General features: G+C 41.1%; 1 pseudogene; it reads left to right on the forward strand.

The window, feature by feature from the left end:
* The first annotated feature begins 27,309 nt into the window (after positions 1–27,309).
* Positions 27,310–27,455, forward strand: LOC122793818 (annotated as a pseudogene).
* The last annotated feature ends 44,634 nt before the right edge of the window (positions 27,456–72,089 follow it).

Genomic DNA, 72,089 nt, shown 5'->3' on the forward strand with positions numbered 1-72,089 from the left:
TATGGTGGGATACATCTGGGAAAGTATATACAACACTCATATTTACACATAGCAAGGAAATTTGTTCAGAGGAAAGAGATTTTGAATTACAAGCTTCAGATTTAAAATCTAGATTTATTAACAGGGGCTATGCAAAAAACACCATTAGTCAAGCATATGAACAAGCTAAAAAGGAACCGAGAATTAATTTATTAATGGAAGCTGAGGACAAGAGAGAGTCCCATTCAAACACCTTACGATTTATCACTATTTATGGCAGCAATACATATAAAGTCAGGACCATTATTAATAAATATTGGCATGTGTTGAACACAGAACCTTTTTTCTCCAACCTGTTGGGTAATGTTTGTCAATTTGCATACAGGAAAGGGAAATCTTTGGGTCAATATTTTGCTTCTTTTAAGAAAGGTCAATCTATACCAAGACACATTTATCAATCCAGAGGGGGTAGTACTTTTTGTGGATGTTGTAAGTATTGTAAGCTTATATCTAAAACGCAGTCATTCACTTTGGTTAACACCACAAAAGTTTACGAAATCAGAAGTTTGATAACATGCACCAGCACTTGGGTCATTTATATATATATATATATATATATATATATATAAAACATATGCCCATGACATGCAGTGGAGTCATACCTCAGCAACAATTGCCACAACCTCTTCCGAGATGTATTTACTTTCTGCTACGTTTTATTGAATTACTGTGCTGGAGCATGTTTTGGGAACTGTGTTATTGGCTCTGAGCACGTTAAAGGCTTCAACACGCACCAGCAGTTTGGGACAGTATATATATATATATATATATATATATATATATATATATATATATATATATATATATATATATATATATATATATATAAAACATATGCCCATGACATGCAGTGGAGTCATACCTCAGCAACAATTGCCACAACCTCTTAGTGCAAGGGGATGTAATGTAAGTATTGCAGGTATAAATGTAGAATGTTGCTACAGTAACAGGGGTTGTGTCAACAGATATGTTGTGTGGGAATTCACTTCTGATATTGACATGTACAACATCAGTTACTGACAGACATCATAAGATTATCATATCGAAGTACCACACAAATCACAGTAATGGTGCTGTGGAATACAGCAGAGATATGATCAATAATCTTGGACAGTCTGACACAATCTGGTCAGTCTAGAGGTATACACAGAACTCCTTAGTGCAAGACGTGTGGACCAATCCTGAAAAAGAGACTGTTTACAGCCATGTAAATGGGGATATCACAAAAATACTGGAATAGATCAGCTCATGCAGTTGATGCATTCACACATTCCTGTGTGTCCTAACACATATTAACCGGAGAAGCAGAGGTCCCAAGCACACATACTTCCCACTAGTTAGTAACATACATCTTCACAGCATCCCACTGCTTTTTCAGAAGTACATAACACTTATGGTAGCCAGGCAACAATACATCTGACAAATATCTGGGCATAACATCACACTAGTTAAATACACTGAGCTGCTAGGTATGTCACAAAGCACTGTGCAAACAACAGACAGACTGCAACAACACTGACTCAAGTTTCCTATGGGAGAATACACATGTACTTCCAAATATAGCAGGCACCACAGGCATGTAACAGCACAAAGTAACAGACACCAGTGTGAAAGTGCATACCCACAACCAATCTGAACAAAGTCACAGTCACATTATGGTAAGCCTAATTAATAGTACATTATATGGACTGTGTGAACAAAACCATCCTCATATGTGCCACTCACACACTAACCCTGCATATACTGGCCCAATACACAGTGTAGTCTGATGCCCGACTGTGGTATGGGGCATGTCTCAGTCGGGCCCTACAAACATATATGCTGAAAGGGTACCGTAAACTGGAGCAGCATGCAATGTCAGATAGGACAGGACCAAGAGCAATGACATCTACCACAGTCTGTACACAGGCCAAGTAGCATATTCACAATACACACTCTGTCAAAAATCACTATAAGTACACAAACCTCACTGCTGTACAAACTACAATAGAATGTCCAGATTTTGTCCTCAGATATAAGGCCTACTATACATAACATATCCAGCAGTCTGATATCCCACTGGCTTGTTATCAGGTATGATGTCAGTAAATAATGATTTACTGTACATATTCACCTCTTACTGCATGACATATGGACAAAGGATGACAGACTTGGGGGATGGAGGCACAAACACAGGGCCAATATTGACATATTGTTGTGATAAACTGAGAAAATTCCTGGTGTAGAAAGGTTTGTTGTGACATATCTCTTCTGAGGTACATGAAGTCAGTAACTGGCATGAATGTCACCATGTACTGACCGCAATTATTAAAGTATGCTACTGAATTTCTAAAAACAGGAAATGTGCAAGTAACACACCACATGTAAGACTCCAAACTCAGGCCAGTCTGCAGATAGGCCTACAGGTGAAAGTTTCCTCAACCGCATAACACTGTCATGCCCAACTTTAAATCATGTAGAACAGCCATATCCAAACAAACCCTGTTAAACCAACATTACTTCAAATGTAGAACAGCAATACTTACATTCTGTCCCCATGTTTGGAACATTCCCCTCCTGTTTGTTGGCCTGCCTCCACAGTGTATGTTGCAAGAGGTATTTCCAACTACCATCTGTGATGCTGTTTATCAAATACCCACATGAAGTCCTGCTCACAATGAAGGAAAAGGTCAAACACCCACATGAAGTGCTTAGTTATAGTAGTGTGTTTCCATGTAATTGGCTATAGGAATGATACCACAGCTGTTCCACATGCAATTAGCAAGTGATGGACTACAATTCGTGCACAGGCCACCGGCTGATCATGAGCATTACTTACAAAACTCAAGCTGCTGCCTATGCAAAACAGATGTACTTTTCCACATCCACCAGAGAGGGAGAGAAAGAGAGAGAGAGAGAGAGAGAGAGAGAGAGAAGAGACAGAGACAAAGTAAGAAAGGAAGGGAGTAAGAGACTAAAAGCCAAGTGTGCCTGTGTATGATCCATGGGTGGAGAGTGGTATCTGGGTATTATAAGGGTTGCTACATTGTTTACTAATCCATACCGTCACATAGTAATTGCACATGGCTGTACACATTTATGGCTGAGGATTGTCTACAACAACCTCTGCAGTGTTTGAAAACTGTTGGCCTTGTAATGCGGACAGTGGGACATATAGGTCCTCAATATAATGATGTAGCAAAACTCACCCCACAATGGATCCTGTCATTACACAATCACCCACAACAGAATACTAATGACACACACAAACTTACCAGTACTGAGTTTCAAACCCCAACCTGCTTAGGTATTGTTATTCAAGTCTTATGCAGTTATTGCTTGCGATACAGAGCTTACATGCTAGAAGCCTGTCCAAAGGTAACTTTGAAGGTGAGTAACATCAGCAGCAGTGCTAAAGCAGGGGTAAGGGAAGTGTAAATGTCCACAAAAGCAGGTGTCAGTAAAGACACACACATTCTCTCAAGGAGACACACACATTATCATAGTTGCCAGAATCAGGATTAGAACTCCTACCTAACTAGTTTGTTGCACTACAGTATTACACAGTTACCGCAAGAGCCATAGAGCTTACATGGCTGAAACATGGCCAAAGGGTTATTTCAAGGTGAATGACATCAGCAGGTGTGCTAATGTAGGGCAATGGGAGGGGTACTGAGTGTGAATGGCTTTAAAATCATTAATCTCCACACACACACACACACACACACACACACACACACACACGTGAATGGCTTCAAAATCATTAATCTACACACACACACACACACACACACACACACACACACACACACACACACACACACACACACACACACACACACACACACACACACACACACACACACACACACACACACACACACACACACACACACACACACACAGACACACACTTGCCAGTACTGAGATGCATAAGTTCATTACTTCACAGCTCTGTAGTAGGTGAATGGGCCTGAAGGCTGTACAAGGCTAAGCAAAGGAAATACCTTGGCATCAGGACAAATGACAATAGTCTCCAGTGTGGCTTGCGGGTGTAGTCCCTGTAGTGGTCCCCATGGGTGGGTATTGTATTCACCATCCACTCATCTGGTTTACTATTGTGGGTAGCAAGTGATGTGCACTGCTTCCCATGTATGTCATTGGTTTCACTTCATAATCTTGAAATGCTGAAATCTTGAATTTCAGCATTTTGAAACTATGAAGCCAAGCCATTCACAATCCAAAACCCATAATCAAAAATCACACACTCACAAACATACATACACCATACACCACATAACACACACATTCCACCCACAGCACACAAACCACACAACCCTACACTACATATAATGAGGGGGGCAAGCCACCCTGCACCTCCCATGTGGTGAGCTGTGCCCCCCACACTCCCCCTACTTACACACACACACATATATATATATATATATATATATATATATATATATATATATATATATACCAACTCCGAGATCGCACATAACAAAAAACCCTCACACAATGGCATTCTACACTCGCTCACACACAAATACACATCCCACATACACAAGCACCAGCAAATCCAACACTCACACTCATACCTACACCTCCCTACTCTTACCCACACATACAACGTACAAAAACACACACAAACACTCACTCACCTTCAATTTCAGACACCATACCAGGCAAACACTTCATGCAACGTACCGGAAATGCATAAGCGCAGATTTGAGATATTCAAATTCGCTCTTATGCACTTTCGGCATTCTGCATTTTCAGCTTCATGGTCTCGGAATGCTGAAATTTGAGATTTCAGCATTTCTAGATTATGAAGTATAACCATGTGATCTATATTCCATAACAGAGACAGTGTCTGGATTGTGCACATGTCCCACATGCATGTTATTTGACATGTGGAAGTGTACTTGAGGTCTCTGGGGCATGGTGTGTGCACAGATTGTTATCTTCTGATGTAGCATTCCTGACCTCATTTGGTGAGACCTGGCTATGGAACTAAGGTTGTGCTTGCACCTACATTGACAGCATGATACTGGTATTCAGTGGTGTTAGTGGCATCTGTCCATACAGGGCATGTGTATAAGGCATGGTATTCCCTTTGTGGGTTACATTTGCAGACTCTACAGTTGTTGCAGGTGTCCAGTGGGGAACATAGCAAAAGGGCCATTGTAAGCAATTATTTTCCTACTGCAGGGATGGATCAGGGTGCCATGTCCTTTTACTTGCTGGATAACACACATTCAGACAGGAGATGTAACACATCACAGTACTTTCTGATGTCAGTGGCAGTGTTGTGGTCAGCAGGCATGTAGTCCACTGCAATCATGCCTTGGTTAATATCTGTGAGGCAATATGCAGGGAACTACCAATAGAGTGGCTGTTGCCTAGCCAAGTGTGTTTGTGTATGAGACATGGGTGCAGAGTGTTCTTTGAGTAATAGAAGGGTTGTCTGTATTGTTTACCAATCCATAATGTCACATGTAAAGCTATGGATTGTCTACACTAGCCTCTCTGGTGTTTGACATCTGTTGTCCTTGTAAGGTGGACATTGTGACATATACTAGGTCCTCAATATAATAATTTAGCAAAACCCACCCTACAATGGATCCTGTTATTACAAACTCATAGCAAATCCCACACACTATACTGATGACAGACACAGATACACACACACACACTTGCCAGTACTGAAATTTAACCCCCTACCTAGCTATGCATTGCTACTACAGTGTACTGCATTTATTGCACATGCCATGGAGCTTATAAGATGGATGCTGTCCCACGCTACTTCCAAGATGAGAAACATCACCAGCCCCTGTAAATACTGGCATTAGGTGATGTAGTGGGTGAGAGATCCCATAAAATAATTTTACCCTAAACACAACTTTACATTTGCCAGGGGTGAGATTCAAACCTCTATTTAACAATCTTTACAGACCATCATGTTACACATTTACCACATGCACCCCTGACCTGACACGGTTTATGGTTGGCAACAGGTACTTCTAAGTTGGATGATATCTACAGGACTGCTAATGTCAGGCTCTGAGATGTGTACTGGGTGTAAATGGGGCCAAAATGTTTGAGGTACCCACACAAACACTTGCCACAGATGAGATTTAAACCCATACCTGAGTAGTTGCAGCTACTACATTGTTCCACATTTATGGCATGCACCATGAAGCTTACATGTTGAAGAGCTCACCACGGGTATCTTTGAAGGTGACTAACATCAGCAGCAGTGTTAAAGGAGGGGTAAGGGGAGAATACTAAGTATGAATGTCCATAATATCAGGTATTATCAAGGACACACACACTCTCTCTCTCTCTCTCTCTCACACACACACACACACACACACACACACACACACACACACACACACACACACACACACAGACACACACATACACACAGCTTCACAATTGTCATGTCTGAGATTAGAAGTCCTACCTAAATATGTTATACTACAGCATTACACAATTATCACAAGCACAATGGAGCTTATGGGGATGGGCCTTATCCAAAGGTGTAGTTCAAGGTGACTGACACAGGCTTGTTAAAGTAGGGCACTGGGAAGTGTAGTGACTATGAATTGCCTCAAAATCATTGATCTCTCTGCACACACAGAGTTTCACAGTTGCCATGTCTGCAATTAGAACTCCTACCTGACTAGGTATATTACCTCATAGCATTATGCAGTTATTGCACATGCCACAGAGCTTATGGTGCTGGCCCTTCTCCAAAGGGGTACTTCAAGGTGACTGACATCAGCAGGCTTGCTAAAGTAGGGCAATGGGAGGTGTAGTGACTGTTAATGGCCTCGAAATCATTAATCTCCAAACATACACACACACACACACACACACACACACACACACACACACACAGAGTTCCACAGTTGCCATGGCTGGGATTAGAACTCCTATCTAACTAGTATGTTACACTATAGCATTACCCAGTCATAGCATGTGCCACAGAGCTTATGGGGCTGACCATTGTCCAAAGGGGTATTTCAAGGTGACTGGCATCAGCAGCCTTGTTAAAGTAGGACAATTGGAGGTGTAGTGACAGTGAATGGCCTCAAAATAATTAATCTCCACACACACACACACACACACACACACACACACACACACACACACACACACACACACACACACACACACACACACTGAGATTCACAGTTGCCATATGTGGGATTAGAACTTCTACCTAACTAGTATGTTATATTATAGCATTACAGTTATCACACGCACCACAGAGATTATGGGGCTGGCTCTTGTCCAAATGGGTATTTCAAGATGACTGACATAAGCAGGCTTGCTAAAGTAGGGCAATGGGAGGTGTAGTGACTGCGAATGGCCTCAAAATCATTAATTCACACACATACACGCACAAAGTTTCACAATTGCCATGGCTGGGATTCGAACTCTTACCTAACTAGTATGTTACACTATAGCATTACACAGTTCCCACATGTGCCATGGAGCTTATGGGGCTGACCCTTGTCCAAAGGGGTATTTCAAGGTGATTGACATACGCAGACTTGTTAAAGTATGGCAATGGGAAGTGTAGTGACTGTGAATGGCCTCAAAATCATTAATCCATACACACACACACACACACACACACACACACACACACACACACACACACACACACACACTCAGAACTCCTACCTAACTAGTATGTTACACTATAGCATTATGCAGTTATCACCAGTGCCATGGAGCTTATGGGGCTGAGATTTGGCCAGAGGGTTATTTCAAGGTGACTGACATCAGCATGAGTGCTAACATGGGTAATGGGAAGTGCAGTGTGTATGAATGGGCCATAAACCATTCCTCTGGAAACACACACACAACACTCAGTCGCACACAACTTTACATTTGACAGGACTGGGTATACAAATGCTAGATGAATACTGATTTGTACTATCATGTTACAGTTATCACAAGCACCACAGACCCTGTAGGGCTGAGGGCTACCAAAAGCAAATGTCTACATTGATTGACATCGGCACATCATGTGATATTGGCCAATTGGATGTGGGATGTGTGGTTGGTGGGACAGGCCTCATAATGGAAATCTCTCTGTCACTGTCTCTCTCTTCCCCACATCTCTGTGTGTGTATGTTTGCCCTATTATAGTGTAATGGCCTTGGATATGTGTGAGAATTCCTATCCAATGTGTGTGCAAAGCATGAATGGTGTGCAATGTGGTGTGTGTGCACATACATCTGCAACTGACAGATATGTATACTCCACTGTTGTTTTCAGACATGGGCTTCATTTCTCTAAGTGTAGGAGCATGCCCAGTACGACCTTCTGTATTTTGTTGTCAGACATGGGCTTCATTTCTCTAAGTGTAGAAGCAGGTACAGTATGACCTTCTGTATTTTGTTGCCAGACATGGGCTTTATTTCTTTAAGTGTAGGAGCATGCCCAGTATGACGTTCTGTATTGAGTCCATTCCAGGTAGGTTGTACTCCAATCCAGGATTTGGTGTTCTGCACCTACAGTTAGTGACCTGTTTCTGCAGGATATCTGTAGATAGGTTGAAAATATGGAGTCACAATTGGTGAATGATAGTGGGATACTGTAACTATTGTGTCTGTGCTGCTTGTGTTACATGGTTAGTGTTAGCAGAGATATTCAGACATATGTACTGTTTTACACTGTGATGTATTATGCCATCAACGACTGACAGATATACTTATTTGCTCACAGTAATTTCCTGGGGAATATAAGCTGAATGAAGCTGTGTCCAGTATTGTGGTCTGCAGCCTACATATTCTTGCACACACATGCCATTCTGGAGGGGTAGCTGCAGACACTTGCTGATGGGTCTATGTAAATGGTCCAGCACCTTGGTACTGTGGTGGCTGAGGTTCCCCTGCTTGTACATCTATTGATGTAACAGAATGGCCATATCCTGTTGTGGCCATACTTTTCAGCTGTACAGATTCACCCAGGTTACCCAGAGGCAGGGCTCATATATCTGGTAATTTCCCCTTCACATTGTGGTTTACGAGCAAGTTTGTAGCCACCCATTACTGGGTTTGCAGGCAGGGGTAGTATGGGCACACATCATTTTCAGACTTCACACACTCCATGGAGTCCATGCTTCTACACCCCCCACTCTGTTATTCTATCCACTTCCTAACATTATGCGAGCAATATATGAGAAGTATCCCTATAGCTGTCCCTTCATCCCAGCAGTATTTAGGAGTTGGTCCTTAGTTCATGCAGTAGGACACAGTGGGCTTGCTACTGAGATTTGTCAACATGGCCTTGCATTTGTGTTATGTGGACTGTGTTATGTTGTTAGTTGGGACCCCATGAGATAACATATACTGGAATTACGAGTGAGGCACAGGCCTTTGACAGAGGACTGTAGGGCACTTGGTAGTGATGCAGGCTATCTGTAGCAGGCCAGTGCATTTTCTCACTCCTACATTCCCAGGCTGTGAGCCACTGGATTCCATTGGGGTGACAGGGTAAGTGTTTGAGGTGTTAATGGCAATAGTTCCTGTCCATATTAATCCATTGGTCTGGATGTTGGCAGAGTGCTGCTTAAAGCTAGGGACAAACCTGCATGGGACACCTCTTCAACATGCTGCATTCTGTAGGTATTCCCATACTGAAGTGGGGGGTCATACTGTACTCATTCCCAACAGCAGGGATATGATCTGTGATAAACCTGTGGCTGATGGTGGGGTAAGCTGAGTGCATGTGTGATATGGGAGCTTCTTGCAGCTAACTCACAGATATACCTGTGACATTCCCCTTATGCTGCCTTGTGCGGGGACATAGGCAGCCTCTCATTACTTCATGACTGTGCCTTTTGTGGTCTGCCAGTCATTGGCCAGACTACATCAGTATTCCATACTACACAGACAACTAATGTGCTGCTAACCTGTCTGTACAATTCCAATGTTGTGTGCAGGTGACAGTTAAAATTTATGTACTCTGTCAGGGGTACTTCCACCTGTAGAAAAAAACCACTAGGCACATGCATGAATCACTTCCCTATGGTGAATTCAAACGGATATTTGAACATACCTCTGAAAGTGTTCTATTGGAATCTGAATTTAAGGATGTTAAAAACAGATTGGTAGTTAGAGGGTACTCTGAATTACTAATTAAGGATAGTATTGACAGGGTATTAACTTCAAATGTGAATGGTAGGGATGGAAGTAGAATGTATAGAAAGAGGAATACTGATGAAACATTTTTGAATAGGAGTGGGGAGAATAAATTATTTTATGTTACTAAATTTTCCCCTTTTTCTGCTACCTTGAAAAAGATTGTGGATTTTCTTTGGCCATTAGTTTCTGAAAATCCTGAGTTTGGTAATCTATTCCCTAAGAGAGTTTGTTTTTCTTATGGAAGATATGCGAATTTGAAAGAAATGTTAAAGCCAAAGCGAAGAATAAAGACTGTCCGGTGTAATGGGACACTTATATCAGAGGGGATGTTCAAATGTGGTAATTGTAAGGTTTGTCCAAATGTGAAGAATTTGTCAGGGTGTCAGATCAATGGGGTAAAATATAAGGCCACTGACATATTCGATTGTAGATCTTGTGGGATTGTATATATAGTGGGGTGTGGTTGTACCCCCCCTAAATATTATATTGGTCAAACTAAGCGTCAGCTAAAAATCCGAATTCTGGAACATATGGGGGACATCAGGAAATGTAGAAGGGAGAGTCCAATTGCAGAACATTTTAATATTGTTCATAATGGTCTTTTGGACTCTCTATTTTTCTGTGCTTTAGCTAGGCCTGATGAGTATAATGCTGGTAATTTTTTAGAGAAACTGTTGAATTTAGAAAGCAGGTTTATATTAATGTTTGGAACTTTAAAACCCAAAGGTTTGAATTTGGAAATAAATATTACTATTTAAAATATTGACAGTTATTAAATGTCTGAGATAGTAAATTCTAGTTGCTTCATTACTGGTGTATAACTTAGACTATATTTTTGTATTTAGGACTGTCTTGTGGTGTATGTATGTTTTTGATGCTTTTTATGATGCTATTTTTGATGCTTTTTCTGATGCTTTTGGATGATTTACCTGACTCTTGTTTCTCTTCTAACTTGAAACATTGGATGCCTTGTCAGATTGAATTTGCTAGTTATACTGCTTAATTGTTTAATTGTGTAATGAGCAATTTGGTTTTTATTATAAAAAGATGTAAGAAACTAGAATGGTTATTCCTTTGAAGGCTATTCGTAGCCGAGGTACCAGAATAAACTGTTCCAGCTGCTCAGCTCCTGTGCCTAGTGTTTTTTTTCTTCATTTGTTCGATTTGGTTTTTTTCTTCGTACTTCCACCTGTGTACTGTGTGTATATCTAGGCCCACATTCATGGCATGTCCATATTTCAGATGGTGACAGATATTGAGATCTGAACAGTGAGTATGGATGACTGCTGAATTGTGTTTTGCTGGGATGCATTGTGGTTGGCACTGAAGTTGTCAGAACATGGCACTTTCATCAACAGTACACAGTCGCAGAGACACAACCCTCCATGCCTACATGCTGACCAATTCCACACAATATAGAACACACAACAACCTAACACACAGACCCCTGCATATTGTACATATGCAACAATCTATCCTGTAAATTGGGCCAGCTCAGGTAATCTGTGCTCCACTGTTATTAAACCCACATGTACATGTTACTGCATCTGTAAACATTTTCTATGACTGTACTGGTATTTCAAGTACTCTGTTGGCTTCCATTTCATTTTGTATTCTGACCTATCTTGCAGACTAGAGGCATATCAGTACAGTACAGATCTTAGGTTTTATTGACCTATATTTCCGTTTCAGACTTCTTACCCTTTAGAACTAACATATGACTGCCAGACCTCTTGTAGTCTGTCTGTGTAGGGGTGGAGGGGGGCTGTTCTTCATTGCCATCATTTGGGTGCCTTAGCACAGCCTTTCTTTATGGTCATCTACACCTGTCCTGCTGGCTGAGACTGTTGTTGGGTATGTGAGCCTCACTGACATGCATGTGTGTGTCCTATGGACACACATTTGGGCCACCACATGTACCATAGTGGGATTTGTCACCTTGTCTAGTACTGCCTACTTTGTTGAAACTAGTATTTGTTATGGATTTCATGCTGCTCATATAGGTGTCCACTATCTTCTGCCATCCCATTCAGCCACCCGATTCCCTTGCATGCTCACATCCATACCATAGATACAACTAGCAGAACATACTATTCCAATCAGCAATTGATAGGAAAAGTGACTTACCTTGTGGCTGTGCCAGTACTGAGTATGGTGCTGGAGGGCTGACTATGTTGGATGCACATAGTATACTTCCTATACATAGTAAAGCACAGGTAGTGTCATGTCTGTCATCCCTTTTACTGTATGTGCGAGTCAGAGAGAGATGTCATTCCCTGGGTCCCTACAGTGTCGGTGTATGAGCTATGCATTGCCTCTTTGCCAAAGCCTGGGCATACTGGGCATGCATCCTTCTGCCTACATGGGCAGGCTCAGGTTGTTCCTCCTCTGAGTCCCTCTGTGCCTGTGCTGGCCTTGGCAATGGTGGAGGGCTGGGTGGCCCTGCCCCATGCTGTTCCTGCTGCAGCTGTTTCCTCAGGATCACATTTGTAGCATGGAACATACAATGAAAATTTGCGTACACATAGCTGAAGAGTACTGCAAGGCTCCACCAGATATGTCCAGGCACCGGAACCGTGACTTGAGCATCCCAAACATACACTCTATTATGATTCTGGTCTGTGCGTGTGGCTCATTTTGGAGTTCTTGTTCAGTGTGTGTGCATTTCTGATGGGTGCCATCAGCCATGGCTCCAGTGCATAAACAGCATCCCCCACTAGGTGGCCATATGGGATGTCCCCACTGGCAAATCTCTGGTACAGCTGGGTCATATGCCAGATGTGGGAGTCGTGATAGCTTCCAGGGCTGCCAGCACACACATTCAAGATAATGCCCTGGGCATCAAACATGACCTGGCAGTTGATGGTGGGGAAGTCCTTGCAGTTTATGTAGACCCTACCCCGCTCATCGGGTGGTACTTTGATGTGTATGTGCGTGCAGTCTATAGCACCCACTACCTCAGGATATTCTGCTGTTTGGTGGAATAGATGCATATTGCTGGTCAACGCCTCACTGGTATTGAGGAAATATATGTGCTCACCGGCATTTGCTGACATGGCATCCAGGAACTGGTGGAGTACCCTAGATGCTGATGCCTGTGAGATCCCCATGATATCCCCAGTTGGCCTTTGGAAGGTACCTATGGCTAGTATTCTTAATAGTACACATACCTTGCTATTCACTGGGATGGGTTCTCTTCTGTTGGTTCTGTGTGTGAAGCGTGGCCAGCACAGCTCAACAATTTTGCTGTAGAATGTCCCTGTCCACCCTATAATGCTCCACTATCTCCAGCTCATGTAGCCCCTGGTAGGTTACCCTGGGTCTGTACACTCTTAGTCTCCTCATTGTGGGTTGGTCGTCAGCATTCTCATCCTCACCACCCTCAATCTCTTCCACATATTGATGTATGAGCGCGACAGCAGCCCCTATCATTTTGTTAGCTTTGTCAGGTAAAATTTCCCCATCTGTGCACACTGGTGGTGTAGAGTTTGTGGGAAAAAAACAGAGTGAAAGGTGTGTGCATAGTTTATAGTAGTGTGCTGGGCTGGGCTGCTGCCTGTATAATTGGCTGATTCTAATACATTTCACCTGCCAGCTATTCTAGTACTCCTTGATTGCCTTCCTACTGCTGTTTGCCCTTCCCATTACCTTCCCATTTAACCCAGAGGTGTGGCGCGCATACCCAGTGCTCAGATGTGAACAGAGCTGCTATTTTCTTTTTTTTTTTTTTTTTAAACCTGGTGCATGGCATGCACACCCGTTTAGGCAATGTAAACACTGCTTGGCAGCCTCAGACACACCCCCCTTCCTTAGCTGTGCTTAGGTAAGGGAAAACAAGGGCCACAGAGCTCCAATAAGCTTACAGTCTCCATAACACTCCCCCTTTTGAGGTCATCTACCAGTTATGCTTATACCATGGTGTTGCTGTGCCTACACAGTTGGGTGCAAGCTAACAGTGAGGGGGAATCTGTGATTCAGTATGAATCCCCTCATTTGCATAAAACTGACTGCTAATGCATGGTTACAAAACTGACACTCAGCCTTCCTCCTAAGCAATTTCTATTCCATGGTATTGTTGTCTTATGCATGCCATTGACTATTATGACAGAATGCTGATTTGGGTTTAAAAGATTATTTCCAACTTTTTTCCTTATTTTCGGGCTGATCCCATTTGCGCACCACTGCCCTATGCTTAAACAGCTGAAATCGACCAAAAAAAATAAATAAAAGTTATTTTTTTATAATTTTGCAAGTATTTCCCATGCCAGGCTTAAACCCGCTTACTACTGCTTAAAACTGCTTACTCCCGCTTACCCCGCACTAATTTAGAATGAAATGAAACATGGGTCTTGGCAAAGTGGTTGATTTGGACATTCTATGGATTTATCAGTCATTACACATCATACCGTCATTTATTATCCCTGATTCATGTGCATGTATACTCTATAGGGCACTTGTGTTTATCTGTGGTTTTTACCACATTATTACAATGACACCTTACATCTGCACTTAATGCAGTACTCCAGTTCACAAATATATGTTATTTAGTGAGTTATACAGCAAAAAAAATGTTCAATAAGTGATTTCACATGGAAAATGGAACTTACCACAGTGCAAATCGAACCAAGCATGACTGCTTGCTAAGCAAACACTCTGACCACTACACTATTGCAGTTCTGGCTCAATTGAATGTATCTTGCTATTTATCTTCTTGTGCTATTTAAGCTACAGTATGCGTAGCTAACCAATGGGCAAACCCATTCACCTACAGTTAAATTTAATCTGTTTGAAATAAAAATAATTCTGTACTGTTATTTTCTCTGGGAAGTGAGAGGTTTCACTTATTGCTGTGGATTTCTGCATGCATCTGCACATTTGGCAGAAATCCTAGCAACCCCCCATACCTCTCAACCTCTTCAGGCAAACTATCTGGACAAAGCTTGACAAACTGTGGTACAACTACGGACATATTTTAATTATTCCTCTTTTAAACATGGGACAGTTGCTAGTGTAACAGGATTTGTTTTAATATACGTTTTCTGATGGATTTTGGTGTCTGAAACTCAAAAGTATGCCATTTTTTCACAGCTTCATTCCTGACATCATCCCATGATTTACCTGTACAAATGGGGTACAGGCCAACTGTACGGGCAACAAATCTGGACATTATGCGATGATTTGTACAGTTGGGAGGTATGCAACCTCCTTTGAGCATTCTTGCTCATTGTAATTGCTGAACAGCACTTCCTGAGTGCAGTGGCATGTGTATTGTGAGAGCTCTGCTCTCAGACACACCTCCTGCATGTCCGTTTAGGAGCAGAGGCAGCACGCTTTCATTACTATGCATGGCGTGCTGCTGTGCTGCCCTCAAACAGTCATTTCCATGCAGGAATAACTTATTCCTGCATGGGAGATTAGTGAATCCTGGGGTATATGTAGTTGTATGACATAATTTTTCTCTCACTCTCTCTCTTTCTTACACTTTTTGGTAGACAGGTTACAGGTAAATACTAGTCTATCTACCCTTCTGGGCCATTTTAAGCTTAGATTATTTTTTGCTGGAATTAGCCTATTCTATTTGGTTAGAGACTGGCCTTACCCATCCCATGGTTGATAATTATATATTATCCCAATGAGAATAACTGGGATCATACCATAGCCAATTTGAAGGGACCCATGCATGGGATAAAGCATTTAGGAGCTGCTGCTGTCCATTAGTATTGAAGGAGGCAGTCCTGGGGTACATTTTCTGTGTCCCATCCATAGATTCAAGTTGTGCTTGAATATGAACAGAGATTAACTTTGTTTAATGTGGATGTGGAGTCTGTTCCAGACATGGTTTAGATTTCTAGAATGAGTATTTCTAATGTCTTTGGACTTGCTGATGTACAGTAAATCCATCAGCTTGGCATGTTAGCCTGGTCCAAGAAAACTATGTTCAGTATTTGGACAATTTAATGGAGCATTAATGTTTCTCATGGTACTATAGAAGAATATGCATAAGAAAACAGGCACTTCTGCAACTGGTCTGAAATTATTCAATGCATTCAAGGCTACAAAGCTCCTTAAATAAAACATTGTCTTATGGCTCACTCTAAAAAGGTATGGTTCATTCTTCAAAGAATGTTCATTACTGTACAAGTATGCTTAAAGCATGCTGCTTTTCCGTTCATACATAAGCATCCCTACTATATGACATAATGAAGCATTAATTGCTAAATTTCTTAGGCATTTACTCTCACTAAAAGTCTTTATCTCAGGACTTTGCTTCTCAACAAATGGCTCTCATTCTCTCATCTTATCTCAGCATGCTTTGCTTATAAAGTCAGAGACATGTTCAGTTCCTTGGCCAAAAATATGAAACTTTTTATGTCCTGGAAAAGCACTCAAATTTTTCTGACAGCTCTGAAAGAGCACTAAAACTGAGGCACAAAGGAAAGCCTTCCAAGTGTGTCACACTGAGACTTAAATCTAAAAGTTTGCAAAGTGAATATGCTTAACATTTAAATCATTAATGTAGCCTTCTTATCAGTGAAAATGGCATTTCATTCTAGCCAGGCTATACCGTGTGACTAATCACTTTAATTGTAATGTGTATAGTAGTATTTCAGTGTATGGAGCACTGTGATTATGCTCTAAAAATTTGAAAAAAGGGCACACTTTAAGCACCATTCTGACATCAAAAAGGTGCTTAACAAGCTTTTGTTATGCACCCTAAGCACTGTTATGACAGGTAATTTAATTCAATAAACTCTATACAATTAAGTCACACTGTGCTCACATCACAGTGAGATGTGCACACAACAGATCATCGATTTGTATTCAGTAAACAGCTCTACACAAAGTATAGAGTCGCTCAAATCAAATAAACATTGTGGCATTCTAATTACTGGATAAGCAGCTGAATTATATGCTAACCAACCAATCCAAGATGGTGGAGCTATTCAGCAAGCTGTAAAGGAATTGTGTATGTTCTTTGTAGCCATCTGCCTTGTTCTCCAAAACCTTTTGGAATAAAGCCATGACAACTACACAGGAAAGAATGTTAGGGGCTGCTGACGCTCTTCTTCATATGTATCTTCAACAGGCTCAACTCTATGCTACTGCCACTGCTGCTGATAGACCTCAGGTAAGGAGAAGAAGGATATGTTGACCCTGTTTAACTATTTTCATGACCTGCATGAACTGGAACTAGTAGATTGCTACAGAGTGGATAGAGATACACTCCAGGAATCCTGTATTCTCTTTCATCCTCAGCTAAGACCAAGGGCAAACTGAGGGGAACCCATGCCAGTGCAGACCAAGGTATGTGTAGCACATAGAATTTTAGGTACAGGAACCTTTCAGACAGCCACAGGGAACATTCTGGAAGTGTCATAGGCATCAGCATCCAGGACTCCACACCAATTCCTGGATGTTATGCTACAGCATGCCAGTGACTTTATATATATTCCGTTGTACCTCCGAGGACAGAGCTAGAGCTATGCAGGAGTTCTACCCTGTAGCACACTCCCTGAAGTCTTGGGTGCAATAGAATACACTCACATTGAGATCAAATCACCACCAAAGGACAGAGAAGGGTCTATATCCACAGAAAAGGGTTCTACTCTCTTAACTGACAGATTGTGTGTAACACTAGGTGAATCATCCTGAATGTGTGCACTGGCAATCCCAGTAGTTGCCATGATTCCAATATCTGGCACACCTCATGGCTCTACCAGAGGTTTTTCAGGTGTGATGTATCACAAAGCCATTTACTGGGGGTTGCATGGTATACATTAAAACCATGGTTGATGATACCTATCAGAAATGCACACACACCCATGGAAGAATACTATAATGAGGCAGAAACTCCAACAAGAAATATCATAGAGTGTGTGTTTGGGCTGCTGAAATCACAGCTTCTGTGCCTAGATACACTGAGGGGGGGGGGGGGGGTGCTTCAGTATGATACCTGTACTTGTGCCAAATTATTACAGTCTGTGCTCTCCTACACAATATTGTCTTGCAAAAACAGCTGTAGCAGGAAGACCAAGGGGTAGGATGACACATTCCACCACCACTACTGGCAGGGTCACCACATGCACGTGCAGGTGAGGAGTCAGTGGGGGAACTGCTATGGGTGTAAATAGATGTTAGCATGCACAATATGCCTTCACCCTGGCCAGGAGGCAAAGGATAGCACACATGCTGATCACCTGAGATGTAACTCCCTGGACTACATGAAAAGAGACATGGAAGAGCTCTCCAATCTTGTAGCCCAGGCAAGTATGACCCTAGCCCTGAGTAGCATCCTGCCATCACCCAGAATGATCCCACAGTACAAGGACAAAATGATTGACTTCAACAATTGGCTACGCTTCTGGTGTCATTCTAAGGGGATCCAGTATCTGTCTGCCTGGGATGACATGGTCGACAGACCGTGATACTTTGCCAGACATGGCCTGCACCTGTCACCTCTGGGATTCCGGATGCTGGCTAAGGCTCTTGATGCCCCTATAGTGCCTTTTTTAGGCAAGGTTCAAATGACAAATTCACCACTGTAACAGGAACAGGCAAGCAAAAACTGAGTGTAATGCTACTCAATGCTAGAAGTCTAGATCTCAAAATGCACTTCCTTGAGGCACTCCTTAAAATTGAGAACATTGATATCTGAGCAGTGATTGAGACCTAGTTCAAGGCTCCAGACAGCACCCCTGCATTACCAGGCTATAACTCATACCACACTTTTCGGCCATCTAACCTGGACCGGAACACCAAAGGCGGAGGTGTGTCCATATTCATTAAAGATATCCACACCTCCAGGCTAGTTGCTCAGCATAATGCAGCCGAGGTTATCCAACTGCAACTAACTCTGGGCAAAACTGCAATCCAAATTGTAGCTTGCTACAGATCCCCCACCATGCCCCAGGATTCCCACTCCTCTTTTCTTGATATACTGGAAAATATTAGGGTTCAACCAAACACCTTAATAATGAGTGATTTCAACTACTCCACCATTCACTGAGAAAACTACTCATGTACCAACTCCTTCACTCAACCCTTTCTGGAATTCATAAATTCTAATGCCCTGGATCAACTTATCCACACCCCCACCAAGGGAAACAATATCCTAGACCTAGTCATTACCAACATGAGTGACCTGTATTCCACACCTGAAGTCAACTCCTCGTTGGTCAGATCCGACCATAAGCTAATCACCCTAGATATCCACATCCCACCCCACTCCCATTAAGGAAACCACAGTAAAACATTTCTCCAAAGCCAACTTCTTGCTTCTTAAGACAGAAGTGGTGAAATTCATGACACCCATGCAGATGGACAATACAGTTATAACTGCTGAATCCTACACAAATGCACACTCTATAAGGACTTACACGAGTGCATGGATCGTGCTATCCCAAACAGAACCAAGACACTATCCTCCAAAAAAAGGAAGTCAATCTGGTGGTCTCCTGCCATAAATAAACTCTACAATAGAAGGAAGAAACTGTTGCAAAAGAAAGTAAAATCACATGAGTGGAGGAACTCCCTGGTCGGCCTCAGTAAGAAGCTGAGATCCCTTATAGGATCCTCCAAACTAGCTACAAAAACAAAATCGCCACTGATTCCAAAGACAACCACAAAGCATTCTATAGCTATGTCAAGAATCTCAATGGCAACACCCAGATCTGCTCTGAGTTACAGCATAATGGCACAAAAATTAAAGAACCAACTGATATTGCCAACATCCTGGCAGATAGGTTCAGTGCTAACTTTACCCCCCTCTCACCCCCTAAAGGGCCCATATCTATACAGAAAGAATGCAGAGTCCCTGTAATCACAACTACTCAGGTAAAAGCTGCACTCTCTAAAGCCAAAAAAACAGCATCCATGGAACTGGACAACATACCAGGCTGTGTTTTACATGAACTTCAGAACGAACTGGCTCCCCACCTAAGCACCATGTTCAATCATAACCTCACATCAGGCTTTGTGTCCACTGAATGACACACAGCAACAGTTATCCCACTCCACAAAGGGGGAGACACCTCTGACCCCAGGAACTATTGCCCTATTAGCCTGACGAGCCTGGTCTGCAAGGCCATGGAACATATCATCATGGAACTCATAAACAAAGACATTGGTAACCTCCAAACTCTGGACCTCACGCAGTTCTGGTTTGTGAAAGGCAGATCATGCCTCCTGAACCTGATCGACCTATTTGAGCCAGTTATCAAAGCCGTAGACTAGGATAAGGTGATTCACACAGCCTATCTTGATCTCACCAAGGCTTTCAACACCATTCCCCATTCTGGAATTATAGCTAAACTCATTAAACTAGATATAAATCCCTACATCACAAGATGTGTTGCCAACTGTCTCCCTAACAGAACCCACACTGTAAAAGTTGCAGACTCCAAATTTGACTTCAAATGAGTGACAAGTGGAGTACCACAGGGTTCAGTCCTGGGACCTCTCCTGTTTGGTATCTACTTCTCTGAAGTATAGGCTAACACAGAAGGCCTTTGGCTAATGAAGTTCACAGATGACTGCAAACTAAGAGCCATAGTTGAGTCCCCAAATGATGTGGACATCCTACAGAAGGGCCTCACTGAGACAGATGCCTGGTGTCAGAGGCATGGCCTCAAGCTCAGTGCCAAAAAGTGCATTGTCATCCCTTTGGTAAAAACGGTGTACCCATGAACTACCACACAGGTAGCAGTCTACTTAACACTGAATGTGTGATACGATACCTTGGGGCCCAGGTGGACAGTAGTCTCTCCTTTGGTAATCACATTGCCACAGTAGTCAGGAAATCCTTCTACTTGGCACACCTCATCACAAAAGGGTTCTCATCCAGGAAAAAAGAGGTCATTGTTCTCCTCTACTCGACACTCATTAGACCCATTATAGAGTACAATGCCCCTTTTGGAATGCACTTCACAAGACATCTGCAGCAGCTGGAATGGCTGCATAAGTACCTCACAAAGAGGATTACTGGCCTCAGACAGGTGCTCTACACTAACTATCTCAAAAAACTCCAGCTTTACTCCATAGCATATCGCCTACTCCAAGGTGATTTCTGTCTAACATATAAAGCTATGTCAAACCTAGAGCTGTTGGATATGCTACACCTAAAGAAATCCCAACCCCCCCCCCCGAGTTACACGCTCTAGGGACCTAAACCTTGTCACCACAATAATCAGGACATGCTGGAGGGATAGATTCCTGTGCCAGAGACTTCCCATACTCTGGAACAAGTTACCCATCTATGTCAAGCAAAGTTCCTCATTAGCACTCTTTAATAAAAATCTTGATGTATGGATGGGAAATAGGAAATACACCCTGGGGGGTCACTTCTGTTGCTCTGCTTGACAGGGCACAGGAAAATTACTTTCTTGGGAGGCAAAAGCCAGGGAACTTTGCTGGCTAGGCTTACTTAGGCCCTTGGGCCAATAGCCTAGTACCTACCTATGAACCTATGAACCTAAGGTGTACATCTTTCATCGTATGCATGTACATATAGTGCAAGTGATACCAGGAAATGCTCACAACCTTTACTTCCTCATGTAACATCCCTCTACTGTTAGCATTAGAGTCAGCCCTGAATGACAACAGTTGAAACTGAACAATTGTCAATGTAAGTGAATGACAGATACCTGCATAACTGCTACTTGTAAATGTAGCTGAGTAGATTGCATGTGAATTGTACAGCAATACCATCAATATCTGACATGACTGACAACTGTAATACATACTCATGCAGTTTATTAAATAACCTGCCCCATGAAACTAAAACACCCACTATAAAAAAGCAGGCCAAAAAAGTCTGCTTATCCCTACATTCTCACAAGTGGGAAAATAAGGATGACTGAAAACAGTCTTCTCAGCTTTGAGTTCCCTAGCTACTTGATTACCTTTTCATAGGGGAGATTCAGCCCTCTGAGAACTCTGAAAATGCAAATAAAATGTGAGCTCATTAGAATTGCTGAATGCCAAACATTTGATTTCTTCTAGCAGATGTAAGCATAGTGTAGCCTCTTCCACATTGTTAGGTGCTAATGGCTTGCAACTGTGAATGATTACCCTGACTGAAGCAAAACACAGTAATGCATGGACACCCTTCCCTGAAGTGGGTGCGTCAGTCAAGATACACTTAAAAAGTGTGGTACTAACTGCAGTGAGCTTTTAAATAAAACTAACACCCCCACATGTATTTCTTTGGTATAATAGCACAGTTTCCTGCTTTTTCCTAAAGGCTGTTTTTCACTGTCTTGTATTTGTATCAATCCCTGGAAGAAAAATGAGAGGATATGCACTAGATTTTGCATGTCTGATAGTAAAATAGAGAAATGGGAAGGTTTCCCAGAATACAAAGAGAAGGCAGAGTTGCAAGTTTGCAAACATATTCATAAATATTTTGAGAACACTTAGTCCACTAAATATGTTATCTACATGTACAATCGACTGAGAATTTCCAGCTATATGAACTGTTTAAAAGTGGTATGAAATGGGAATTGCTTGTATGCACATTATTTGATAGCAATTGCAAACTGTCTGCGACAGAGATAACCCACTAAAACTATGATATCTAAATGTACTAGTTTGATGGTTCAAATCTAGAGCTGTCAATTTTTTAACCTTTGTTTCTCTTTTTTTCTCATTTTGTTTTCATTTTTTTTTTGCCTTTACCATGTGTGTGGCACATAACATAGCATAAACATGGTTCACTACATAAGAAAAAAGTGAACATTTTAATTTCAGTTGCCTTATTAAGTACAAACATGCTCAGGGGCATTATGCTATGGTCAGCTCCATGAATTATCCTATAACATGTGGCAGATGCATGCAATACCCAGCTATGTTTAGGGAATCCACTCATAACAGTGTGGTCTTTGTAGGAGTTGTTGTTATCCACATGGCTGATTCCTACATAAAGGAGGGAAAATTGTAGTTAAGTGTATCACATATGGCACAGTGAGCTCTCACACATTCTTGTAGGCCTTAAAGAACTATCATCTGTGATGCATAACCATTAGGATTTGACAGTGCAGAATTATGTTGTTCTATTAGATGCTTGTGTTATACACAGATCAGTGACAACATTAATGATATTAGGGAATATAGAAATCTATACATAAAACTTGTTTCAGACCTTTCTGAAATATGTTGACATACTAACTTCATAACTGGAGAAAAGGCTTTTCAATGAACCCAGCAATTCATAGGTTCATAGGTGTAATCTAGGATAACAACCACTTGGGCCCTTTTAAGCTTAGCTGTGCAACCCAAATATGACCCAGAAATTTGATTTATATAGGTGGTAATTTACTGACTGTCTCTGTCCATCAAAGACATAAGAGCCAGACCAGGGGTGAATTTCTGATTACCAATCCATTGGTCCACAGTATGCTTAAAAAGGGATAGGGAGGAACTCTGCTTCACATGAATGAGGAGCCTGTTCCAGAAAATGGGAATTCTCTGAGAAACATATCTGTCTCTCCATGTCCTATTTATGTTGCAAGCAAAATGTAGGTCATTTAATCTAGTAGTTCTGATGCTGTTTGTTTTATTGATGTGCAAAAGACTCATCAAAACAGGGTCCAGGAATGCTCTGTATGTCAGGCAAAAATCACCTCACATAAGTTTGTATTATAGTGAGTTAAGGGACAAGGCTTTAAGATGATCAGTGTAGGACATTGTGTTTACCCACAACATTGTGTTTATTCTCTTTGTAAGGAACCTTTGTGAACATTCCGGTTGCTACATGTGCCTGGTCAAGTGCATGCCGAAGGGGACATTATACTCGATGATGTTTTTACTGAGGGCCAAGCACATTGATAAAATAACCTCTCTGAACCTAGATTCCACGGTCTTGCTTATAAATTGAGCAACACAGAAGGATTTTCTTACTACCTTGGAAAAATGCTAGTCAAAGCTAGGTTACTAACTACATAAGTTCCCATATCCCTGACTAGTGAATCAACTTTTAAGGGTGTTTAATTGATGACATAGTTACCTGGAGTAGCAGACTTCCAAAATAGTCCTATAATGCATTTCTTGGTAGTGTGTTTTAAGCCTTGGCTTTGGCACCAATCATTTGTCTGTATAAGACCTTCCTGAAGGGTGTTCTTATCTTGGTGGGAATTCAATGATTGCTCCCAGTTTGTAAGCAACTGTGAACTTAGTGAGTCAAAGGCCTTTGACATTGGCTTTGACATCTGGGAAGTAGATGCCAAAGAGGAATGGGACCAGCACAGAGCCCTGGGGGACTCCACTGGTGACTGGACTCCTTTTGGAGGTGCCCTAATCAATTCTAACCTCCTGGGTGAGCCAGTTAGCTATCCAGTGTATTATAAAGGGTTTATACCAAGCTCCACAAACTTGTTGACAATGCCTGAGTGGGGTACTGTATCAGATGTTTTACCCAGAGCTAGGTAGGCAGTATTGCACCATTTTCCTGTCATCCACTAAATTCAGTAAACATGGACTTCCTTTGTCAAAGCCCATCTGTGATGAATCCAGTGTCTGGATGTCTCCTATGTTTCTCTTAAAAACGTCCATGGCTTTGCAAATAAGACTAGTCAGAGTAATGGATCTGTGGTTTCTTGGATCTGTTAAATGTGCTCCCTTATGAAGGGGGATGACTGTTGAGTCCTCCATTTACATGCCACAATATAGTAAAATAATGACTCCAGGGGTCCTGATAAATCATATTTAAGACTATTCAGCAGGCATCTTGGGATGTTATCAGGGCCCATTGAGGGTGCATTCTTGGGTATAGTGACTGCAGCGAGTACCTGCTGCATAGTTATAGCTGGAAGGTATATGACTGAGAGTATTTTTGAGGGGATGTTTGGGGGTGAGAGGGGGTAAAGTTGGAACTCAGTTTGTCAGCTAATAGGTCTTCTATATTGACAAGCTCAGCGAGTATGGCACCATTAACTTCCAGTTCAGCAGTTTGCTGTTTGCTGCCCTTGAGGTTTCTGACATAGCTGTAGAAAGCCTTATGGTTAAATTTAACCTGGGAGGCTATCTTAACCTCAAAGTTAGCTTTGCTTGACCGAATTAGCCCTCTTAGTTGCTTATTCACTTAGATGAGACATTTTTTATCTTTATGGGAATTGCCCTTCCTGATTTTTGCCATATTTGTTTTCTCTTTGTTGCATATCCTGTTTAATTTGGGATGCCACCAGTGTGGTTTGTTTGTATTGCTAGTCCTGGGCTTACTTCTGTTTGGTACAGGAGCCTTAATGCAGCCATTAACATGGTTGCACAGAGTTTCTGAGATCAATTCAGAATAGGCTGCTGTGTTCTCTGTGTTTGGAGGGCCATTGAATTTTGAAATAGTTCCTAACTTTTACTGGTTTTAATGGGATTACAGATTTGCTTTAATTTAGAATGAGACAGCTTTATGGATGGAGCTTACCAGGGAGGATGAAACATCAGGTTGGTGCAGCATTCTCCCATATTTGTAAGCACAAGGTCCAGTATGTTGGAGTCTCTGTTGGTCAAGGTGTTGGTATTTATGAAGTCCAGATATCTCTGTACCTGTAGATTTGAGACTGTGTAGAATTCTCAGTCTATAATAAGGTGATTACACTTTTCCATGAATAGGGTGTTAGGTTGGATGGTCCAAGTATGCATTGTGAGGTTCTTGGGACATGGAGGGTGACCTGTAGCTGGCTAGGACATGGTTTGGGATTTTGTTTATGGTGATCTGCACATGCAGGAACTCTAACACATCCTTCTGTTTGACTAAACTAGATGAATGCTTTTTGTTGATGCATACTGAGACACCTCTTCCTTTATCCCTTTTCTGTGCAGTTACTGGCCTAAAAGTGTGGAAGGCACTGAAACCTTGCACTGACGGGGTAATCCCTGTTGCTTTAAACCATGTCTTGGTAACTGCACAGATGTCTATATTCTCCAGTTTGAGGAGGACTTCAAGGGACAGTAGGTTTTTTTTTTGTTTTTGTTTAGGCTCCAGGCATTGAGCAGTAACAGCTTGAGGTTCAGCTGAGTTGATTTTGCTATGTCTGTAGATTTGTCAATTTGGTGTTGCCTAATAAAGGTACTATGGGGGTGGAAAAAGTTTTCACCACTAATCAGAAGCGTGGAGAGGAGAGGAGCAGGCCATCTTTGGGAAAGCAATGTGGTCTGTTAACCATGTCCTCCCAAGCTGGCAAATACTGGATCCCCTTAGAATGACACCAGAAAGACAAATAGTTGTTAAAATGAATCATTGTTTGCTCATATTCTAGCATCATCCTCAGTGATGGTAATATGCTGCTCAAAGCTAGGCTCATGCTAGCCTAAAACACATAGTCTGAAAGCTCCATAATATCTCTCTTCATTACTCTAGTGAGGTACATCTCAAGTCATTTACACCTGCACGGACTATTATGGTATCATATCAGTACCTGTGGGTGGTGTAACAACTTGAGTGCATGCTTGATTTGGTGGTTTCTGCCTCCAGATAAGAAATAACAGCTATCTTCTCCTTGTTCAGCCTTGTTAGAGGGGCATCAGCATATGTTACAAAGGAGTCCTTTATGGCAAGAATCCTGGGAATTGTGTTTGCTTGCCTTAGGGGCTTATTGTTTGGGGCTCCACTGCGAGCGACAGTATGTGTAATTTTAGGTGTTGCTTTTTCCAAGTGCCTTTAGGCTTGCTGAGACATAGCTTTGATAACGTGTGATCTAAACAATCTTTGTTGTTTAGGAAAATTGCTTTTAAGTGCCTCTGCATACATTAGTCTATGTGTGTGCTGTGTACTATATGAGGTGGGTGCTTTGTGCGTGGTTTTGGCAACCTGGTCTGAGCTGAAGTAAACAGCCGAGTTGGTTCCGAGGATCCGAACTGAGCCCACAGTCAAGGATTAGTGAAGATCGACAACAGAGGTGAACTGTTATGTTAAGACATAACTTTGTTTTTTGTATGCCTCCTGTGGAGGGGAAGAAGGATGGTGAGGAAGCCGTTTTATACGTTTCCAGGTACTTGTTGGCAAAGAAGACATCAGCTGTAGAAGCTGGGGTGAAGAAGAAAGCAGTTATACCATAAAGCACAGTGTGGCAAACCCATTACACATCATTGTCTAATTATTAAGGCACTTTGCTTATTGCTGTGTCTAGAATCTATCTGATTGCACAGTGGTAGCATCATAGCCTATGAAGGTCTACTGAGGCATGATTATTGCTATTTGAAAACTTTAATAACTTTCTTGGTGGCGTAAGCCAGGGAACCTTGTTGGCTAGGCTTACGTAGGCCCTTGGGCTGATAGCCTAGTACCTACCTATGAACCTATGAACCTGATTTGCACTTGTATATGAGAGTCTAGCCTCCAGTGCCATTGTGTAAGCAGACCTCTTGCATACTTTGCATACCTCTCAACCTCTTGGAGCAAGAAATCTGGACAAATACATGAATAGAAGTGGGACAAAGGCCCAAAAATAGGGACAATTTTTAAATACTGCTGTTGCTCTTGCAAACTTAGAAAGTTGATAGAATAACAGGTTTTGTATTATCATAAACTTTCTGAATGGTATGAATTCTGAAACTCAAATGTCTGTTATTATTTTCTAACTTCAGTCTTTTATGATTTGCCGCTAATTTGCCAGAAATCCTTAATTTTATGAAAAATGGACCAAAAATATAAGGTAAAAATCCGGACATTCTGTGAAAATCTATACAGCTGAGAGGTATGAATTACTTTGTCTTTCTTTAAGGATTAAGTGGTTCTCAGTAAACATGAGACAATTGCTACGTTGTCTCAAGATGCCTATATCCACCAAGCTGGCTACAGTGAAGTTAGGAAATTGCATATTCATACTGACCAGTCCTTTGATTTGTGAGCTCCAGGGGGTGTTATATTGGGGTTAGAAGGCTTTTAAGGGTGATTTATCAGAGCAGATTATGCTAAACAGTACTAAATTCTACTTTAATGTTTAGACATTACTCAATTCAACTAAATCTGTAGATGTTGCCACATGACTCCCAATCAGCTGCTCTAACCTTGTTGGCACAAAGGTATCTGTCCTGTGATTTACAGGTTACTGTTTTATAAACCATTCTTTCTAGATGATTGCTACTATACAGGGTACTGCTAACCCATGCAAATGCACAGAGGTTACAGCAGCACAGAAGAAAGCAGAAACGAAAATAATGAGCCCTCTGGCCAATAAAGTGACTACACTATTAGTCATCTTGTGCATTTCCCAACTCAGACAGACCAGGCGAACACCTCCTACCACAAGATGTATAAACACAGTCCTCCTGATGCAATAACACAGTGGAGAGGCCCATTAGTGCCATGCTACCACAAACCACTTAAGCCACTACCTGGAAATCCCTTGCTGAAGGCAATTCCAAGACAATCCTACAACAGTAATGGTGAGAGGAAGAGGATTTCCTTTTCTTTCCTTTTTTTTTTTTTTTTTGCCGGTTCATCTGGGAGCAGGTGGGATGTTCTCTCCAACCTGCTTTTCAAGCTCAGTATATGCAGTGCTGGTGATAAAACAGGTATCACTTTCCCAAATGATAGCATCTTGGAGATTTGACAGAGCAGTAATAGCTCTTTTTTAAGCATATATGCATACTGGCAGATCTAGAGGAAACCCACATATGGTTGTAGCCTTTGATTTGGTTTCTAATGATTATCTTCCATGACCTTAAATATAGGAGAAAGAATTATATAGATCTGCCACTTCCCAGAGAATCAGAAATTATTGGTTCTCAGTTTTTTTGAAACCAGAAATATTATGGAACTTTACTTGAATTCAGCAAAATAGACAGTGTACCAACAAAGTGTTATAATGCAATAAACGTGGATTGTTTGCAGCTCTGTATCCACTGTAACAAGTACAGAGCACACCAAGACCAGTCATATTGCCATCTACTGTCACCTGTGCTTGTTCAAAGTGGTGACAGTGAAGGGGGGAATTGGTGGTTAGTGTTACAGGTGAATTGTAAGCAAATTAAAGTGTTTCTGTTTATCTTTGGGTGAGATACTAAAGCAGAGTTGCTCCTTTGCTGTTCAGTAGCTTCACTGAGTGCAAGTGCATTCATAACTTTTTTTTTTTTACCTTGAAGTTAAAGCATGATACATAGTTGTTGATCATGAGGATGTATTCCACAAACTGTGAAATACTGCTAAACAGTTTTCAAGTGTGCTCTGGATTTCATGCCCTGATCACTTCCATTTACCTAAGATAGTAGTGTACACATTTCTCATCAGTTTTCATGTCTGCTGTACCTTAAAACAAAATTTTAATGTTGTTCATGAACAGCATTTATTCTTTTTTTTTTCTGGTGGCATTTCTACACCAACAATTTAATCAGTGTGATTCTGTATATGTACACAACAAAACTCATTTTTATTCTTAAGGATGTTTATAACATAAAACGTTGATGTCAGTAAGACAAACTAATATATTGTGCTAATGAGTAAACCTGGCAAAACAAATAAATAAGCATTACGCAAGATTTTCACCACAGTATTTCTCAGACCACTTAATGATCATGTTTACATTCTGATTTGCATTTCTGTAAGTATGAATCCACAGTTAATGTGTCTTTTTTGGCTATATTTCCAGCTAGAGTCTTTCTTCTCTTTGCTGGAAGAGATTCCTTTTATAAAGCTTATTGTATGTCTTGAAGCACTAATGCTACTTAGACTAATCCTTTGTAGAGGGTATGCTGTGATGATCCTCATAATGTGGGGCTAAGAATGACTGCCCTGAATGCATGCATTTTTCTTTGAACGTGAAAGTGCTCTCTTTGAAAATTAACTTGGCACTAGAATTGCAGGGCTTCTTTAGATGATGAAAGGCATCCTTTATCTCGACAAGATTGTCAAGAGTTTATATTACACTCACCACTCTATCATTCAGGCTGTCTTCAGTGACAGACTCAACATAGTCTAAGACATTATTGTTTACATCATATCTCACAGTTGTTAAACCGAGTTTGCTGAGAAGTGTTATGCACAGAAATGTGTAGATTATTTCAGATTACAAATTCAGTTACTGTGCATATGTGCGGTATTCATAATCATTACGAGAACACGTTACAGTCATCCGCCTTGTGACTAAGAACCTATTCGTAGAGTCCACTTACTTTAATGCACGATGGCCACAAATAATAATAAGCAAATGAACTTATAATGAGATGTTAATAGGAAATGATGTAAAACAAAGTATGCTAATGAAGTATTCTCTCACCTACTCGCTTTTCATAGACAAATTTCTGTGCAGTCCACAGATTCATTGTAAAAAGCAATGTTGCAAATATGGTCTACTTTGCAATCCACAAACATACTGTTACCTTAGCTTTTTCCATTTTTGATTATGTAAATTGTCCTTTCTCTGTCTCAATGCCTTGTTCTTTATCAGTATTGTACACAAAATGCCACAGTCATACACAGAAATCAGTAGAAGAACACAATGAAACCATGCCACCCTCATAACTATCTATATAAACATGCAGTCCATACAAGTAAAATTACACTGAAGTAGTGTTTGCACTATCATGAATACATTCAGAATAGTACAGAAAGCAGTTTAACACCTCAATCCTTTCATTAGCCTACCACATTCTTGTAATTGTAATACTGTTAGTTCTAATTTATCAATGCCACTCAGGAAAGTCCCAGTAAAGACACATGTTAAACCAACAAAACATCCTTGCTACTTCAGTACTTCAGATCTGAATCATTACATTTCTGCCATGTATGCGCTATCACTAAAAGACACCAAAGTAAATGACTTCTCACTGATTACTAATTATTTCCTCTGCTGCTGTAATGATTTCCCATTTACAAGTGACACCTTACAGTATTTACCAAAACCATTGCAATATGCCCATCATATCAATAAAACAAACATTTCTTAAAGTGAACTCTGTAATCCCACCTCATTTTGAACTGTTCCAGATTAATTCCCAATATTTCTGTTATTTGTCTTACCTTAAATAGTCTGTGGTTTCCTAAGTAATATGCTGCCTAACTCTAGTAATCCCAAGGTAATTTGGCCCTGTTAAACTTTATACATTTTGTATGGAGATGAGGCCCTTTTACTTTTATCTCTATGAATTGCAATAATACTTGAGCATGTATGACACCTTATGCAGGTGGACACTTATCTTCAAGTACTTTACACTTTGGCCATAAGTAGATGTGATTATCAACATATCTGAACATTTCTCTAGTTAGCATGAATAACGGCTACTTAGCATATCTGGATATAGACATAGCACCACTCTTCGCAGACTACATGAACATCCAAAACCTGTAACTGTGAATATCAGCCTGTGCTCACTTAAGGCAGAGTTACTTTAAACAGAAACAGAAGTCTTATTTTAATTTGTTTTCAGTTTCTTCTTAGCAGATAATTTTAGTTGTATATTATGAAGCTACTTTTTTTTTCTGGAATCAAGTAATATTCCACACATTTCTAGTTAACTTTAAATTCCACATCATTCAGTAAAATTGTTGATGGAATACCAATAAACCCTAAATGGTAGCAACAAAATTCAGATTCAGTAAACACCGTGTAGAGGTGCGCACCCCTGCGCAAACAAGGTAAACACTGTGGCATGCTAATTGCAGCATAAGTAGCTGAATTGCATGCTAATCAATCAATCCAACACATTGGAGCTATTCAACAAGATATAAAGCATCCGTATAGACTCTGTGCTGGTTTTTACTGTGAATTCCAAAACATTTGGAATACAGCAACAGAAAAGAGTCTACATGCACAAGATGTTAGGGGCTGCTGCTGCTTTAATTTATTTATATGTGCTACAGGGTGAAGCCAATACTGATGCTCCCAGTATGCCTAGGCTGAGAAGGAGAAGAGTTTTCAGGCCCAGTTTAACTATTCACAACCCACAAGATGTGAAAATTGTAGAGCACTACAGGGTGGACAGGGACACACTACAGGAACTCTGCAACCTCTGCCATCCTCAATTCAGAGCTAGAGCCAGCTGAGGGGAACACACTGTAGTGGAGAGAAAGGTATGTGTAACCCTTAGAATCTTAGCTACAGGTACATTTTAGGGACCAACAGGGAACATGCTGGGGGTGTCACAGGCATCAGAATCCATGATACTCCACCATTTCCTGAATGCTATGCTTCAAAATGCAAGTGACCACATATATTTTCCCCCATAGCTCTGAGGAAAGGTCCAGAAATATGCAGGAGTTCTACTGTGTAGCACACTGACTTGAAGTACTGGGTGCCTAGATGCACACATATAGAAATGAAGGCACCACCAGGTAACAGGGTAGCCTCTTCATAAACAGAAAGGGCTACCACTCTATCAACTGCCAAGTCATGTGTAATGCAAAGATAATTATCTTGATTGTGTGTGCTATGACTCACATTTCTGGCACACCTAACTGTACCAGATATTTGCTGGGGGGATATCCCACAGGGTCATTTACTGGTGGATGCAGGCTATGCACACCATAATGAGGCACATGCTCAAACCAGAAATATCATAGAACATGTTTTTTGTCTGCTGAAGTCACGATTCTGATGCCTAGATACATCTGGGGGAGCCCAGCAGTTCAGTACACAGACATGTACAAAAATATTCAAAGCATGTGCCATACTACACAACATAATTGTGAGGAAACAGCATCAGCAGGATCAACAAGGGGAAGAGATACACATCCCACCACCAATGCCAAGGTCACCACAGTCACAGGCAGATGCAGAGTCAAAGGGGGAACCACCAGTTTCTGTTGGTATAGGCAGATGTAGGCCATCTCAGTATGCTCTTGCCTTGTCTAAAAGACAATGTATAGCACACTCACTACCTAAGGGCCTAAAACCTTCCTTCTCTGCACATACATATAGTAACATTGATGCCAGGCAACTCACACAACCATTACCTCCCCATGTATTGGCTGTGCACTGCTTGCATCAGACAGAGTCAGATCTGAATTAAACTGTGGCAACTGCTGCATTTACAAGTAAGTCCACTGTTTAATAATATGAATGTGTGGCATATCCTTGTATTTCATTACTTGGTACAGTAAGCAAGTAAAAGGTGGGAGATTTGTACATAAATTACCTTATCATTTGACAGCAGAGACTTATCTGACTTATATGTGTCCATTACTATGTAGTTGGCCTCAGGCACCAAAGATTCACACAGTTATACCTCTCAAAAGTACTGATGAGCACTGCATGCCCTCAGTTTAGCACCATACAATTATACTGGGAAATCATTAAATAGAGAAGTTAGAAAGCAATGATACACAGTGCAGTTTCTGACTTCACAACATTCACAAGATCATTCACTATAAAGATGAGAAATGTTGATGTTACCAACTGTCTAACTTTCCAAGGCCAATAAAAGTCAAAAGTACAATTATCAGTTCAACACCAGAAATGCAGATATAATTAGCACTAAGTTAGCGATGCACCCTGACCATCAGGCACAAAGTTTATGTATCCCTGAATCCAAAAGATAGAAAACAGGGATATGGCACAGTTATCATTACTTGCATGGGTATGTGTGTGTGTGTGTGGGGGGGGGGGGGGGGGCTGGAAGCCTAGGCTTTCACAAAAGGTCAGTGAGTTTGCATGAATAAGAAAGAGAAGCAGGCAGACATTTGGATAAACCAACAAACGGCCAGTGAGAAAAAATGATTAACTGTTGTGTGTGTGCCTGTAGCGACCCTCCATGTGAAATTGGTGTCTGAGTGTTGCATGAGCATAGCTAAGCTCTGTGCTGGCTCTATGTCTTGGTATGTTGGACAGGTGTGAACCATGCATGGTAGAGGTGGCAGTTCATCTTTGTTGTCCTTGACCACAAAAACTGACTCTGCCAGGAGTTCCACTGGCAAGTCCACTCCCATGGTCAGATGCACTACTGCTACCTGAATATGACTGATGTATACAGGATGAGCTCCATTCGCAGGGCTGCCCAGGGCCACAGTTCCATAGCCTGCTACATCTGTGTGTGGACAGCACACTCACTGATGGGTCAGTGGAAGTACTGCAACTATGGGACCATGATCGGGCATGGCCACATTGGCTGACAGCAGATGATGTGGCTAACCTACACCAATGAGCATGATGTTCCCCTTTCAGTAGACATTCCATCACAGACAATGCTTGTTCCATGACAGACACTCCTTGTTCCATCACAGACCTTCATTACAATGTGTCATTCATCTGATCTACTGAATCAGCAACACAGAGGAGGCAGTCATGCCTGTCAGTTCATGCCAAATCTACAACCCTGAGCATTTGTCTGGAGAACCTATAAAAACATGACTGTGGCCTCCATGATATCCCTAAACATACATAGATTGGCATAGGAAGAGACATCTGGACCAGGTGTAGGAGGGACAGCAGTCCTCCTCCGAGCACCCCTTTCAACCATTCTTTATGGCACCTTACCCATATTTGGTTATGGCCAGAGTCAACAGGCACTAAAGCCACAGTAGCCACACTTCCCTGATCAATGGCCATGGCCTCCACCTATCCAATATCTGAGGGCTCACTGGAATGGGTAGGTGTAGGCCTCCTGGCTGTGTCTGATGGAATTGCAGAGGATGGCTGTATGTCAACTCAACCTCAGTGTCAGATTCAACCTCTGCCGCAGTTTGGCCACCATCATCATCAGAGTCTACTGATACAATGACATGAGGTGGCAGGGGGCCCTAGCTCCCACTGTCATGACCACCTCTGATAAAAAGCAACAGACACAGGAAAAAATTTAATACCTACACTATATAGTCCAATATATGCTAACCAAGTAACAGTGCTGGCACTATTACAGACAGTACAGCAGTACACACAACAGGCCTGACATCAACAGCACACACTAAAATATTTCTTTAACTTTCTCAGCAATACTGACATAAAAATGTTTGGTTACCATCTGCAGATGAGATACTCCACTGCAATCCAGATGGTCCTGGAAGATGTTAAGCAAGAGGTAAGGGCAACATCATCATAATTAACAGTAACACAGGGGGTAATACCTTTACCCCTTTATATATCCATTAACTATACTTTTAACAAGATCATGGCTGTCAACTCCAACCTATGCTAATAACTGCAGCAATCTTCAACCCCCCCCCAAAAAAAAAAACACGTGACACAGAAGTAATGTATTGATTTATTATACAACAGTATTCAACTGTTGAGATACCAAAGCCTACCTGAAAGCTTCTGCTGGGACATGCTTGCTGTGTCTGAAACTGTTGTTCCAACATCCAGGAAATGCTGTACTACACTCTCCTGGGAGCTGTTTGGATCCCTGATATTGGCCAGGAATGCTTCATTGGGTGTTAGTGGTGGTTCCCTAGCAGGCCCTCCCCTGGTAACCTTCTGGTCATGGCCAACTGCAGCTGCTCACCTCTATGCAGATGTGATCATGTCAGTGGACCTGTGGCATACCTGCTCATATGTCCTGCCATGGTCACCCACGGCATTGATATCATTTACTATCTGTTGCCAAATTTGCATCCTATATACCATAACTCTAAATCCCCTTTACAAGAGAAAAGCACCATGTTGTCTAAACATATCCACTATCACCTGGTTCTCAGCATCAGAGAAAGTGTCTCCAAGGATTTACATATCTAGATAGCATACTCCTAAGTGTCCTAAAAGGCAACAGAAGGATAATACACATAAGTATCACATAACTACAAAATAATTGTTTCCAGATAAAACAGGAATGGTAGCCACTCAGTACTGAAGAGGTTGGCATAATGGTTAAAGTGATTACCCTACAAACACTAGGTATGAGGTTTATCACAATGGGTAATTGGCTAGGCTTAAAATGGCCTACAAGGCTAGTTAGCCTAGAGCTAACTTATGAACCTAAGGCGAATCATACAACAGTCTACAGATGTGAAATACAAACAACATGCAGGATGCAAAACAAGGAGAGTAACAAAAGCACCATATCCTTGTTTGTGCCATAACAGTAACTCACCTTTGCTCCCCCAAAAGAACAGGCAAATGACACATTTTGCTAACAAACCATCTTTGAAATGTTAAAAGTGCTATTAATGGAACTGCCCCTAAAACATTTATACATATTTATCACACAGCATTCCATTTCCATTTTCATGTATTGCCAATCATGTATACCTCTGAAATGGCTTGACAAACATGCCTTTGCCATCAGTACACTTCAAACTAATGCATACAGATGAAAATACAAAAGGTTTTGCTTCAGATTTTTCTCAAATACATTCCAGTGTATGCAGCACGTAGCTGACAAAATGGAAGCATACCTTCTGAAGTTTAGTATTCCTCTGTAGAGATATATTCTGAAAAAGTAGTATATGTGCAATCTCCCAACATTAACAAGTCTCCTCACCATCAATTTGCCTAGCTACACACTTGCCTTTTTATATGGTGTAGATTCAGGGCTCTTAGCATGGTGAAGATGCAAAAGAGTTGTGAACTCATTAGAATTTCTGAATCCCAAATACTTGGATCTGTGTAGGAGATGTAAACATAGTGAAGACACTCCCTCAGTGTCTGTGTTTAATGGATTGCAACTGTGAATGATTACTGGTCAGGAGAAGGAAAACACAACAGTACTGCAGGCTACCTTACCTCCAGAGGGTGTGTCAGGTTAAATCTACAGAGTGCTAGATGTAAGATTGGAAATGTAAGTAAGCAACACACAATTCACAGGTTATGTCCCTTAACATCCAACCTGCCTTTCATTTGATGGCAACTGCATATGATATTATTACCACTTACTATCCTCAAACATTTTAAGGCCTGTGGTATAGAATGGCTTACCCACTGAATGTCTTAGATTACTAGTCAGAAAACTGAAGAATAACCAACAAACACAGAAATGTAAGACAGAGCTGTATATTTGCAAGTAATGATCACAACAGGTTGTATGATCACTAGGTGCATTGCACCCAAAAATAATACATGTATAAATAACTCACTGTAGATGCTATTGCATTTTGTTGTATGCAGACTGAGTTCAGGTCTTTGCTGCAAAGCTGTTTGTGTGACAAAGAGGTATAAAGCACCCGTCCTATGTTCTGAAGGTGCATTGGAGTGAGAGTTCAAATCCAGATCTATGTACATATATCACATGTGAGCCATCATTTTCTTGTGTTTATGTCATATATTGATTTTCCTCATTTCAGCTACTTGCCCTTTTTTTCTTTTTCTCGTTTTCTGTCTTTGTTTGTGTCTTATTTTTAGGGCCAGTATTTACATGATGTGGCACATAGTGCTATTATGGGAACATAGAAAATGAATGTCACTTTTGGCTTTGTTTATCTCATATGCACAAAGTGCGGCAGTGCACAAACTAGACAACTGGACCACCAGGAAGCAGACAGGACCCAGACAGCCAGAAAAGACAAACTGGATGCATTCAATTAATACTACTGGGCATTGCACAAACTTGCTTAGCTGCATTGTATGACAGTTAATAGAGAGACCTTAAGAATGATTAGTAAAATAGGGAATGTCATATAACTAGTCTTGTGGCAGCAAGTGTAAGTGTAGGGCTGGAGTACAGATGGTCCTGGGGTTTAGTACATAGTGTGCATCCTTCTTTTTACTGTTGTGACATTGCAGTTTATAGCAATGAACCGCAACACAGACAAGTACTATTTCAGCCTTCTTATGGCAACAGACATAATAGTAGGACTGCCATACACATGATCCTGGGTTCTAATACATAATAATCCATATACTTTTACTGTTGTTCCATTTCCTATTATAGTCATTCTCACTTATAACCCTTTAGATAGTAGACCTGACATTCATTATTTGCATGAGGGGATGAGACACTATTATTGTGTCAGTTATTTGTTTATTTATCTAGCTATGTATTATTACATTTATTATCAGATGTATGCCTGCGGGTATAATGTGTACTAAATTCCTGTTAAGTATAATGCTGCTATGTGGACTTGCATGGCCTTCACATTTGCCAAAGGCATATACACAACTGCCTGTACACCCAATAACCTTGCAATTTCAATAATTGAATTGAATTTCTCACTGCTTGGCACTGCTGCTCTCCACTTACCATCACACATACATGTTGCTCAGGGGTGCATATTCCTGAACAATGTGCTTGTGCGATGGTAAGTGGAGCGCAGTGGTGCCAAGCAGTGTGCACACACCTGAACAATGTGCTTGTGTGATGGTAAGTGGATTGCAGCAGTGCCAAGCAGTGTGCGCATTCCAGTAAATGCGATAACTGGAATTGGCAGGAAATATCAGTCTCCATTGCTGAAAACGTCAGTCATTGGTAGGCATGGCAGGCATTTGAGGGGAAGGTGCCAGGTTTAGGACACAGAGGTGGGATGTCCAGGAGTCCAGAATATTCATTGGACTCCTAGTTAAGAACCATGTCCAAAGGCTTCTGCAGGGAGACTATTCTATCTCCAATTACAAGGCTGAGGCTTGGCATAGTTTAGCCCAGGCTGTATCCAAAGCCACAGGTATTCTGTGCACTGGAGAGCAATGCAGGCATCATTTCAATGACCTACAGAGGAGGAAGAGGGATACACTCGATTGCTAGATTGAGGAATTTAGGACTGAGAGCATCCCATGACTGTGTAAGTGTCATCTACAGAGAGTACTTCTAAGACTTAGAAAGCTGAATAATGGCAAGACCAGCATTCATAATGGTATTCTTTTCTGTTCTGTACAATGCCAGAGCCCACGGGGCTAAATTGGCATGAATGAGGGGAGCATGTGGTATGTATGCAGCAGGCAAGTACTGTTATTGTAGCATTAAAAGTTAAAGATAGCTGTTTTGGTATTTTATACAGTTGTAGCAAATTGAACATGTATATCCAAACTGTAAATGCAAGTATGCGTGCATTAGTCTGTAGTACAAACCAATTGTAAGAGTCCAGTATTAGACTGTAGTCAGAGGTTGTGTGTTCAAATACCACACTTCACAAGTATCCAGTACTGTTATTTCTTCAATAATATTTTCATTAAATTGAAACCTCTATACCAGTAGCACAAATGCTCAGCTGTAAACTGTAATCTGTGTAACTGGAACATGCATATGTGCAATATATGCACATTTCAAGGATTACTTGCTGCTATCTGTATTATATTGTGCATCTATTTAGAGGTGTACACTTAAGTGTAAAAGTTAAGATGATAGAGTTAAATAATTGTATTAATGCATTGTATGTCACATATGAAGGTACTAAACATATCTATTTTTCTCTCTCACTCCAACACTTAGCTGTCTTATTTTATTTTATTTTATATTGTGCATGAAAATATTTTTTGTTTATTTTTTGTGTTATTTTATTATATTTTCGTTTATGAGTATTTTTTATTTTATTTTTATTTTATATTATTGTAAAAATGCTTATTTTATTTTTATTTCATTTTACTTTACTTTTAATTTCTTGTTTTATTTTTATGTGTTGTCAAAATGTGTACCACATCAGCAAATGCTGCACAGCACAGTGGAGTAGGCCAACCTTAAAGGATCCACCTGCTCCACCTCCACCGGCTATAGCACTGATGCCCAGCACATCTGGAAGCCAACCTGGCAGCACTGCCTCTGCTGTTCCTGTACTACCTGCACAGTAGTCCTTCCCTGGAGGCTGGTCCAGTGGTACCCTCTGGGAGTAGTGGCAGAGGTGGTGATTTCATTACACACAACAAACTGCCAGGGATGGTGCCTATGGTGGTGCATCACACTGTTGGTGCACTTCTATTGAAGCTGGAGAGTCTGATCTCCCTCATTTTGTGTAGTACTAGGAGGAGGAGTAGGAGGAGACATCAAACAGTCCAGCGATAATAGGAGTAAGGTGACAGTGATGACAGTCCTGTAGTTGAAGACCCAATTTTCACTGTCTCTCAGCTTGATGACTGTGGGCTCTGGATGTCTCCACCTTCACCCCAATTATGGTGTCCCCCAACCTTTTGTGTTCATCACCATCCCTGTCCTTTGTCTTGTTTGTCTTGTCTGTCTGCAATTGCTTCCTTACTTACGCAATTTACCTGACCCAGACATACATACATCTCTTCCCCAGCTTTCCTCTTTCTCTGAAATAAAAAAATAAATGGGCACCTCTCCCAGAAAAAAAAAAAAAAAACATTGTCCTGTATATAGCTTTCTATTTCACACACATCTTTTTGGCACACTTGATTCACTCCAATTTTGCTACAACATGATTGTGTTGTGCTCACCCCTCTCTCTGGAGATGAAAGTCCAAATTCAGTTAATATTTTGCACATATGTTCACTTTACACTATTAAATAAATGGACAACTATGGTACTTTCCTACTTCCCTCCTGCACTTTCCTGCCCTGCTTTCTCTTTGTTCTTCCCCCTGCTTGTTCCCTTTTTCACCACTTTCCTATCCACCCCATTTCACCACTTTAATCTGGTCAAAAAATAGAATCACACACAATACACATAAGTTGCTGCAAAAGCAATGGATCCCTTCACATGCGGGCTCCATTTTTGTGTGGAGATGCGCATCATGCATCAACGTGCAGCAACAGTGAATGGAGACAAACAGCCGCAGTTACACCAGTGCAATAACGCTTAACACAACTGCTCTATGTCAATACATAGCAACACATGTCATTGCAATATCAGTCTGTAATTAAAAGTATTTCAAAGTATTAGATATATCTGGATTCATACCCAGTACCATCTGGCTCCATAAAGGAATTCATCAGTGCATTAGCATGTGCTGCCACAGTCTGTCAAGAAGGAGGTGTATTTCACAGGCTCAATAGTAACTGTCAGACTTTAGCACTGTGGCTTGTGTTTGTGCACTGCTTAGCTATGCGCGAACATCTGTATGTCACATGTGCATGCACTTTGCTAACTGTTGCACAAACCTGCTGACTGCCGCATTTTGGAAAACTAAATATGATTATGTATTCCTGCTGTTTACTGTCCATTTCTTGTCTATGACATGGCATTCCATGTGGAAACATTATAAACTGAAGGCCCTATCACACACTGTGTCACATATTTACAATACAGTCATGTGTTGCCACCCCCCCCCCCAAGCACTGCAAAACTGGTGTGTCTCAGTACTTGTTCCACACACATGTGAACTACAGTACAAAATGTAATGTCATGTGTGATATGCAATGCATACTAATTTGGTAACATGCAGAAATGCATCTATTGACCCATACGCCTAAAAAGCCTTATCTGCAAGACTGGTGAAGGAATCAGAATGGGCCATATCCACAGGGACATAGGTGACCTTCAATACACTTGATTCAATCCATTTTGCTTTGTCAAGGGTAGATTATGCTTACTGAACCTTGCTGACTTCATTGACCCTGACCCCAAAGACCTTGATGAGGGATAAGAGGACATACCTCCTATGTTGAGTTATCCAAGATCTTTGACACCGTGCCCCATTCATGTGTCATAGAGAATATCTTCAATGTGGGAATTAAGCCATACAGTAGTAGATGGATAGTCAACTGGCTCACCAATAGAACACACACTCTCAAAGTCAGGGACTGGACCTCCATTACTAGACTCTTATAATTAGAATACCACAAGAATCTGTACTGGGCCCTTAGTTGTTTGCAATCTACTTCCCTGAAGTGCAGGTAACTGTAGATGGCCATCGCCTTTGGTTTGCCAAGATTGCAGATGACTGGTAAATTGATGCACACATATATAGAGTCTCTCAATGATGGCAACATATTAGAAAAGTGTGCCAAACTGATGGACTGAACCTAAAAGCATACATTTCCTCATTGTACCCTATGGCCAATGAAATACCCCTGCTACTTATTATATACATAGTACCCTTTAAGTTCAAGCGCAGTATTGTGAAACACATGTTGATAGTAATCTACAATTTCATCACTGTGTCCACAGTGGTGACACACACATTCTGCACTGTGCACAGAATGCATTTCATACATACCATCCAAGACCAGGGTGGTCATACATCTGATGTACTCTACAATTATCAGACCACTAATTGAGTAGAATGGTCTCTTCTGTCTGCACTTCACAAAACACCTGCAGCAACTGGAGAAGACACAGGTTTGTGCCTGGGAGAATTCAGGGCCGCCAAACATGACATACATGGAAAGACTGACAGAGCTGTCTCTATACTCAGTACCATGAAGACTACTGAGATGTGAGAAAAGGCTGGCTTACAGAATAGTGTCAGGCCCTACCGTTCTGGAAATTCTGTACATCTGTAAATCAAATGGGACAAGAACAACCTACCTCCGGGTTCTCAACTTAGCCTGAAATGTAAACATAACATGCTGGGGAGACAGATAATGCCCTGAGTGATTTATACTCCTTTGTAATAGGTTCCCACTGCATGTGAAGCAGTGTTCCACAATGCCCCTGCTCAAGTGCAACCTTCACTAATGGTTGGGTGATTGTAAAGTCACCTGTGGGGTGACACCTATGTCCCTCTTGAACAGGGTCATTTGGTGCTGCTCACAAAATTGCTCTGCTAACAATGAACATCTCACTATGCTTAATAAGGGTACTTATGTTTTTACAAGGCTAGGTTTCTAAACAATCTAGGGCCATTAGGCTAGTAGTCTCCTATGAACATATGAAGCTATTAAGCTATGAATATCTCACAACATCTTGTCTCCCACAAGGCCTGCTGATGTTATCTATTATAAGTTCACATGCAGTCTTGTAAAAGTCAGACTTGTGCCGTGGCACTTGGTAAAGTACTGTGGTCTGTAGTATGCATACTTAGGTATGGGTTCTGTTCTTACTGCAATCAAGTCTGTGTGCATCTAGACAAAAGAGCAGAAATGTATATCCCACAGTTACTGCTCCAATGGCATGGATTGACATATTTTGATACTTACAGATGTCTACAGATCTATTTAATGCAGCCCACCCAACGTATTGACTCCCACATGGCTTGCTGATATCATCTACTATACATTCACCTGCACACTTGTAAAAGACAGACTTGTGGGATGGCACTTGTGTAAAGTACTGTGCTCTGTAGTCTGTGTACTTAGATAGGTAGGGGTCCTGTTCTCACTGCAGTCAACTAGGTGTGAGTGCCTAGACAGAAGGGCAGAAATGTGTATCCCACAGTTACTGATGCAATGGCATGGATTGACAGTATTTTGATACTTGTAGATGCCAATGCATCCATTTCATGCAGCCCATTCAACATCTTGTCTCCCACATGGCCTGCTGATGTCAACTACTATAAGTTCACCTGCAGTCTTTTAAAAGTCAGACTTGTGCCATGGTGCTTGCATAAAGTTCTGGGTTCTGTAGTCTGTGTACTTAGATAGGTAGTGGTTCTATTCTCACGGTAGTCAAGTGTGTGTGTGTGTGTGTGTGTGTGTGTGTGTGTGTGTGTGTGTGTGTTTGTGTGTGTGTGAGCTGTTGCTTGATATTACAGAGAGCATTTTACACCAGCATGTGGGACACTGTTATATTCTCTTCACAGACACTGCTGATGTCATCAGCTATAAAGTGTTGTCTGAGACACTCCAAATCAAGTTTGAGCTGTGGTGTTTGTGTAAAGTATTACATTCTATAGTCTGTGTACTTAGGTAGGGCTTCTACTCTCACTGCAATCAAGTGTGTGTGTGTGTGTGTGTGTGTGTGTGTGTGTGTGTGTGTGTGTGTGTGTGTGTGTGTGTGTGTGTGTGTGTGTCTGTGTGTGTCTGTGTGTGCATGACTTGTTGCTTGACATTACAAAGAGCATTTTATACCACCATATGGGACACTGTTATATTCTCCTCAAAAGACACTGCTGATATCATCAGTTATAAAGTGTTGTCTGAGTCTTTTACGTTAGACTTGAATTACGGCACTTGCATAAAGTACTTGGTGCTGTAGCCTGTGTACCTAGATAGGTAGGAGTTCTTTTCTCACTGTAATTAACTCTGTGAGCTGTTGCTTGACATTACAGAGAACATTTTACACCAGCATGGGGGACACTGTTATATTCTCCTCAATAGATACTGCTGATGTCATCTGCTATACTGCTCAATACCGGAGTTGTTTGGCTTCTGCTACATACCTACAATAAACTGCATTACTAGCTGAGTTAAGTACAAACTTGCAGTTTTAAAGATCGTACTGCATTTCATTTTTCTGTCTATTTAATTATTTAATTAAATATTGTGTCTGTGTCTCGCTGTAATTATTTATTTTTCTATTTAATTGTTTCATAGAATACTGTGGTCTCTCTCTGTCTCTGCAGTAGTGGGGGCTATTGTGTTTCACTTCATTGATATTCAGTGTTAAACTGTTAGCCTAGAGGGTTTCTCTGTATATATAAGTGAGTCACATATCTTAGAATTTATTACTGCTCAATACCTCAGTTGTTTGGCTTCCGCTACATACCTATAATCAACTGCATTACTAGCCAAGTTAAGTACAAACTTGCAATGTTAAAGATTGTACTACATTTCATTTTTCTGTCTATTTAATTGCTTAATTGAATATTGTGTCTGTGTTTGTGTCTGTGTCTCTCTGTAGTTATTTATTTTTTTATTTAATTGTTTCATAGAATACTGTGGCCTCTCTCTGTCTCTGCAGTAGTGGGGGCTATTGTATTTCACCTCATTGAAATTCAGTGTTAAACTGTTAGCCTACAGGGTTTCTCTGTATTTATAAGTGAGTCACATATCTTAGAATTTATTACTGCTCAATACCTCAATTGTTTGGCTTCTGCTACATACCTACAATCAACTGCATTACTAGTTGAATTAAGTACAAACTTGCAGTGTTAAAGATTGTACTGCATTTCATTTTTCTGTCTATTTAATTGTTTCATTGAATATTGTGTCAGTGTCTCCCTGTACTTATTTATTTTTCTACTTAATTGTTTCATAGAATACTGTGATCTCTCTCTGTCTCTGCATTTAGTTGCCTGTCCACCCTCCCTGTTTTTGTTTTGGTATTAATCTTGGTGGCTTTTGAATTGCCCGCCCTCCTGTAAAATTTGTGTTTGAACACTCCTCCTAGGTCTAGCTCATTTGCTCCCTCAACCGAGTACAGTGAGATCATATTTTGACTTCAGACACTCCTACCAGTCCCATCTGTTCAGCTCTATTCCAGCTCTATTCCAGTTTAGTGTCACTAGCTCACTCTACCTAATAGATAGAGAACATTTGAGAAGGGCAAGCCACCTAGGTCCTTTATTTTGAATTAGCTTCTGTTTCTCCTTTCTCCCTTTCCACTTTCCAAAAAATGTTTTTTCTAAGCTTGTTTCCTGCTTTTTCTGTAACTACTCTAGTCCAGATACAAATTTGCTGTAACCAAGACTGCCTGTAAGCTTCTGAGCCCCCAAAGCCTTTCTGTGTTGGAGGGAAGCCTTCTAGCTTATCACTGGGAGTGGTAAGCACTAGGTAGCCTATCTACTACAAGAGCGGTTTCTGGTCCAGAAATTGTAATTTATTGGCCATTTGGGTAGAAAAATAAATAATTACAGTGAGACACAGACACAATATTGGGTAGTTTTTCCATCTCTTTCAGCCTTCTGGTTTAAAAGCCCAAATTTGCGCTTGTTTCCCACCTTTCCTGTAACTAGTCTAGTCCAGATACAGATTTGCTGTATCCAGGACTGCTTGTAAGCTTCTGAGCCCCCCCCCCAAGCCTTTCTGTGTTGGAGGGAAGCCTTCTAGCTTATCACTGCAAGTGGTAAGCATTAGGTATCCTATCTACCACAAGTGTGGTTTCTGGCCCAGAAATTGTAGTTTATTGGCCATTTGGGCAGTTTTTCCATCGCTTTCAACTCTCTGGTTTAAAAGCTCGCATTTGCGCTTGTTTCCCAACTTTCCTGTAACCAGTCTAGTCCAGATACAGATTTACATAATCCAGGACTGTTTGTAAGCTTCTGTGCTCCCCCCAAGCCTTTCTGTGTTGGAGGGAAGCATTCTAGCTTATCAGTGGGAGTGATAAGCACTAGGTAGCCCATGTACCACAAGACAAAAAAACACAAAATAAACTACTAAAACAGAACAAAAAGGCTTCAGAAAGCAACCAGTAGTTTTAAAGTGCATAAAGCACTTTTCGTTTAATAAAATCAAACTTCTTCAGATGCCCGTCTGAAGAAGTTTGATTTTATTAAACAAAAAGCACTTTATACACTTTAAAACTACTGGTTGCTTTCTGAAGCCATTTCTATTATATCTACCACAAGATCCAGGTACAGATTCTTAGTTTTAGCACTTGAATATGCTTATTCATGCTCAGCACTTGTTCAGAGGAAAACAGTTTTTGTACTTACTTTCCTCACTTGCTTAGAGAAAAACAGCTCTTATACTCACTTTCCTCACTTGTTTAGAGGAAAGTAGTTTTTTTTTATTCAGGCATGTCCAAGGTTCAGCTCATAGTGTTCTCTCCTGTCTATCTGATGAATCTGGGCATCTTGGGGCAATGTAGCAATTGCCTCATGTACACAAACAACACTCTCTTCCTACCACCCAACACCACAACCTGTGATAGATGCACTTATCTAGCCAAACTGTAGGTAAAGCTCTCTCCAACCAAGACTGAACTTGACAGACAAGAGGAGAAGGTAAACACTTGCACCACACCACACTCATCACATAGTCCCACTAAACCTACACCACCAAAATCCACACATACAAATACAAAACAAATTCACAGAGGCTCTCAGTAATAATCTCCTCAAGCAACAGAGACCTCCAAAGCAGAAAGGCAAGTATCCTCTACCCCCCAACACAACCCAAATGACGCACAGCCCACAGACTCAGTGTGCCACTCAACCACAGCCCATAAGGCAAAACAATGTACCCAACACACTAGTCTTAGGTGACTCTATAGTCAGGCATACTGATGTCCCACTCACCAGGCTAAATAAGGAGAAGGTTATTGTCAGCTGCCTGTTGGGTGCCAGGATCCACCACATAACTCACACACTCAGGTCACTCCACAACAGTACAAATATGACTCTGTCATTGTCCATGTTGGTGTGAATAACCTGAGATGTACCTCCCTGGACTATATGAAAAGAGATATGGAAGAGTTCTCTGATCTTGTAGCCCAGGAAGGTATGACCCTAGCCCTGAGTAGCATCCTGCCATCACACAGAATGATACCACAGTACAAGGACAAAACGATTGACTTCAACAATTGGCTAAGCTTCTGGTGTCATTCTATGAGGATCCAGTATCTGTCTGCCTGGAATGACATGGTCAATAGATCATGATGCTTTGCCAGAGATGGCCTGCACACGTCACCCCTGGGATTCCAGATACTGGCTAAGGCTCTTGCTGCCCCTATAGTGCCTTTTTTTAGGCAATGTTCAAATGACAAATTCACCACAGTAACAGGAACAGGCAAGCAAAAACTGAGGGTAATGCTACTCAATGCTAGAAGTCTAAATATCAAAATGCACTCCCTTGAGGCACTCTTTAAAATGGACAACATTGATATCTGTGCAGTGACTGAGACCTGGTTCAAGGCTCCAGAGAGCACTCCTGCATTACCAGGCTATAACTCATACCACACTTTTAGGCCACCTAACCTGGACCGGAACACCAAAGGTGGAACTTTGTCCATATTCATTAAGGATATCCACACCTCCAGGCTAGTGGCTCAGCATAATGCATACAAGGTTATCCAAGTGCAAATAACTTTGGGCAAAACTGCAATCCAAATTGTAGCTTGCTACAGATCCACCACCATGCCCCAGGGTTCCCACTCCTCTTTTCTTGATATAATGAAAAATATTAGGGTTCAAGCAAACATCCTAATAATGGGTGATTTAAACTACCCTACCATTAACTGGGAAAACTACTCATGTACCAACTCCTTCACTCAAAGCTTTCTGGACTTCATAAATTCCAATGCCCTGGATCAAAGTATCCACACCCCTACCAGAGGCAACAATATCCTAGACCTAGTCATTACCAACACGAGTGACCGGTGTTCCACAACTGAAGTCAACTCCTCATTGGTCAGATCTGACCATAAGCTAATTACCCTAGATAGCCACATCTCACCCCACCCCCCTACCCCATTAAGGAAATCAAGGTGAAAAATTTCTCCAAAGCCAACTTCTTGCTTCTTGAGACAGAAGTGGTGAACGTCATGACACCCATGCAGATGGACAATATAGTTACGACTGATGAATCCTACACTGATGCACTCTATAAGCACTTACACAAGTGCATGGATCGTGCTATCCCAAACAGAACCAAGATGCTATCCTCCAAAAAAGGAAGCCAATCTGGTGGTTTCCTGCCATAAACAATCCCTACAACAGAAGGAAGAAACTGTTGCAAAAGAAAGTAAAATCACATGAGTAGAGCAGTCCCTGGTCAGCCTCAGTAAGAAGCTGAGATCCTTTATAAGATCTTCCAAAGCTAGCTATGAAAACAAAATCGCCACTGATTCCAGGGACAACCACAAAGCATTCTATAGCTATGTCAAGAATCTCAATGGCAACACCCAGATCTGCTCTGAGTTACAGCACAACGGCATGAAAATTACAGAACCGACTGATATTGCCAACATCCTGGCAGATAGGTTCACTGCTAACTTTACCCCCCTCTCACCCCCTAAACAGCCCATATCTATACAGGAAGAATGCAGAGTCCCTGTAATCATAACTATGCAGGTAAAACTGCACTGTCTAAAGCCAAAAACACAGCATCCATGGGACTGCACAACATCCCAAGCTGTGTTTTACATGAACTTCAGAATGAACTGGCTCCCCATCATAGTCTCACATCAGGCTTTGTGCCCACTGAATGGCACAAAACAACAGTTATCCCAGTCCAAAAAGAGGGAACCACCACTGATCCTGTGAACTATTGCCCTATTAGCCTGACGAGCCTGGTCTGTAAGGCCATGGAACGTATCATCATGAAACTCATGAACAAAGACATTGGTAACCTTTAAACTCTGGACCCCTCCCAGTATGGGTTTGTAAAAGGCAGGTCATGCCTCATGAACCTGATCGGCTTCTTTGAGGCAGTCACCAATGCTGTAGATGTGGGTAAGGTGGTTCACACAGCCTATCTTGACCTCGTCAAGGCTTTCGACACCATCCTCCATTCTGGAATTATAGCTAAACTTACTAAACTAGGTATAAATCCCTATGTCACAAGATGGGTTGCCAATTGGCTCACTGTCAGAACCCACACTGTAAAAGATGCAGACTCCAAATCTGACTTCAAACTAGTGACAAGTGGAGTACCACAGGGTTCAGTCCTGGGACCTCTCCTATTTGGTATCTACTTCTCTGAAGTACAGACTAACACAGAAGGCCTTTGGCCAACAAAGTTTGCAGATGACTGCAAACTAGGAGCCATAGTCAAGTCCCCAAATGATGTGGACATCCTACAGAAGGGCCTCACTGAGACAGATGCCTGGTGTCAGAGCCATGGCCTCAAGCTCAATGCCAAAAAGTACATTGTCATCCCCTTTGGTAAAAACTCTGTACCCATGAACTACCACATAGGCAGCAGTCTACTTAATGCCAAATGTGTGATAAGAGACCTGTGGACCCAGATGGATAGTAGTCTCTCCTTTGATAATCACATTGCCACAGTAGTCAGGAAATGCTTCTACGTCCCGCCCCCACCTGAAATATAAAAGACCACAGTGAAAAACTTCTCAAAAGCCGACTTCACATTTCTAAAAACTAGTGTGGTCTCCTTTAAGGCCCCTGAGCCAGTGTAAACATTACTCAAACCACTGAATCACTTACAAATGCCTTCTACCAGCACCTACAGGACTGCATGGATCAGGCAATCCCAAACAAAACTAAGACTCTTTGTACCAAAGGCAAGCGTCCAGTCTGGTGGACCCCAGCCATAAACAAGCTCTACAACAAAAGGAGGAAGCTACTACAAGATAGAGCAAAATCCTTGAAAGGTAAGACACCTTTGATCATTATAAGTAAAAAAAGAGCTCTCATAAAATCATCCAAGGCAAATTTTGAGAGAAAAATCGCCAAGGACTCAAAAGACAATCATAAGGCCTTCTTTAGCTATGTTAGAAACCTAGGAGGAAACTCCCAGATATGCTCAGAATTAGTTCAAAATTATGTGAAGATTACTGAACCTACACACATTGCCAACATACTGGCTGACAGGTTCAGTGCAAACTTCTCCCCACCTCCCCCCCAAAAGGAGAGATATCTATACCAGAGGATTGTAGCCCCCCCAAACATCACCAACGCCCAGGTGAGAACTGCTCTCTCCAAAGCAAACAACACAGCATCCATGGGACCGGATGGTGTCCCCGGCTGTGTGCTCCATGAACTCAATGAGGAATTAAACCCGCAGTTAGGACAGCTGTTTAATCTTAGCCTCACCTCAGGATACGTACCCAAGGAGTGGCGCACGGCGACTGTGGTCCCACTTCACAAGGGCGGTGCCTCCACCGACCCTGGAAATTACCGTCCCATTAGCTTGACAAGCCTTATCTGCAAAGCCATGGAGAGGATCATAATGGAACTCATAAATAAAGACATAGGGAACTTGCAGACTTTGGATCCAACCCAGTTTGGCTTTGTCAAAGGCAGATCATGCCTTTTAAACTTGGTTGACTTTTCGAGACAGTCACCAAGGCCATTGATGAGGGAAAGGCAGTCCATACAGCCTACCTTGACCTGGCAAAGGCCTTCGACACAATACCCCACTCAGGTATCATCGAAAAACTCATCAGCTTGAATGTAAACCCATACATCACAAGATGGGTTGCAAACTGGCTAAGTGACAGAACCCACAGGGTCAGAGTTGCTGGAGCCATGTCAGACTCAAAGCCTGTCACAAGTGGTGTCCCACAGGGCTCAGTCCTGGGTCCACTCTTGTTCGGCATCTACTTTTCTGAAGTACAAGCAAACACAGGAGGGTTATGGCTGACAAAGTTTGCAGATGACTGCAAACTGGGCGCCATAGTCGAAAACACATCTGACACAGATATCCTTCAGAAGGGCCTCACAGAAACGGATAACTGGTGGCAGAGCCATGGCCTAAAGTTAAATGCCAAGAAATGCATAGTCATACCCTTCGGGAAAAACAAGGTTACCCCTAGCTACCATATAGGTGGCAATCCACTGAGCACAGAAGAAGTCATCAGGGATCTGGGGACCCAGGTTGACAGTAGCCTTTCATTTGACACTCATGTTGCTAAAGTAGTTAGGAAAACCTTCTACATTGCCCACCTGGTCATGAAGGGATTCACATCTAGATCAAGGGAGGTCATCGTCCCCTGTACTCATCACTCATTAGACCTATGATTGAGTACAATGCCCCATTCGGAATGTATCTGACCCGACACCTGCAGCAGCTGGAAAGGCCCCAAAAGTTCCTCACCAAAAGGATAAAGGGTCTCAAAAATATGTCTTATGCTGCCCGACTGAAAGAACTCCAGCTCTATTCAGTCTCATACCGCTTGCTCAGAGGTGACCTGTGCCTGACATATAAGGCCATGTCAAACCCTGATTTGATGAATATGCTTCACCTCAAAAAATCTAGATCCCTCAGAACCACAAGGGCGGGAGACTTAAACCTTGGCACGGTTATTAATAGAACATGCTGGAGGGACAGATTCATAACCCAGAGACTTCCTATGCTGTGGAACAAAATCCCGGTACATGTGAGGCACAGCACCTCGCTGGCCTTGTTCAAGAGGAATCTTGACCAATGGATGGGGGATCGCAGATATACCCCAGGGATTACTTCAGTGTCACTGCTTGACAGAGGCACATCAAAATAATAGGCATAGTTTTATTCAAACTAAAGGGGTGGCGAAAGCCAAATAACTATGGGCTAGGCTTATAAATGCCCATGGGCAGATAGCCTAGTATGAACCTATGAACCTATGAACCTATGAACACCTCATTACAAAAGGGTTCTCATCTAGGAAAAAAGAGGTCATCGTTCCCCTCTACTTGACACTCATTAGACCCATTATAGAGTAAAATGCCCCTTTTGGAATGTACCTCAAGCTGGAGAGGCCACAGAAGTACCTCACAAAGAGGATTACTGGCCTCAAACAGATGCCCTACACTGACCATCTCAAAAATATTCAACTTTACTCCATAGCATATCGCCTACTCCGAGGTAATCTCTGCCTAACATATAAAGCTATGTCAAACCCAGATCAGTTGGACATGCTACACCTAAGGAAATCCCAATCCCTCCGAGCTACACACTCTAGGGACATAAAGTTTGTCATCACAATAAACAGGACATGCTAGAGGGACAGATTCCTGTCCCAAAGACTTCCCTTACTCTGGAACAAGCAACCCATATATGCCAAGCAAAGTTCCTCATTAGCACTCTTCAATACAAATCTTAATGAGTGGATGGGAAATAGAAAATGCACCCTGGGGATCACTTCTGTGGCTCTGCTCGACAGGTGCACAGGAAAATAACTTTCTTGGGTGGCGTAAGCCAGGGAAACTTGTTGGCAAGGCTTACTTAGACCCTTGGGCAGATAGCCTAGTACCTACCTATGAACCTATAAGTTGTTGTCTGAGATGCTCCAAGTCAGACTTCAGCTGTGGTGCTTGCATAAAGTACTGGGTTTTGTAGTCTATGTATTTAGATGGGTAGGGCTTCTATTTTCACTGCAGTCAACAGTGTGTGAGTGAGATGTTGCTTTACATTAGAGACAGCATTTTATACCACCATTTGGGATACTGTTATTACCACATTCTCCTCAGCAGACACTGCTTATGTCATCAGTCTGACAACACCTGCATTGACAAGAAACATGGCGGATTTGTTGATTCAGGAAACAAACACACCATCCAAGTATAATATGGACATCACACCCTATAATCAGACCAGTAGGTATGTGACCTGTGTCCTGGGGTAGATGGTAAGTGATACATCCACCAGTATGTGGTCACAGTGCTGACTACTTCCTTGACTACAATACAAGCACTGGGTACTTGTATGTGAAGGACATGCACATCAGAGGCCATAATATCTTCATGGTTCACAGCCTTCATCACACCAATAACTGTGTACAATGTACCCTTCATCATGTACCTCCCTACACATATTCCAATGATGAGTAACTGAAGTGTACCACCTTTGTCACAGTGTGTTGTCACATAGCTTATTAGCCATACCTAGGTATTCCTTTTGTGGCGTATCCATGACTGATGCTGTGGAACCCCAATCAAGTTGTTATGCCAGATGCATGTGTGTTACCTGTTCTGCTTATGCACACACTACATACATAGGTGTTTGGCAACATTAATAGCATGTATATTAGTTGTGACAGTGTGGATTGTATATATATATATATATATATATATATATATATATATATATATATATATATTTATATTTATATATGTGCCATGCACACAAGGCAACTAGCCTGTAATGCCCATACTGTTGCATACAGGTATAGCAATGTCCCTCCTAACCCCTCCAGCAGATGTTACAGTGCCAGCACAGTATGCATGATTGTCCTCACAGAGTGTGGATGTAACATAATAGTTGTTCAAGAGTGTGTATGTGCAGATTGATCTCTTATCAGTTTACATCACATATATTACGTCAGAGGCAGGGATTACTGGTGGTATTATTCTGATATTGTCAATGACTGTGATTTTTTTCTTGTAATGTTTTCCATGATCCTTTACCTGTGCCCACCTTGCTGGAGACATCTCCTGACAGTACACTCATATTCAGGCATACCAGTTTGCACAGCTTCACAATATGCACTCTTTCACAATTGTATGTCAGATCCCTGATAGATGTTCTCTACATTATTCGTGTATGGATGCTTACCTCACACATATATCCTCCCTATTGTTTTGTCACCTGATGTGACAGTCACATAAAACAGAGTTTCACTCTACAGTCCATACTGTACCATATAGATATGTGACTGGTGGTGCTGCATTGACTTGCCCTCCTCTGCTGTACATGAGGGAGTTTCACCTGTCCTCTTTCCCTGTGTTCATTCCTATAAGCCATCTGTGTGTCCCTATTCAATACACACACTTCCCATGAGTGATCACTTTACATGGCAGCCCATGTCCTGTTAGAGATCATTAACACAGTTTCAGTACAGAATGCCAGGGATGGGATATCACAATACTCTGCAATGTAAGTACACTGTCCTACACTGCATTTGGAGCATATATTATTCATTTATTTATTTTAATTTAACATTTGTTAACTAGGTATGTCTGACTAAGGAAAGCCCATTTTCAGCAGAGGCCTGAGAGGAAAGCTACATATAAATAATAATTACAAATAAATTTACAATAGCAGCTACAACAAAGATCATCGATGATTACATAACAGTTTTACATAGATAGAATACAAAACAAAAGTCATTACAGCAATGTAGTTTGATATAAGGTGAATCACGAAAAAGAGAAAGAAAAAGAAAAAGATAAATGAAGTGGGGGTTACGAGATAGAAATGGAAGGTAGAGAAGCAAGGTGTAGAGAAAAGTGAATAAGTAGCCAGAGAAAAGAGAAGAATTAAGATGAGTAAAGTAGGAAGTGTGAGTAAGCAGACATAAATAGTTAGTAGATGTAAGATGTTAAGAAGGGTTTTAGCATGCACAGATCCATGAATTTTGTAGGTTTTTCTTTAATAGTTTTTTTTTTTGAATATATGGGTATGAGGCAGATTTCTAATGTTCAGTGGTAGTTTGTTCCAGGCTAATGCAACTGAGTAGCTATATAAGTGTTGTCAGATGGATGGATGATTTAGGCTTATAGATAGTTAAGAGAGACTGATCAGAGCTCCAAAGAGATTGGGTGGGGGTAAAGGGATATAAGGAAAGAGATGGCAGGGGAGGAGGAGGGATTGATAAGGATGGAGTGAATCAGGGACAGTTGGGGGAGTAAAACTTGATGGGGAAGTTCTAGGCAGTGAAGAGAATGGGAGAGGAAGGCAGTTGTGAGAGTTGTATGTTTGGCTAGCAGCAAACCTGGCAACTTTGTTGTAGGTTAGTTCAAGCTTGGTCTTAAGGGAAGATTGTAGATTGGTCAAGATTGTGGAGGCATAAAGGAGGGTGGGAAGAAAAAAGGCATGCGTGAGAGAAAGTCTAGAGTCATTAGTGACTTGACATTCATACTCTTAACTGTCCAGATATTCCCAGGATGTCCAGATGTTTTCCTTATCAAATTTGTGGTTTTCTACCATAATCCTGGGATAATCTCTGGACTGCTGTGACTCAGTATTGCATACATTTGAGTGCATGCCTCTCAGCTGTCCTGATTTGTGCAGAATTCACAGTTTTGTCTCATATTTTTGTTCTTCTCCTCATAACATTTTGGTTATCTGGCAAATCATCGGCATGTCATTGTGGAGTGAAGTCAGAAACTGATGACAGACATTGAGTTTCACACTTCATGCTCTTCAGAATGCTCATGCTACTATACAGCCTATTATTCTATCAACTTTCTAAGTTTGGAAGAGCAATATTAACAAATCCGTCCCTATTTTGGGGCCTTTGTCCCCCCATTGTTTATTTATGGCTTTTGTCCAGATTTCTTGCTCAAAGAGGTTGAGAGGTATGTTTGAGTTTCATTCTATTACATTTCTATGGAACATCTATGGCAGATATGTCCCTATTTCTGGCTAAATGTGCCTGCATTATGTTGGCCTTTGTGCAGATGTGCTGCATTAACAGATTGAGAGCTATCTGTGAAGCCCTGGTGATTATCATGGCATTCTGCACAAATCAATAGACTGTAAATGTTCTGCTTTAAACAGAATGGCATCTATGCTTGGTTATATGGTTTCCTGGCTAGTAACACTGTTGCCAGCCACTTAGCCTAGCTTTGACATGCCGCACAGTATTAATATGCATTGTGAGCTGCCGATCTCTTTACAACACTGTGCAAACATGTAAACTCCATGTAGGCTTTGTGCAGAGCCTACATGTAGTTTATTGAATCCCAGGATTTAACTATCATTGCAGGCCTTTATTTTTGTACTCTTTGGCTCTTCATTTTGCAGTAATCCAAGCCTGTTCTACTGACATGGGCAATGTTGTGAAAGCTCCATGTAAACGTTTGTAAGCTGGGTGTGACAAATCAGAAGGTAAAATGTTATTACTGAATTTTGACACATCCACATTTTGCTCAGTGCTGGGAATTTTTTTTGTTATTTTATTAGACAGTAGGATAATAGGCAACAACTGCATGTAGGCTATTGTGTACTAATGTAATCTTTCCACTTTTGCTATATATCATTCCGTGCAATTGCATATTTCTTCCCTTAGTGCTTACATTGAAAGCAGCTTTGGCTTCTTTCTGATGAGCAGTCTATAATTTTACGTCAGATGTTATTTTATATTTCCCTTCTCTATCTTTATTAGAAAGTTCTATTGTTTCATAATCTTTTTTGCCTGCCAAGTCAGCCTCATTGGAATTATTTTATTTACTTTAAATGAAAATGGATTAAAATTAAGAAAGAAACAATAAGTGGTTAACCACTGCAGACTTTGGGTATGTCCACTCCAGTAGGACCTGAATTTCAATCCTTCCTGCTTTAATGTAGAAATGTTACTTTTATGTCCATATTTTCACTATATTTGTAAGATATTGATGCATTCTTCCTATAAAATTTGCTGCCCTATTTCTGATTCACTTTAATTGCTTAGTCAACCAATTTTTGTATATGCTGGCTACAATTTCAAGAGATATGCACTGCATATACTGTAATAGACTTAAATTTAGGAAAATAATGATAATGTTGTTGTTGTTGTGTCTTTCGGCTTTTCCCGGTTAGGGGTTGCCACAGCAGAACTCCGGTCCGCTAATGATTGGCAGTAGATTTTTACGTGCCGAGTTGCCAGCTCTGATGCACAACCTTCAACAAAGGTACGCCCATTCACGCATGTCTCCACACAGAAGACGCTTTAGGTGAGAATTGAATGGGACGACATCTTACTGTGAGGCGACCAGCAGCTGTGCATTTGTTCAGTTGCCATTTTCTTCTAACGGCAAAACAATATATAAACCAAACAGCACACTGGCTGTACCTAATGCTTGTTTATACAGTTTCAAAATATGGGCATTATTATTTATAATGACTACAAGGCAATTCAGTTCTTATCTTAACTGTCAATACAATGCACAGAATTTTCCACTACCTGTCAATACAGTCCACAGAATTTTTTGCTAACTGTACAGTCCCTAGACATAATATTTGTACTCCATAACGGGAGTGGATAATGAGGCATGTCATCTGCCCATGTCTGTGGTTAGTATATAATGAGAGTTAAAATGGGTAGTGTTGTCATACCAGTAATGTGTGGCACAGGAGTTTTCATGAATGTTAAACTACATCCACTTGTCCAGCGATTAAGTGGGTAGGTTTTTTATTTTGGTTTAGTTGTTAACCGAGGTGGGTAAAATGAAATATATAATTAAAAAGTGGAACCATAAATAATAAAGAAAAGTAAAGAGACAACCCGATCTTGGGTTAGTCTTGTCTGTGGTATATTCTCCTACTGTTCAGAACTTTTCAATGTGTCAGATGCTGCCTCTAGTCTTTTTTTTTATTAGACACCTTTATTAATTTATCACTTAAGACATAAGACACATACATTAATAGAAATGAAAACAAACAATATTAACATTTTTTTCATTTACTTACCTTATACATTTCAAAACTGTCATTCAGTCCACCATTTACATAAATGGCTCAATTCCTGCTTTCCCTTAAACCTCACTCCTCCTCCTCCTGAACATTATTCTGCATGTATAGCTCGTACATTTCCATTTATTTCTGTGTAATTTGATGTTTCTCTTTTCTAAATATCCCACATCTCTTTTACAATATTCAATACTTCAAATACAGCTGGTTCAATTTTGATTTCCATTTTTCTAGTAATTGCTCTTTTTGGCAACCAATATAATTAAACATAATATGCCCATACTATGTCTAGGCAGTTCACATCCTGTGTCCCGGCTCAAAAGAATAATTTTTTTAGTTACAGACATTTGCTTTCCCAATATTTCTAACAGGGTAAAATCTGTCAGCTCATCTCACTCCCAAAAAAACATGTTGGCAGTTACCTCTTTCTTCCCCATCACACATCCAACATTTCCTGTCTGCCTGTGAGAAAAACTTATTTGAAGGCTGCTTGGGTATAAAAATACCTGTGCATAACACTTCCAAGTAAAGATACTAAACCTTCTAGGCTTTATTGTATACATAGGAGCCATACATATGTCTTCCCATTGTTCCCTTGTATATTGCTTTTCCAATCTCTCTTCCAAATTTTTTTCTGAGGTTTGAACTGTATCTCTGAGCCTCATAATACAAGAAATCTGGACGGACAGACTTAACTATTGCTCTTATGTACTTCAAAGGTTGCTAGAATAACAAGTTTTCTGTTAGCATGCATTTTCTGAAGGATATGAAGTATGAAACTCAATCATCTATCATTATTTAGTAACTTCAATCCTCAATTATTTGCCAGAAAGAAACACATTTTTATGACGAATGGGCCAAAAATATGAGGCAAAAACCTGGGCATTCTGCGAAAATCTGGACCGTTAAGAGGAATGGTTTGAACTTGCTAAATATCAATTGATATTTGAGGACTAGCTTTATCCCCTCATTTAGTATATAGGTTCATAGGTGTTTACTAGGCTAACAACCACAAGGGCCTTTTTAAGCCTAACCATACATCCCAAATCTCTGAAACATTCTGGTACCCTTGATAAGTGTAGCCATGGGCTTGGGAGATTAAACATTTACAAGCAAGGGCCTGGGAGATGAATCATTTACAGGTTGCCTGTGTCCATTAGAGACATAGGTGCCAAATCGGATGAATTTCCTGTCCCTCTTCCAGTTGTCCAAGTTACACTTGAAATAGGTTAGAGGGGAACTCTGGTTCACATGGATGGGAAGCTTGTTTCAGAGACAGGGTAGTCTCTGGGACACATACCCCTACAGCAGGCCTATTATATCGCAGGCAAGGTTTAAGTCTTTAGAATGGGTAATTCTGTTACTGTTTGTTTTGGAGATATGCAGGAGGTCCATCATGACAATGCCCTGTATAACAGACATAGATCTCCCCTCAACAGCCTGTAGGAGACAGAATACAGGGATAGGGCCTTGACGCAGTCTGTGCAGGACATGTTACTTATGCCCTGTATTCTTTTAATGAAGAACCTCAGTGGACATTCCAATTGTTGAATATGGCTGTGTTAGGTACATTCCAAATGTGGCATTGAAATCAATTATAGGTCTGAGGAGTGCTACTTTGGACAAGCAGTATAGTTTTTGCCTATGAAGTACATGTGACTGGGTTTGGTTGCCAGCTGGGCTATCATTTTAGAGGGGAACATACTGTTATTCCAGTGAGATACATGGTTTTATGAGTAATAATAATAATAAAAATAAATAAGTAAATAACATGAACAAGGAAAAGCTCTGGACTTTACCATGTTTTATTTGGTTTATGAATTAGAGGTGGGTGAGTTATGTTATGAGGATTGTGACTGGTTGGCCTGTATCTCTTTAGGTTTTCTTTCCTTTCTTCTTTCCTTGGGTTATTGGATGCATAGTATGTTAGTCTTGGAAAGATTCTTGGCAGCCGATAATCTCTGTTGCTGTCTGTAGTTTGGGATTAAGGATTGCTTTTCAGGACTGGTTGTTATGTGGACTCCAAGGGGTTTAATTGTTTGTTGCTGTCATTATATCAGTTTGCCTTCCCCTCCCCTTCTTTTGCACTGAGTTGTTCTCTGCCAATGGGTGTGTGGTCATTTGTGGCTGGTGTATTAAATAAATAAATAATTTAATATAATAATCTCTCTCTCTCTCTCTCTCTCTCTCTCTCTATATATATATATATATATATATATATATCTTTGTGTGTGTGTGTGTGTGTGTGTGTGTGTGTGTGTGTGTGTGTGTATGGATGTATGTCAGTCAGATGATGGAGTTTTCAGAAACTCAAAATTCATACAGATGAGACCATATGAGTGAATTTCCAAAAACGCAAACATCAACCAAAAAAAAAAACACAAAAATTTACCTTTTTTTTTACATTTCTGCAGGGTGGGTGGGCACCCCTTGCAAATTATGTATACCAACTCCAAGATCGCACTACAGTGAAGAAACGGGTAAATTTCCCAATCCTTGCTGTACCTAGTTCTACATTCTATAGCATTGAGTTTTCAAAACCTCGATTATATGGGCTCGACCATATGAATTTCAAGTTTCTGAAAACTTGATCAATTGATAGTATATGACATTTAATCTTATCCTCATATAAGCAAAATGCGCAAGATGTAGAAACATAACAAAAACAAGAAAAACAGTATTTTTTTGTTGAGGCTTTTGGGCTGAATGCCCCACTCCCTGCTAAATATATGTACCAAATTTGAATTTGCTCTACAGTGACAAAAACACAAACTCCCTGATCTCCACTATTTGACATCTTGCATAGAAAACAAGCCAGTACATTTGATCAGCTGATTTTTGTTCATCTTTTCTGGCTTTTTTCTATTTGATGACCATGCAATTCAATTGCCTCAACAACATCCATATATATATATATATATATATATATATATATATATATATATATATATATATATATATATATATATATATATATATATATATGTATATATGTATATATATATATATATATATAGAGAGAGAGAGAGAGAGAGAAATAGCTATAGCTATAGATATAGATATATAGATATATGTTTGCGTGTGTTTATATGTTTGTGTGTGTTTGTGTGTGTGTGTGTATATGTATATATATATATATATATATATATATATATATATATATATATATATATATATATATATGTATATATATATATATATATATATATATATATATATATGTATATATATATATATATATATATATGTGTGTGTGTGTGTGTGTGTGCATATTCTTTTGGTTTGTCAGTCTTCTGAAGTAAAGCCATATATACACATACACACACAGTACATCCTTACAGTCAAAGTGAAAGATATCAAGTGAGTGCACTGTGCAAAAATGATGTTCTTGCACACATCCATTGTCCCCTAAATACCTAGAGATGACTACTGCCTCTCATGTTGCCTTCCAGGTCTGCATCTTACATCTGTATTTCCATCACCATCTATCAATTGTCTGTGTAGAAAAAGTAACAAGTTCCTCCATCTCTCACAACTTTTAAGTCAGCTGTTTAGCTGGGCCTGGATGTTTTTCTGTGTAAGAAAACGATTCCATCCTGCAGCCCTACCTCAGAGTCCAGAAATGTGGAGAATGCAGGAGATTGTTGTCACATGTAGTACACAACCAGTACTTGCCAGAAATTCCTGCAGCTTTTTCATTGTTGCTGTAGGTCTTTTGGCAGCCTCCCTGACCAGTTTTCATCTTGTCTTTTCATCAATTTTGGAGGCACATCTAGTTCTTTTCAATGTCACTGTTGTCCAATATTTTCTCTACTTTTTGATGACTGTTTTCACTGTGTTCCAATGTATATCCAGTGCTGTGGAATTTTTTTGTACCCTTCTTCTGACTGATACCTTTCAACAATGAGATCCCTTTGATGCTTTGTAAGCTTTCTGTGAACCATGGCTTTTGCTGGAGCAGGCAACTGAGTAAATGTCAAGAAAATCCTACTAGGACAGCTGAATTTTATTTGGGGTTAATCAGAGTCTCTTTATTTGATGGCAGGTGTGTACCCAAGAAGGCTGAATTCTGTAATCAAATCAAAAGGTGCTTCAACAAAGTATTACTTTAGGGGTGTGCACACTTATGCAACCAGCTTATTGTATGTTTTTTATTTTTTATATTTTTCCCCTAACAGATTTGTTTGTTTTTCAATTGAATTGTACAGGTTATAGGTCACATTAAAGGTGGGAAAAGGTTTGAAATTATTTATTGTGGTCTCATTTTTTTATATCACAAAAACCCACCATTTTACCAGGGGTGTGTAAACCCTTTTATGTTCACGGTGTTTTATATATATATATATATATATATATATATATATATATATATATATATATATATATATATATATATATATATACATATATATATATATATATATATATATATATATATATATATATATATATATATATAGAGAAATAAAGCTCCAGCAATAGCTATTTTTATGGTTGCTATTGCTGGAGTTTTATTTCTACATTTTCTGTTTGGCGTTTGTTCCAGCTTAGCATTTGCCTACAGGGGAGCAGTTACTTTTGTTCTCATTGTTTTTATATATATATATATATATATATATATATATATATATGTATATATATATATATATATATATATATATATATATATATATATATAGATGTATGGATGTTTGTCAGTCAGATGATCGAGTTTTCAGAAACTCAACGTTCATACAGATGAGACCATATGATTGAGTTTCCGAAAACTCAAACATCAAAAAAAAAAAAAAAAAAACCCACAAAAACCTACTTGTTTATACATTTCTGCAGGGCGGGGGGGTTCCCCTTGCAAATTATGTATACCAACTCCAAGATCGCACTACAGTGAAGCAAAGGGTAAATTTCCCAATCCTTGCTGTACCTAGTTTTCTATTCCATAGCTTTGAATTTTCAAAACATTGATCATATGTGTATATATATATGTGTGTGTGTGTGTGTGTGTGTGTGTGTGTGTGTGTGTGTGTGTGTGTGTGTGTGTGTGTGTGTGTATCTACAACAAAAAACAGCAGCACACGTAGCCAACGCAGTGCAAGGACTAAACCAAAATGAACAGTTCACCAAAAATAGGTCCAGCACTATAAAAATACTTGATATACAAGAAAACACGAACCACACAAAGTAGAAATAGAAGAAACTTTCCCGGGGATTCATGAAGCTCGGCGCAAGGACGGTGTTAGCCTTGCGCTGACCAAACGGTGTAGAGATGGCGCAGCAGCACCACATACATATTAATGAAGGCACGCTGCCATAACGGCCACATGCATAGGAAACATGCACGAGTGCAGGGGGTGCATCCAAGTGCTGCACAGAGGCGGGAACATGTTGGCAGCATACGCGCAACCTAAAATGCTGACTAGTACAGCCTGCCTCTAATAGTAATCACTTCTGTCAGTGTCTGTGGATACTGAAATGTATGCAAAACATACAAGACAGTTTTGCAAACACCAGAATAAAAAGTAAACACAAAGGCACATAGCTGAATATGGAGTCCCCGTTCCTCGAACAAATGATATTTAAAACCCCATGGCCTTATTCCATTGTAGTGTCGATAGTTATACCAAGTGGAAGCAAAACGCATCGTGTTAGCGCCCCACCAATTGCTAAGCCTAGCCCAATGATTAGGATTACCACCTGTCTTACACTGTGAGGGACAGTCCCCCTCTAGGCAGTTGTGTCCATACCATTATAAATGTCAAATGTCCTGCGATTGTAAGACATAATTATGTCCCATATTTTATGTAATAGTCCCATACAATACTTATTTCCATATATAAAATACCTAACTGTTACAAGAAACAGAATAAGCAAGTAAACGAAACAGAATAAGCAACTACACCGCTACAACAATAAAAGCTTATATTTAGGCATAAAACTAAAGTACTATACTTTGTATTAACCATGGGTACGTGTTGGCCTGTAAACTCTGATGTGTGTCCCGAAAATGTCCCATCCTGGTCATATGAAAAGGTGGCAACCCTACCAATGGTTAGAGCATTCGCCCAATATCTGCCCATTCACAGTCCAAGTCGTCCTTGTCAGGACGGCCCATAGATGAATGGGTATTACTCAGGTATATCTACCATGTCAGGAAAGATAAGTATTTGCGTGTACCTATGTGTGTGAAGTACAGGATGTGGATGATCAGAAATGCTAGGGTAGTCCTCACAACCATATTGGTACCAGAGATATGTAGTGTACGCAATGTGTTCTGTTAACTGTGCCATGGGCCATCAACCAGAGAAGGGATAGATGGTGTCTGTGGAATATGGGGGTGGGAGGTGACGGGTAATGTAATAATTCACCAAGGGGAGACTGGGTTAGATGCATAATAGGTGAACTGGAGGTGTACAAGGGAACAGTGGGTGAATCAGGAAGATAACCAAAGAACAAATATTCACATCTGCAATACAATCCCACAAACATATGAACATTAAAAAGTGCAATACACATGTAGAGAAACGTTACCGGCACATACCCACATAATGGTCTGGCCTGAACTGAGCCATCCAACCTCAACACACCTGGATACATAACTGAATACCGTTCATTCCCTTCACAGCACACCACCCCCCCCCCCTTCCTGAATGTCCATCAAAACCACACATACTCGGGCTGCTAGATAGGCGCAGCCATATCTGCACATAGTGACCACTACTCATATCTAGTAGGCAGTCTCACCCTAAGCAGTCTCAGGATTGCAAACTATGTAACTCTTGCATGTATAACTCTACCTTAGTTTTGTAATGCCAAAAGAATCGAGGTCATTGGTCATTGGATATCCTTCATGGGATAAGTATCTGTTCTAAACATTAGACTTGGTGTCACGACACAATGTCCAGTCCTGTATACATCTGGACACAAGTTGTATGAGCAGTAGTTGTCCACAAGACTGCTCAGCCTCCAGCCGGTCCTGCAGGACCTACGACCTGGGATTAAACACCTGACTGTGATGCACGTCTCCCCACATGCATTATTGGGAATATATATCTTACACATTCGCATAGTGACATTCGGATATAGGGTGATTAAGGCGCTTTAAAGCAGACATAAGCAGGGTTACCACCTGTCCCACTTTGTGAGGGACAGTCCCTTTTTGGGCAGTTGCGTCCTGACCAAAAATAATACAATGGCAAATGTCCTGTGATTGTAGGAAATACTTATGTCCATATTTCATATAACAGTTGCATAAAACAGTTATTTCTGTATGTAAAATAGTTAAATGTTACAAGAAACAGAATAAGCAACTAAACTGCTACAAGAATAAGCTTTCATTTAGGAAAATAAGTAAAGTTCTAACCTTTGTACTGACCGTGGGTATGTGTCGGCCTGTAAAATCTGATGTGTGTCCCATGAATGCCCCATTTTGGCCATTTGAAAAGGTGGCAACCCTAGACGTAAGCAGATATGCAAGCGTTTATGCACAACGGTAAGTGGCAGTGATTCAATGGTATGGGAAATGTAAATAAGCATGTAGGTGTATATGCATGTGTATGTACAGTTTTATATATATATATATATATATATATATATATATATATATATATATATATATATATACATATATGCACACACACACACACATATATATATATATATATATATATATATATATATATATATATATATATATATATATATATATATATATATATATATATATATATATATACAAATCAGAATCTAACACAGTCCCAACTAAACCCTCCTAGAATTAGTGATATTAGGAGAAAAGGTGGCAGAATACATGTAATGAATAATGACAACATGTAAGAGTCCTAAACAGCATGTACCTCAGACAATGTGTATGAATACATATGTGCTATGGGTCAACCTTCTAAATGTGTCCCTGAGGTTGTTATGCAGTGTCTCTGATTCAGTGTTCATTATTCCCCATTCGTATGAGAGGTCTGCTAGTGAGAGAAAGTGCATGTTCCGCCGACTACCTTAGAAATTTGATAGAATAATAGGGTTGGGGTTACCACCTGTCCACCTTTGCAAGGGACACTCCCCTTTGGGCAGTTGTGTCCAGCAAAATAAATGTAATTATGGCAAATGTCCTGTTATTTAGGGCAAAGATTTCCTATATTGTCTGTAGTAGTTGCATAAAACAATTATTTTGTACCTGAAACACCTAAAAGTCATAAGTAACAGTATAAGCAACTATAATGCTAGAAGAATAACCTTTTATTTAGGCAAAACAGTGAAGTACTCCCCTTTCTACTGGCTGTGGGTTTGTGTTACCCTGCAAAGTCTGATGTCTCTACATACAGGTGCTATAGGATTGCCATCTTTCCAAATGGCCAAAGTCGGACATGTTCTGTAGAAATGTCAGACTTTCCATGACAAAACATAACTACAGCCATGCATAGTACAGGATTATACTTATTTGCACAAATAAAAGATTAATCTAGTTACATCTGAATTGCTTATGCTACTTCACATAATATAGAAGTGTCATAAATAAAATAACTGTTTTATGCAACTATTAATGAAACATAGAATATAATAATGTCCTGTAATCAAGACATTTGCTATGTCTTGGTTATTTTTGCAGTGTCCCTCACAAAGTGGGACAGGTGGTAACCCTAAAGTCCCACCTTGGCCAATTGAAAAGGTGGCAAACCTATAATAGGTATGCGGTAGCATGACTCGGCCGAAGGATGTGACTCCCACAACCCAACTACTTGTCTGTATTGAAGAGTCTTGGTTCACATGTATCAGCCAGATGGGAGAAGATTGTATGAGGAACATACAAATATGATTAATTCACTGTACGGGCTGCTGATTCCGTAAAGTTGAATGCCATGCCATCGCCTAATGGGCAGCGATTCCTGATACTGTAGTCATGTAGTCAGATGTAATAGGCATCACAAGGTGGGAGCAGATTGTATGAGGAAAACATAATTAATTTGATTAATTCACTGGACAGGCCACTGATTCTGTACAGTCGAATGCCATGCCATCGCCTAATGGGCAGCCATTCCCAATACTGTAGTCATGTAGTCCGATGTGATAGGCATCACAAGGTGGGAGCAGATTGTATGAGGAACACACAAATATGATTGATTCACCGGACAGGCTGCTGATTCCATACAGTCGAACACCACGCCTTCACCTAATAGGCAGCCATTCCTGATACTGTCGTCATGTAGTCTGATGTAATAGGCATCACAAGGTGGGAGCAGATTGTATGAGGTACAAACAAAAATTATTGATTCACTGGACAGGCTGCTGATTCCGTACAGTCGAACACAATGACGTTGCCTAATGGGCAGCCAATCCCGATACTGAAGTCATGTAGTCTGATGTCATAGGCATCACAAGGTAATAGTGTGGTCCTCGGTCCCACCCTGGGGTGTGAGTGACAGATGCAAGCACCAATGTTGGTGCATTTGCAAGTGAGGGAGCGAGCGGGTGTAAGCGTGTTTGGCTACCAGTATGCAAGTATTGCACTGGTAAAGCAATGTAGAGGCTAACCGAGTGTAAGAGGCTGTAACCAGAGGTCAGCAGTGCCTAACACCACGCAAACCCATGCACACCCACTCCTAACTGCTTTAATGTGCCTTACTCCCTCCATATCTAATAGGCTTGTTCTGCCCTGCAACCAAATAAATGTCCTTTGCAAGGGTCGGAACGAGGACCCTGCACACACAGCTAATGTATATTACCAATACGCCATGGCAGATATACAGACCACAAACATATCATACAGCTCAGTCATTCAACGGTATAGGAATGTATCTCATCATGCAGATGTATATGTGAATGTTTATGTCCAGCATATAGGTACATACATATATAGAGATGTATCAGGAACATACCATGTAGCAACAAAGCATTGCAAACAAATGAAATGGGAAACACCAGAGACGCCTGTATTATGTAGTGATGTTGCTCTATGTGATCACAAAACTCCCTCAGACAGACTTGTGTCAGTCATACAAGCAAATAGTTCTATATTGGCTGTATACATCACTCTGTGCATGTAATGTACATTAACACAACAGTACCTGTCCAATCATTATGTGTGAACAGTACTCTTGCAAGGTGCTGTGTGCAACATCATCATCATGATAAAGGTAAATGGGGTAACCGTAGAGGGACCGGTAGTATTGTGTATACAGTGGGGTCATCCTCATCACGTGTACCTGGACCATGTAGGAGTGATGTGCATACCAGGATCGTGTGCCTGAAGGACAGAGATGAGGATAATAGGAGTATGTTGTGATGCATATTACAAGGGTTACATGTGTCCAGTGGGCACGTGTGTGTAATGGACAGCTATGTATAGGGCAGATGTTGTCCTAGGAGACGATTGGCCTTATGTGTCCATAAGTGGGGGGTCAGATGTTGGGGAAGGAGTGTAGGTATGGCCGGGGAGGATAGGTAGGATCACAGAATAGACAGCATACAGGGTTGGTATATGACACATGTGGGGGGATACACCCTGGACGGGGATGGGTCTTCGGCATTCAAATGCCCATGGGAACAGTGGGACAGAGGTCTCCAGCCATAGGCAACTGCCACTGCACCTACACAGCTGCAAAGGAGGCAGTGCTGGGGACTGTCCAGGAGGGGCAGCATCACCCTGTAAATGTGACACTCTGCTCTTGAACTGGCATATCTGGCTTTGTAGCCCCTTAGGGACCCACCAATGCAACACGTCCGGGACCGCATGACAGCAGATATGTACCTGTCTGGTCCCACTCCCAAGGGGGGACATATTCCATCCTCAGTGGTGGTACCACCAGATGGTGGTGCAGAACCAACAGAGGTTGATGTCTATGGCTGGGCCCCAGATGTGCTAGTACCCGGTGCCATGGTCAGCTGAAGTAGGACAGGAGGTTCTGCCAGGACCTCCCAACCCATTCAGCCTATGGTGTTGCATTTTAAGCCAACATATGGCTTAGTGATAGACAACAGCATACAGGATTACCTATGACAGTATTCATAGATATCACCAGCAACCCAACACAACAGATGGTATACATTTGCAGAGGGAGCACAACACATGTATATATACTGCATGCCAACTGTACAATGTGTAGTAGACATGTGACCACAGCTATGAACAGTTGCCCATTATTGGCTTGTCACTGGGAACCCCACACTGTGTCTGTCATATGACTGTCTCATATGACACATATCCAGTCAGGGATGCGATGGCAGTAACACATCCCTATCATCATGTACCGTCTGCAATCCTCACACCATGCTTCTGCTGTGCACAGATGTGTGTTCAGTGTTTATCACAGGAAAAAAATGGTTGCACACACTGACCAGTTCACAGATGGCCCTACAGATGGGGGTCTCTCATGAGTACTGTCATGTCTGTATTATAGCATGCAGAATAGCCATTACCACACACATATTAAACAGGCAGTAGTCTCAATGCAGCATAGCTACACTTACATGCTGTAGTCATGTGTGGCACATCACCCTCCTTCTTTAGGCTATTTCTCACTGTGGAAAATGATTGAGGTACATCCAGATATCATCTGAGATGCCGTGTCAGAACACCACATCCAGGTACCACTCACAGCGACTGTCATGTCCAGATAACAAAATGTTTCCCTAGATAGTGTACTGTGTTTATCATGCAGATGGCTATGGGAACACCATCATTGCTGTACCACATGCAATCAGCTAGAGGAGGACTACAATAGGTGCAGAGGCCATCACCTGACCATGTCCATCACTTACAATACACATGCTGCTGCTGTGCAGGTGTACACCTTCACCTCCACCAGAGAGTGTGTGGGTGGGACAGGCAAAGTACACCAGGGAAGGGCTTGGAGACTTAACCATATGCATCATCTGCCACACGCCAAACAGTACAGGGGTCAAATCACTGACTACTCATTACTATTACATGTGCATGACGTTACTACATGTGCCACAAAGGCAACATGTTGCTGTGCTGTAAGAACATATGTGTGTAGGTAAGTGACATCTGCAACAGATATAGTAGACATACATTAGGTGTGGCACACATAGCTGTCCATGTGAATGGATGCCATTGTCACCACAACCACACTCTCTAATGGACATGCATTGACACCTTTGCCAGGGCCACAAATACACAATGTAAGTACTTAGTTTGCCACACTGCAGTAATGCACAGGATCACATGCACCACAGGGGATATCTGGAGGTTCTATGGGCTAGGGCATGTGAAAGTGCCTGACATCTGTTGGCATATCAACGAGGGTTATACTGGGTGTGACTGTGGTTGGGAGCATCACAACACACAGACAGACACAGGGTGCCAGTACTGGCATGCAGGTATGTATTGCTTCATGGGTGTGTTGCGGTTAGCTGTGCAAAATGGCTGTACAAGGCTGGGTGAGGGGTAATCCTTGGCATTGTGTCACCTGAAAATGGTGTGCAGTGCAGGGGTGTAGTGTCTGCAATGTCCCACACAGATGGGTACTGCATTATCTGGCCTGACATCCTAGTTGCCAATGTGTAGGGCCATAGCTTTGCAATGCATGCCATGTCTGTGTTTGATAGTCCTTCACATGGACATTGCCTGGGATGTGTATGCCCCATGATACTGTACAGTGACATATACAGGTGTACCTGGTTTGGCAGGCACATGTTGTGTACACAGCCTGTTATACCCCGATATGCCAGTACTGGCCTGGTGTGTCAAAACTTGCTTATAGTGAGCAGGTCGGCCCTGCACCTGCATGGATAGTATGATACAGGTATTCCGTGATTTCAGTGGCATGGGTCCATACAGGGCACATGTGCACAGCATTATCTGGCCTTTGTGGATCACATTTGATGGCACCACATATGTTGCAGGCATTCATTGTGGAACATAGTGAAGGCACAATGCCCGCATATATGTGCCTATTGTACCACTGCACAGGGTGCCATGTCCTCTGCAGGCCACTGCATTCACACCATGCCTAGTATCTGTCCTCAATGTGCATGGTACTAGCAACATAGTGGGATATCCTGGGCAAGTTTGTTTGTGCATGGCACATGAGTACAGGACATATACCGGGTACTAGTAGGACTGCATATTTAGTTCACCAGGCCTTTTGCCAGATGTAGGGGTATGGCTTGCCAACACAGTCCTGTGGCTGACTGACAGCTGTACTCCTCGTGAGGTGGCCAATGTGTCATAAGATGGATACCATATAGGAAAACTACAAAACACACTACCAAACATGTCCAATGGTAAGACAATCACGGCCACCTCTACACAGGCTCTGACAGACAAACACACACTTGCCATGTTCTGTATACAAACCCCTACCATATCATACTGCAGCAATATGCATTTAGGGCATGAGCTACAGCGAATACTACAAAGAACTGTACTTGTCTCACGCCAGCAGACACACACACACACACACACACACACACACACACACACACACACACACACTTGGCATGTCTGGGCATAGAACACGGACCTAACTACTTAACTATAATACAGCATTACACAGTTACAGAACACGCTACCAAGATTATGGGGCCACAGCACTCCCAGAGGTATATTTTTAGGTGGGTGACATCATCAGCCTTGCATAAGGTGGGTATAAGAAATGTATGGAGTGTGAGCAGTCTAAAAGCATTACTCAGTCCTCAGGCAAATGGGGACACACACGGCAAGTGTGGGACTAGAACACCGATCTAACTACTTTATTACACTACAGCATTATGCAGTTACAGAATGTGCTACGGAGATTACTGGGATGCAGCACTCCCAGAGGTGTATTTGTAGATGGGTGACAACATCAGCCTTGCCAAAGGTGGGTATAAGAAATATATGGAGTGTGAGCAGTCTAAAAGCATTACTCAGTCCTCAGGGACACACACAGCAAGTGTGGGACGAGAACATCAGCCTAACTACTTTATTACACTATAGCATTATGCAGTTACTGAATGCGCTACCAAGATTATTGAGACACTATACTCCCAGAGGGGTATTTGTAGGTGGGTGTCATCATCAGCCCTGCCTAAGGTGGATATACAAATTGTATGGAGTGTGAGCAGTCTAAAAGCAATTTACAGTCCTCTGGCAAACGGGGACAGACATACACACACACACGCCAGTGGTGGGAACGGAACATCTGCCTATTTACAGATTACTATTACAATACTACATACGTACGAGTCACACCATACAGACTACACATTTCATGGCTGTCATGACCTTCTAGGAATGCAAACATCAGCAGGGATGCTGGCAGTTAAGATGTACATACCTGTGAACCTGTGTGTTTAAAGTAGCAATCCATCCTGACCTGGAGTATGCCCATCTGTAGAATGG

The sequence above is a fragment of the Protopterus annectens genome, chromosome 2.part0 (genome assembly GCF_019279795.1).
Source record: "Protopterus annectens isolate FY-2018-M chromosome 2.part0, PAN1.0, whole genome shotgun sequence".
NCBI lineage: Eukaryota > Metazoa > Chordata > Ceratodontiformes > Protopteridae > Protopterus > Protopterus annectens.